This window comes from Sceloporus occidentalis, unplaced genomic scaffold (assembly GCF_023333645.1).
Source record: "Sceloporus occidentalis isolate IW3139 unplaced genomic scaffold, rSceOcc1.0.p SCAF_6, whole genome shotgun sequence".
Classification (NCBI taxonomy): domain Eukaryota; kingdom Metazoa; phylum Chordata; class Lepidosauria; order Squamata; family Phrynosomatidae; genus Sceloporus; species Sceloporus occidentalis.
Window position 1 is genome coordinate 7938277 of NW_028316986.1, and position 72089 is coordinate 8010365.

The 72089-nt window shown below is 40.7% G+C and overlaps 1 long non-coding RNA gene across 4 annotated transcripts; it reads right to left on the minus strand.

Annotated features, from left to right (window-relative positions):
* Positions 1–16022: 16022 nt before the first annotated feature.
* Positions 16023–39246, minus strand: LOC149310392 (uncharacterized). 4 transcript variants are annotated; one of them, XR_016281567.1, is made up of 6 exons: positions 39176–39246; positions 34745–34838; positions 34571–34669; positions 20327–20403; positions 16692–16774; positions 16023–16205 (listed from the first exon to the last, which is right to left on the minus strand). It is a non-coding gene; the product is annotated as an uncharacterized LOC149310392 (long non-coding RNA). The 4 variants fall into 4 exon arrangements; XR_016281570.1 differs by lacking the exon at positions 34571–34669; XR_016281568.1 differs by lacking the exon at positions 34745–34838 and having other exon boundaries at positions 39176–39224.
* Between the last annotated feature and the right edge of the window lie 32843 nt (positions 39247–72089).

Below are 72089 nucleotides of genomic sequence, written 5' to 3' on the forward strand. Positions count from 1 at the left end.
TCTCTACAAGAAAAGATAGAATGAGTGGATAGAGACAGTGTTACTGTTTCTTTTGTACTGCTCTGTGGATTTCCATATCTTTGGTTTCTTAAGCCCTTAGAAGTGTAGGCTGTGCTTAAAAATGTCTGGAAAGGAAGCCCATTGGGAGCTGTGCCATGTTATGATTTTTGAAGAATGTGGTGTACCTTGCAACAGGAACACCAGAGTACAATGAATTCCATCACTATTCTGAGCAGAGGGGGTGGTCTTGCATGGAAGAGCAAAACTACTTACACAATGGAAGGTATAAAACAGGCTTCTTGATCTACCTGACATAGTGGACCAGCAATTTTTCCTCCCAGCATACAAGGAACTAGTTTCATATTTGTGGCATATTATTATCATTTCACCTAGTAGTAAGTAGTTGTAGAAACACCTGAGTCCTGTGGAAAAAACCCTTGACTGGGTTTATCCCCGGCCAGCTCGCATCTGGAGTGCCAACCTGAGATTTCCTCCCTCAATTCACAAAACTTAAGTCATAAAAGCCATGCTGGGCCAGCAAAATCTACATATGGTCTATGGATTATATATGTATACTGCATGAGAGATGCTCTTCATAAGGGTTGAACTCCAGCAGTAAATCTTGAATAAATGAACTGGACAAACAGCCCATTAGACCTGAGAAAAAACTATATAAGTTGAACTGTTCACCTGGAGGTGCAGGCCCTGATAGTAATGCCAACTCAGGCTGTTCATCCTTACAAGCTGTTGTAGGCTCATCCTGAACTGCAGAGGGGCAGGGACGTAGCCAAGGGGGGTGGGTTTCCATGGGGTCTGGATCCCCCCTTCCATTAGATACAATGAATGATGTGTGCCGCTGTGCTGCTGTGCCCAAGCCCCATTGTAATGGTGGCACTTAGTCTGGACCCCCCCTTCCCAAAATCCTGGCTGAGTCCCTGAGAGGGGTCACCATGTGTGTGCAGCTGTTCGAGAACCCTGAGGTGAGAACAAACTTTGTTAAAAAACTGTTTCTGTCTGGATGGTTTAGATGATTAATGTGGGCGAAGCACATCTTGGCTGGGTGATAGATGAATCTGTTGTAATGTTTTAATGCTAGTCAGAGCATTATCCAAAGAACTTATTTATTTATTTAGGTATTTATATCCTACCCTTCAGCCCTAATGGCTCTCAGGGCGGCTTACAATTATTATTTTTAATCAGACAGTTCCCTGCCCTCAGGCTTACAATCTAAAAGACACGAAACAAAAGGAAAAGGGAATGATGGAGGGAAATGGGATGAGGTCCAGTGGTTCTCCTCTCCCTCTGAGGCCTGGACCAAGGCAGATGGATTGGAGGGAGGGCTCTTCTTTCTTCCAGGCTAGTCCTGATGGAGCTGGACCTGCCTGGTGAACTCCCTCTCAGGCCGGCAGATGGCAGTTATGGAGGGCGGAGTCTCCTTCCTCTCAGACCAGCGGATGGCAGTTATGGAGGGCGGAGTCTCTTTCCTCTCAGGCCAGCGGATGGCAGTTATGGAGGGCGGAGTCTCTTTCCTCTCAGGCCAGCGGATGGCAGTTATGGAGGGCGGAGTCTCTTTCCTCTCAGGCCGGAGGATGGCAGTTATGGAGGGTGGAGTCTCCTTCCTCTCAGACCAGCGGATGGCAGTTATGGAGGGCGGAGTCTCTTTCCTCTCAGGCCGGAGGATGGCAGTTATGGAGGGTGGAGTCTCCTTCCTCTCAGACCAGCGGATGGCAGTTATGGAGGGCGGAGTCTCTTTCCTCTCAGGCCGGTGGGTGGCAGTTATGGAGGGCGGAGTCTCTTTCCTCTCAGGCCGGTGGGTGGCAGTTATGGAGGGCGGAGTCTTTTTCCTCTCAGGCCGGCAGATGGCAGTTATGGAGGGTGGAGTCTCCTTCCTCTCAGGCCGGCGGATGGCAGTTATGGAGGTTATTAGTCAGCATCATTATCTGATAATGATGAAAGTGGTATCTGAGGGTGCCTATTTGGCTGAATTGGTGGACCCTAGTATGTCAAATCCAATTTGTCCTTCTTAAGACCCATTATAATGCTGAATGCGCAATTTAGACAGCTGGCTGGCATAGATGGCTATGGCAATTAAAGTAGAAATTAAACACAATGCAATGTGCCCAAGTTCCGAACCTTGCTCTCCAGGGTCATAATCCAATAGCCAAACCACTGCACCACACTGGCTTTCAAGACAAGGAGAAAGTGAATATATGTGTGTGTGTGTGTTATATATAAAATATTAAAATAAAATAAAATAATAATAATAATTATATATAGGAGGTTTACAGACCACCCTTTTGGGGCGGCCTGTTTCCACCCCTTTCCCCACTGGATTGGGGCCTCAGCTGCCACAGCGGCAGCCTCTGAGGCCCCAATATGCCACTTTCCAGGCCACGGGGAAGCAGCAAAAGGCCGCTTCCCTGTTGCCTGGAAAGGGGTGTCCTTGGGGCTTCATGCCCCAAGGACACCTGACGGTGGCAGGGACAAAGAGAAAGGAGCCGCTCGGCCCCTTTCTGCTTTGCATCGCTGGTGCAGCCGTCTAAAGGCTGCGCCCAGCGACACAAAGCTGGAAGGAACTCCGAAAACGAGCTGCTTCCAGCACCGTGGAAAGGGAGCCCCAGGCGCCGTCGCACGGTGCCAATACGTCACTTCCATGCCGCTCCGTTTGCAGGCGGTGCGGTTGTGACATACTAATGGCGGCACCCATGTGTACAGGGCACCGCCATTTTGTACATACTAGGTACGTACTAGGGTTAGGGCGTCGGGAAGGGACGCCCTTTCGTAACCCTAGTACGTACCTAGTACGTACTTTTTGCCCGTGCGGAACGGGCCATAGTTATATATATGTGTATGTGAGCCTGCATGGTAATTGGCCAATTAGGCCAGATGGTTGTAATGCAGATAGTTAACAGCCTATAAATGTTGTGGTAGAATGCTTGCATGTTGGGAGCTGTTTGCTTTCCATACCAGGAAACATTTTGCTCTCCATGGTGGGATTGTTTTGTTTTTGCTTTCTATGCCTGTTTGTATCCAGCTATTATGCTATATTGTTATGTTATACTATGCTATTTTGTTTCTGCTTAGTAAAGCTGTTCTTTTAGTTACTGAAGCTCTCTGTCTCTGTTACAATCCATTTTTTACTCTAACAGAACTGCTCTTAGGGTAGGACAGATGGTGAATGATGTGGAACTCACCGGCAGCCTTTTTAGGTACAACTTTGGGCAGTGATACTTTAAAACTAGGAAGAGGAGGAAAATCAAAAGGACCGAGAACCCATCCCTCAGTAACTTCTTTGGAAATCTTGTCTCTAACAATCTGTTCCATACTGTGGACAGACTTTAGATTGCCAGACTGCCATTTACCAAAGATTTCAATCTCTTTTTCATCTATTATCAATTTATTTTTAATATTTTGATATTTATATCTTTTATTCTTAGGCCTGTTACAGACTGCCAAAATAAAGCTGCTTTGGATCTCTTTGGAGATATGCTATTTAAATGATGCATGGGTCCTAAGAATCCAGAAGCTGCACCAAAGCTGCACTCCAGTGCTTAGAAATGGAGTGTGGCTTTGGTGCGACCTCCGGACTCTTAGGATCCATGCATCATTTAAATAGCATATCTCCAAAGAGACCCAAAGCAGCTTTATTTTGGCAGTCTGTAACAGGCCTTAATCCAGTAAAAATATCACTATATCCTTTGAGAGCTTTTTTCCCTTTTCACAATTGAATTAATCCTGAATATCTTTTTTATCTGCAATGTTAATGGTTCTTCTGGTGTGTCAATAAATTGTGCGAGAGTTGGTATTATTCTCTCAAAAAGCTGTTCTTTGGCCATCTCTGGAACTCCTCTTAACTTGAGAAACCTTTTTCTATATCTAATCTCTTGTAAAAGTAAATTTTGATTATCCTGCCTATGATCTTTAGTAATAGTCTTTTTCTTTCCAATTCCTTTGTTTTCTTTTTCATATTGTTTATGTCCCTTCTCATTTCTGACATTCCTTTTGCTTGGTTGTCTATTTTTCTGTCATGATATTTATTTCATTTTGTATGTCATGTTGTATATCATTCTTGTATCTTTTAGTTCCTCTCGTATTTCTTTCTTAAAGCTCTTTGTGAATTCTCTTAATTTTTGCAAAATTGCAATATTGACATCTGTTAATTCTGTTGATAAATCTGTAGATCTTCTTCTAGGGATTGTTGTTGTTTGTGTTTGGCTGTGTATTTGCTCCAAAAGCCATTTTAATTTCTTCTTATCCTCCCTCTTACCTGCATAACTTTACCCAATTTTATTAATATATAACTAAATGTCTAAAAACAGTTGATTTTTTTCTACACTACTCTCAAGATGTGTATTTTTCAAATCCTTTCAAATAAAATATTGGTCTCCTATATTAGTCTATTACAATGTTCTCACTTACACACAGAGAGAGAAAACTGTTAATCCACTGCAAACTTGTCTTTATTTTTATTGGAGAAAGAGCTTTGAGTAGCCAGGTAATAAGATTATTTTGTGTATCTTTAGTGAGTGAAAAGATTATAATACAGATTTTGTAGCAGAACTGGAGACAATAGAGGAGGCAGTAATAATTCTTCAGGTCAACACAGGATGTATTTCCATATAACAGAGAGCTTCATTTTTTCTGCCTTATCTAGCATTCAGAAAAAGATGAGGTGGAGTTGGGGAAACCCCACCCATTTAGTATTTTTTCCAAAATAAGTGTCTTCTGCTTTAGTACATCACTTTTGCTGCTTGGTCCCATTGCCCACTGAAATAACAATTTTGGGTGGAAATAAAAAACATTCTTCAGTTTCCAAATGTCTGATATTGCAGTAATTTATAACTTCACTTGAGCTATAACATAACTGATCAGTATTCTTACTTGTGGTGTCATAATTTTTCACTTGGCACCTTCACTTTGCAGTGTAGACTGAATGTTGAACACTTTCTAACAGAGTTGAACATCTGGGGGGGGGGGGGGGGAGGAAATCTCCCACTTTTGATTGTTCCATGGTTTCCATGTGCATTTTCCTCCCATTTTTCATTTAAGTTAGGTTGTGAGATGTTGGTCTAAATCCTACTAACAACCCCAATCTGAGTAGCTCCATTAAATTGCTGACATTTACGTAAGTGTTATCTTATCATTCACCAGCTGAATGGTTCTGTTCTCATTGGGATGACTTCTCAAATTCAGGCCTTTATATTTTCTTCCCTCATTGTGTTGTGTTCTGTTTGCCTTTAAGTCTTTTTGCCTAATGGCAACCCTAAAATGAATTTATCATTGGGCTTGCTTGTCATGATTTGTTCGGAGTGGGTTAGCCATTGCCTTCTTCTGTGGCTGGGAGTGGGTGACTTGACCAAAGTCACCTACTGGTCAGTCCTTACCGGATTACGGCCCAGATCAACCTGGTGGCTTTCCGGTTACAACTCCCTTGTTCCCTGTGGACCCATCTGGTATTCCATCGTTCCCTCTTTGTTCTTGCCACAGATGTTCATCCTGATGCTGGCTGCTTCCAGTCCTGATTGATGGGGAGGAGGAGTTTGAAGTGGCCCAGATCCTGGACTTCTGGAGACTGGTCAGCTCCAGTACCTGATTGACTGGGCAGAATATGGGCCAGAGGAACACTCTTGGGAAGACACTTCAACAGACCATGCTCCTGATTTGATCCATGCCTTCCACCGCTGTTATCCTGCTAAACCAGGGCCCCCATTGGCTGGGGGGAAGAGGACGATAGGAGGGGACGTGATGTCATGGACTGCCCTGGGCCTGACTTAGAGGCAGAAGGCTCAGTCTCTGAAGACATGGAGGAGGCTGAGATAAGGGCAGATCTGGGGTTGCCAGGAAGCTTCAGGGAGAGAAACAGACTATATGCTGCAGGTGATAGGACCTGTGGAGCAAAGACAGGTCAAGGAATCTTTGAGGCATTCTTCCATTCTAGAAGCCAAGAGGAGAGATAATAGGTTTCAGCTGAGAGAAGCTGAGGACTTTAAAAAAAAACTTCCAGCTGCAGAGATTCATTGCAGCTAACCATCAGTTTTGTTGTTCTTTGCTTTTTGATTCATTACTCTGGTTATCTTACCTCTGGACCTGCCTTGTGACTATATTATTGCCTTTGTTGTGACTGACTGACAGGTACTGTGTGACCTTTGGACTGGACTGTGGACTATTCCTTTGTATATTCCCTTGCTGTGCTGCCCTCAGTAGAGGTAAGCAGGACATAAAAGCTAAAAAAAAAAAAAAAAGCAAAAAAGCAATTCGTTCACATGTTAAATTTATCCTTCCCAGCCCTGCTCAAAATGGAGGATCTTTTGGAATTCTTCCTGTATAAGAAGCTGAAAAACACCAAAATAGTTAGAAAAAAAATTCATGCTTCACAGTCTTGATCTAAATGGAGGATGTTTTGGAATCTCTCCTGGACAGGAGTCTGAAAAGGAGGACAGGTCCAGGAAAGGGAAGACTGTCTGGTCATCCTGAGCCAAAAACACTCATAGAGATATACATTCATGTTGCTCTGTTCTGCTCCAAATGGAGGATATTTTGGAATCTCTCCTGGACAGGAGACTGGAACTGAACACACATACACATGATTCACCTCTGTTGGTCTTTACAGGAAACAGAATATCTGATGACACAATCTGCCCCACCAAAACAAGTTTTGTAATGCAAGGCTCTTCTAGTCAACATTTATTTCTTTGTTTAAAACATTTATAACACCTTTCTTTAGCCTGAAATGCTCTCAGAGCACCTTATCAACCAAAAACAAAGCAAGACAATAGCTGGCATCTTTTCAGTCTTTCAGAGTGCCATATGAGAGAAAAGCCACATATAAATAAAATGAAATAATTGAAATACAAAAAATAAAATCCTGTTGGTTATTTATTCCTTCCTCCTCTTCCTCCTCTTCCTCCTCCATTTCCCTCCTGCTTTCCCTCCACTTCTTCTTCTTCTGTCCCCACTGCCACACCATTGCCACTTCCCTCCAGCTCTTCCTCATCCTTCCTCCCCTCCTCCTCTATCCCCACTGCCATGCCACTACCACTTACCTCCTTCTCTTCCTCCTCCTCCTCCACCAGCCCTGCAGCCACTTTCCCCCTGCTCTTCCTCCTCTTTCCTGAAACTTAGCATCATAATTCTCACCTTCTTTATATACAGCAAAAATACCATGATGAACACTTTCCAAGAGTTTGGTGTATCAGACGACAAACAAATAGTCTGCAGAAGCCACCTTGGTGATAACACTCAGCTGTACTGCTTACATGAAATGCCCCTATAAAACAAGACAGACAGACAGACAGACAGACAGAACTGAGTAAAACGGCTGATGTATTAACAGTGCCCAGTCACAAAACAACATTCAATGGTGGGTTACAAACCGCCATTAGGGACGTCCTGAGGACATCCCAGTTTGAAAAAGGGGCGTCTCTTCTAGATGCCCCTTTCCCTATCACGGACTCAGTCTGTACAAAATGGTGGTGCCCTGTTCATATGGGCGCCTCCATTTTGATGTAGCGGACGCTCGCACCAGAAGTGATACCGCGAGTGTGCCCTTTGGCACTCATGGTGCCTCTTCCGGGGCCTGAGAAGGAGCGCGATTTCTGTGCTCCCCCTCTGCATTGTCCGGGAGCCACGCCGTTTAAAGGCTGCGGTTCCCAGACGCTGCAAGCGGAGGCGGAGCCAGACTGCTGCTTCTCAGCGGTCTGTAACGCGCCACAGTTTCATTACAATAGGCATTATAATTTTCACACAAAGCTGAGACTTGCCTTTAATGCTGGAAACATCCTGGGAAGAGACTGCTTCTTGGGGTAAACAGGGCTTGGGAAGATCAGGCAACTGCAACCCATGCGCATGAGACCCACACAGGACTTCATCTTCTTCAAACTCTTCCTCTTCTCCTTCTCCTTATTCAAAAATACCCATCCTCCAAAATGTTTTCAAGAGGAGAAGGGTTGATTTTGGTGCGGGTGCGCACCCACACACACACACTTTAGGCCAAAGAAAAGCCTTTGCTTCAACAAAACATAACCCACAAGTTTACTGTTACCTTGTTTGCACTGGCCAGGACACTCCAGCAGCAGCCTAAATATCTCACAAAACTATACATCTCAGAATTCTATGCCACTGAGCCATGACAGTTAAAGCAGTGTCAAATTGCATTCCATCTGCACTAGGAATGTAGTCGTTGAATTTGAAGGTGTTCCTTTAAACTGTGTAGGGCTCAAACATATTTGGGCATTTATTCAACAAAATGAGGAAAGTACAATGAGTCCAGTGGCCACATTTTCACAGATGGGTTCTCCAGGAGCCACATGGACTGTAAAAAGTACTGGAAAAGTGAGGGAAGAAGGTAATAACAATAAAACTAGATGTTTTGATTGAGTCTGAAAGAAAATTAGTAATATATGATGTTCAAGAGTGGGCTGAGGCTGCAAAGGGAGAGTTCTCACTGAAAGTTAATAATAATAATAATTTTTATTTCTATCTTCCCCCCTCTCCCAATGGATTGAGAGTTAAAATTACACTTACAATATTGCAGCATTAGTTACTGCACAATTAAAACCACAGCTAAAAATATAAAAACATAAGAACATAAAAGCATAGAATCATAAAAACATAAAACATCAATCACGGGGTCAGCTGTTCTTGTTCCATACTAGTGGTCTTCATAGGAGGTCAGGAGGGTATGCCCAGCGAAATAGCTCTGTCTTTACCGCCTTCTTGAAAGTTTCCAAGGATGTGACAAGGTGTGTCTCCTGTGGCAGTCCATTCCGTAATCTAGGGGCAGCTATACTGAATGCCTTTTGGGAAGTAGAAACATGTTTGGATGCTGGTATCTCCAACAGGTTCTTTCCACTTGTTCTAAGAGTACGGGGCGGATTGTATAGGGAGATGCATTCCTGTAAGTAACCCAGACCCAAGCCATGTAGGGCTTTAAAAGTAATAACCAACACCTTGTATTGTGCCCGGAAGCTAATTGGGAGCCAGTGTAGATCTTTCAAGATAGGTGTTATATGGTCAAGTCTCGAAGAATTAGTGACCAACCTGGCTGCCGCATTTTGCACTAATTGAAGCTTCCAAACTTGATACAAGGGTAGCCCCATGTAGAGCTCATTACAGAAATCAAGACGAGAGATTATCAGAGCATGTACTACAGCTTCAAGGTCCCTTTGGTTGAGGTAGGGTCGCAGTTGGCATATAAACCGAAGTTGGTAACAAGCACTTCTGGCCCTCGCATCCACTTGAGATGACAAATGTAGAGACAGATCCAGAAGAACTCCCAAACTGCAAACTTCATCATTCAGGGGAAGTGTGACCCCATCAAGGAGTGGTGAAGAAATCCGCCCCCCCCCCCCCAGACCTAAGGAACCTATGGTAAGTACCTCTGTTTTCTCTGGATTCAGCTTGTTTTTCCTCATCCAGCCCATTACTGACTCAAGGCAGGGATTCAGAGGGGAGAAGTCATCCTTAGTCACTGTAGCAGTTGGGGACTTAGAGAAACATATTTGAGTGTCATCAGCGTACAGTGGTCCCCCGGGTTACGAAATTAATTCGTTCCGCTGCCCTTTTCGTAACCCGGAAGACTTTCGCAAGCCGAATTGCCATAGGCGCTAATGGGGAAAAGCCGCGATTTGGTGTGAAATCGCGCCGAAAAGCACCAAAAGTTTTTTCGTAACCCGAAAAAACTTTCGTAACGCGGAACAGTTTTTTTAAATAATTTTTTTTCGTAACCCGGGAATTTCGTAAGGCGACGCATTCGTATCCCGGGGTACCACTGTACTGATAACCCCACGCCCCATGTCTCTGGATGATCTCTCCCAGCAGTTTCATGTTAGTGTTAAATAGCATGGGGGACAGAATGGCACCTTGAGGGATGCCAGATGTAAGCTCTTTCCTAGAAGAGCAACTGCCCGCCACCCTCACCATCTGGGACCTGCCTGAGAGGTAGGATCGGAGCCACAGGAGCACAGGGAATCCTTCACATTTGAAGCTTTGACTATTGCAAATTTGATTGTTCATAGATTTGATTAATATGTTCTCTCTAGGAATCTCTAAATCCTCTAGTGTGACTCTATGGCCTGGTACAGACTGCTCCAAAGGGGTGGCCTGCACCTGCCCCTTTTTGTGCTGGATTTGGGCCAGGGCAACTTCACCGGCAGCCCTACAGCCCCAATCTGGTGTCTTCTGGACCATGGAGAAGTGGCAAAATGCCATTTCTCCATGGCCTGGAAAAGGGGTGTCCTCATGCCCCTGGATACCCAGACAGCCACAGCCAGGAGGAGAAAAAAAAAGAAAAGAAAGAAATCCTAGAAATTACAAAAGAAAAAAAAACCCTAAAAGGCTTAAGGGGACACATGAGGAATGTGCCTGGATTCTCTGATTCATTTTTGATACCATATTCTGAGGACTGATATCCAGAACGATAAAGTGGATAATGAATTGACAAGAAGCGATGAAAAGGGGAATTTAGTACTAAAAGAAAGGGAAGAGTTAATTAAGGAAGGATATAACTTAAATTGGCTAGAATATTTACAAATTAAAACTAAATTCAAAGAGGATGTTAAGAATAGAAGGATAGAAATAGTGATAAATGAGCTGGATGACATATGGTGGAAGCCACAGAGGAAGAAAATAGCTAAATTTTACAAAATATTAGTGAAAAGGGAGCTGGAAACAGAAACAACAAAAGAGAATATGATAAAATGGGCGCAGGATATCGGCCACTCAATAGCATATGAAAACTGGCAGAAAGCATGGGAAAAAACAAATAGCTTTACTGCTTCACAAATATTAAAGGAGAATTATTTAAAGATTTCAAATAGATGGTACTTTACACCATCAAAAATCAAGAAAATCTATAAAATACCAAATTTAAAGTGTTGGAGATGTGGAAAGGTGAGGGTACCTTATTTCATATGTGGTAGTCATGCAAGAAGGTTAAAAAATTCTGGCTCAAAATACATGCAGCAATTCAAGGAGCATTCTCTCTTCAATTTAACATGTCTCCTGAGTTTTATTTACTGAACATGCTACCAGATATGGACAAAAAGACAGAAAAAACATATTGGAGAGTGTTCTTATACTTAACTACGGCTGCAAGACTTGTGATCGCAAAAAATTGGAAGAATAGCAAACCATTACTAATAGAGGATTGGTTGTTAAAAGCTCAAGAATTCAAGGAAATGGATAGACTCACAAAGCTACTAAATAATAAACCTGAAAATGTCCTGAATGAAGAATGGCACCCAGTAACACAACTCTGTGGTAAGGCATTTGATATCAAGGAAGACTTCTTACTATAAACTTGAAATGTAATTAGAGACAGAAAAATGATTTGGAATGGGATACATATGTTTAGTATAAATATTGTTGGGGGGAGGGGTTATAGATTGGTTTTTGCTGGGGTTTTCTTCTTCTTCTTTTTCTTTTTTTGGTATAAAATCATATTTTGTATTTTGCATTTTGGTGAAATAAAGGAAAAAAATTAAAAAAGAAATATCATTACAACATGAATAGGAAAAAAATAAAGTGGATAATGAAATATGCAAGTTTTGAAGGAGAGGAAATTGCAATTCAGATTCTGAGCTACAATGCTTTAAAAACTTAAAGTAGATGCCATACAGGATCCTTAGTTTGTTATAAAATGTAGGCATGATATTATATGTGTGCTAGTTTTCAAATAAGTAGCAATTTTAGTCTCTTGCAACATAAAGGGGAGGGGAAAATGAAATGTGGCAGCACTTCTAAGACTGTTTTTTTTCCTTTGGACATGAGCTTTTGTTGCATTTAAACCACATCTTCAGATGCAGTATCAAGTGATAGTAAGGCCTCAGCTGTCATACATGAGCATTAGAAAGGAAGAATGCAAAATAAAGGATAACAAAAGAGTCAGAAGCCCGAAAAAAAATAATGCCCAAGGCTGCAGCACATTCTACACTGGTAATGTATTATGTAGATCTCTAGATGGAAAATTAAGTATTAATTTTATCATACAACCTTATACTAAACAGTAGCATTGAGCAACTCAAATAGGATACCATATGTGCAACTGAATAAACAACCAAACTTTCATGTATATACATGTAAAATGTGTAATGTACAGTCTTTGGAACAATGAAAACAGGTGCAACTCCATAGTGGTAGATCTCAAAGTTATAGCCTTGTTAGTCTGTAGAATCAGTATGTAGAGCAATCTGGTAGCACCTCTGAGATTAACTGAAAGAACAAAATTGGCATCTAAGGAAGTAGACTAAAGTCTATGCAAGCTCATGCTGCCACTTTCTTTCAGTTAGTCTCAAAGGTGCTACAAGATCTCTCTACTTACAGTACAACTCCACTTTCACTATTTTGAATTAAATGAATAAATATAGAATAAGTCATCTTCTGCAAACTTAAGTGAAACAGAGACATTCTACATCAGATAAAAATGTCAGACTGCTTCTGTATAGGAATCTAGACGTGTGTGAAATACTCCCAGGATACTGGCCATAGTGAGAAAAGTACATCTATGAAGGACGAAACACAAAGAAAACCACTTCTGCAACCCGACCCTTGACCATTTCTTTCTAAGTAATTCCCCCTCCAAGATACCAGGGATTACTTGCCTGAAGAAGTAATTAGTGCTAAGGTGAGAAGAATGCAGAAAACATAGCTGGTCTTCATAGCAATGCAAAAGAGAAAGGAGCATTTGCTCAATGTCTGCAAGAAAATACAAGGTGGTTGACTAGAGATGGTATCACTGTGTCTTTTGTACCTATCTGGGGATATCAGATGTACATCATGTGAAAATATATTTGCAAGAAAAGCCCACTAGCTCCACACCATGTTACTATGTTTCAACAAGAAGGTGTTCCTTGTAACAGGACCAGAGAACAGAGAACAACGGGTTCCACTACAGCTCTGAGCACAGTCTTGCATGGAAGAGCAAAACTGGTTAGGCAAAGGATGGTGTGAAGAGGTGCTTCTTCAGCTATCTGATGTGGTGTAATATCAGTTTTGCTTCCTAATATATCAGGGATCAGTAACAGATCTGTGCCATCTTATTAGCATGTCCACCTACTTTCTTAGAAAGTAACCATGGAGTGGGAGCTGAAGAATTACAGGCAGTGCCAGTCAATGGACTACCACAACAAGTAGCTACCATGCACTACACACCTCCGCACTTCACAATTCCTGATTCTGAAGTTTCCAACTATGTAAGTTATGTGTAGTTAAAAATATGAGATAAAGAGAAAGGGATCCTAACCATTTCTCTTGGATATTAGTTCAAAATGGCAGGATGTTGTTTGGTCTGCCTGTGATACGGAGCTCTACCTCACCTTGCTTTTAGTTCCATGAACTTATACAGATCAAAAGGCTTTCTTGGTTACTGTAGACCAGGGTTAGGCAACCTTTTTGAGCCGGGGGCCGGGTTGCTGTCCCTCAGACAACTGGGGGGCTGAAGCCAAAAAATAAATAATTAAATACTTTTTTTAAAAAACTTTAACTAAATAAATAAACCAGGACAAATGTAGGACAACATTTTCAAATGGTGGACACTTTTTTTAAAAAAGTGGAGGACACACAAAAAAATTTGCTGATTTTTTAAAAAAATGTTAATATAAATGCATGTTTCTGAGGCGTCTATAGACAATTGCCCTCCTTGCCCCTGCGCGTGAGAGGCCAAAGGCCCCGGTGGCAATCGGCGGCAGGACCGGGCTGGGGCCGGTCCCAAGGCCTCGCCTCGCCGCATCTGGCCTGCGGGCCGCAGGTTAACTACCCCTGCTGTAGACCCATCTTTCCACCTTCCCATGTATATAGAATTGGACTTTAAGGAAGCCAAGCCTCTTCAAAAGCCATGTTACACTACCATATTTTTGTAAATGAGTTGCTGTCCTCTAGAGATAGACATAACGTTTGAAAATATGAGACCCTTGCCTCAACCTAACTTTACAGAGTGGGGAGGTCTAAAAGCAGACTTCCTGAAAATAAAGTTCTGACTCTACTTTGCTCACCATTGTTATGCCCAGCCAGCCTGAGGACTCAGAGGAGGATGAATAAGCTGAGCCAGAGCCTCAGCTTGAAACTGAGCCTGGCCCTACTTCTGCCCAGCCAGCTCAAGCAGAACCTGAGCCTGATCCTAGTTCTGGCCTGCCAGCTCAAGCAGAGTCTGTGGCCTCCAAGGAGGCTCAGCAACTAAGCCACTTGGCAGCAGAGCCTTCAGGTATGGAAGAGAATGAAGAGAACATACCTAACCAACCAGTGAAGAGCTGAAAGGACATGTCTCTGGCTTTTGAGGAGACTTTATGAAAAATGCCAATTAATCAGCAAACAGCTGAGCTCATGCGAGCTGGGAATATTATTAGGTGTAGGACACCAGGCCATTTGTCAGAGATTATCTGAGTTCGCTAGTGAAAGCACGCTTGATCCTCGTCCTCCGTTTCTTCTCAGCCTGGACCTATGATTACTGGACTGCCTAATCATCTTGACCCTCTGGAACCCTTGATCTTGGACTGCCTGATCATCTGTCTCACTGAAATTCTGGATCTCAGATTGCTTGACTACTCTGGTTTGCACCTTGGACTTGGCTTTATATTTTCTTTGTGTACATGAGACTTTACAGTTTCCTTTACATATTTTTTTGAAAGTTTAGCTATCAGCATTCTTGGGTCAGAGGTTATTCTGTTCGGGAAAGCGACCATGCCTAATGATGCCACTCATTTATACTAATACACCACACTGGATCTCCTTTCCCTTTTGACAGGTTTGCAATATGTTTTGCATAGTCCAAAATCCTGCAGAACAGGTGAATTTGCAAATTCTTTATTTTGCCATTTTTCTGGAAAAGGAAAGGTGTATCTAAGAAGTGTTATGTTGTGTTCCTGTAGGTAGATACTGAAGACAAAGACATCCTCCTGGATATCCCAGGGGTACTCTGAGATTCCAGAGGAACCACAGAATCATACAATCCCAAAGTTGGATGAGAATGCAAGAACAATCCAGTCCAAAACCCTGCTATGGAGGAAGATACAGTCAGAGCACCCCTGACAGATGTAGTGAAAATGATGAACAGCTCATACCATGAGAAAGTTCCTGTGGCTTGAATTCATTGTTCCTAGTCTTTAGAACAGTGGAAACCAAAGTTTTTTTGTGGGTTTTTCGGACTATGTGGCCATGTTCTATAAGAGTTTCTTCCTGACATTTTGCCAGCATCTGTGGCTGGCATCTTCAGAGAATGCTTGCCTGGAAAGGAGTTGGGTATATATATATTGTGTGACCTGGAAAGGCAGGAGTGATTTGCATGTGTATTGTTCTGTTGCTAATGGTAAGCCTCAGGGTGGGAGGGTCTGCAAAAGAGGATTAGTGTCTGCATGATTAATCCTGGGGCTATAAAGTCATTGAGAACATTGAATTTTGAATGGAACCCCTTTCCCCATGTGAGAGATGAAACATTTTAATTTTCTCATACTTAAACTGTGGTGAGAACAGTAGATATATTTCCCACTCTTCTCCAGGGATGAGAAGAATTTTGACAGTTATTTCCATTCCTATATACAAGGGAGGCAGTCCTCAAGATGTGAGGGTGTACATCTGGTGAGCAGTACGCACAGGGGGTGATGTGGCTACTGAGTGAGCAAGAAAGGGCATTGCCTCCCTTTCTTTTTTACCGAACAGCCAGACCAAACCCAAATTGCACCCTCTGGAGCCTGCTGTGTTCTTTGCCGCAGCTGCACCAAAGAACTGGAGAAAAGCCACCGCTCCTACGGCAAAGGTGCCTTTTTCCACTGTAAAAAGGAGTGCCATTTTGACGGTTCTTTTTAGAGTGGCAAACTGCCAGATTAAGGCCTTGGTGTGTGGTTGCTGCAGCCCCAATCCAGCGCTGAATGGAGCATTGGGACACCACTGTATCTGTTCTGCCCCTTAGTGACAAGGTAATCAAAATGGCATACAAACACCACAAATGAAGAATGACCCATGATAATGTTGATGACAATGACCTTCTTGTCAAATTTTTAATAAAGAGAGAAACAGAAACTGTTAATCCACCGCACACTTGCATTTATTGTTATTGAAGGAAGAACTAAGTTGTAAGATTCTTTTTGTGTTTCTTCAGTGGGTGAAAAGACTATAATACAGATTTTGTAGCAGACTTGGAGACAGTAAAACAGGCAATGATGATTTTTCAGGTCAAGGCAGGATGTCCTTCCATATATTCAATTTCTCCGTCTTATCTAGCATTGAGAAATATATGGGATGGAGGCAGGGAAACCACAATCATTTAGTATTTCTTCCAAAAATGAGTGTCCTCTTCTTATGTAAATCACTTTTGCATCTTTCTCTCATTGTCCCCTACCACCAACAGGGTGTAGTTTCCGTTGTGGGTGGGTGGGGGACAAAATAAGGGCATATCGCACTGCCACAACAATTTTGGATGCAAATGATTTTTTTTCCTGCATTACCACAATGATTAGCATTGTAGTAATTTAAAGCTTCACTTGAGCCATAAACATAACTGGTCAGTGTGAAGTTGAAGGCTTTCATGACCGGCACCCATAGTTTTTTGTGGGGTTTTTTGGGCTATGTGGCCATGTTCTAGAAGATTTTCTTCCTGACGTTTCACCAGCATCTGTGACTGGCATCTTCTCTGAAAATCTTCTAGAACATGGCAACATAGCCCCAAAATCCCACAAAAAACTATAATTGATCAGTATGCTTACCCTGGGTGTTATCATTCTTATCCTGGCAACAGCACTCTGCAGCATGGGCTGAATGTTGAGCACCTTCCAATAGAGATGAAACCCTGAGGGAAAAGATGTAGAAAATCTCTCAGACTTGTTTGTGCTATGTTTCCCACCTGCAATTTCCTCCCACCCTTCACTTAGATTGGGCCTAAATTCTACTAATATTCCCAACCTCAGTTGGTCCATTAAATTGATGGGATTTACATAAATGTTGGCTCACCAATCAACAGTTGATTCAACATGTGTGTTCTCAGTGGGATGGCTTCTCAAATTCAGGACCTTGTATTTTCTTCCCTCGTGTTGTGTTCTGTGTGTCATCAAATCTTGCTGGCTTATGGTCACACTAAACTGAACCTAACATGGGGTTTGATTGTCAGGATTAGCTCAGAGTGGATTAGTCATTGCCTTCTTCTGTGGCTTAGAAAGGGTGACTTGTGCAAAGTCACCTAGTGGGTTTTCCTGGCCAAGCAGAGATTCAAAGCCTGGGCTCCCAGAGTCATTGCCCAACACTCAAACTATTAGACCACACTGGCTCTCCTTTCCCAAGCAATTCAATATGTTTTACATAGGGCAAAATCCTGTAAAACATGTGGATTTATAGGTTTTGTTCTCTCTCCTCCCCTATTGCCTGGGGAAGGAAATGGGTAAGGCATGTTACATACACTCACAAAGTACGTCCCCAGGACGTACTAGGGTTAGGAAGGGGCGTCACTTCCTGATGCCCCTAACCCTAGTACGGACTGGGTCTGTACAAAATGGCGGTGCCCGTTCCACATGGGGGCCGCCATTGCTATGTCACGACCGTGCCACCTCCATATGGGGCAGTGCAGAAGTGACGTACTGGAGCTGTGCGAGGGTGCCGGGGCGCCCTTTCTGCGACCCCAGAAGGAGCTCCGTTTTGGAGCTCCTTCCACCTTTGCGTCACTGGGTGCAGCCTTTACATGGCTGCACCAGCGACGCAGAGCAGAAAGGGGCCAGGCAGCCCCTTTCTCCTCCTCCCCGCTGCCGTTGGGTGTCCTTGGGGCTTGAAGCCCCAAGGACACCCCTTTTCAGGCCGCGGGGAAGCGGCCTTTTGCCACTTCCCCACAGCCTGGAAAGCGGCGGATTGGGGCCTCAGAGGCTGCCGTTGTGGCAGCTGAGGCCTCGATTTGGCAGGGAAAGGGTGCCCCAAATGGATGGTCTGTAACGTGCCCAAGTACATTATGTTGTTCCTGCAGGTGGACCCTTGATGACACCAGCTTCCTGCTGGATCTCTCAGAGATACCTAACATGGGGTGTGCTTGTCAATCATATAAACCTAGAGTTGGAAGAGACCACAAGGATCATCCAGTCCAGTTTCCTGACATTCGGGAATACACAATCAAAGCATACCCAAGAGATGACCAGACTATGTGTGAAAACCTCCAAAGAAGGAGATTCCACCACCCTTCAAGGCAATATCTTCCACTGTCAAACAACAATTCCTATCAGGAAGTTCTTCCTAATGTTCTGATGTTGAAGTTGGATCTCTTTTCTTTTGCTGTAGCTTGAACCCATTGTTCCATGTCCTAGTCTCTTGAGCAGGAAAAAAAGCTTGCTCCATCCTTCATATGACATCCCTTCAAAGATTTAAACATGGCTCATCATGTTACTCCTTAACCTTGTTTTCTCACTGCTGAACATAGCCTACTCCCTAAGCGATAGTCTCCAAACCTTTTACTAGTAGTGTAAAGAATTCTTGTCAAAATTTGATATACATATGAAATATCTGTTATTTGAAGATTTTGTAAGTTTTTTTTTAAAAAGATGAAATTATTAGAACTTCTCAATCAATGAGTAAGATTTTTTTATCATTTGCAAATGAAGGGACAGGGCCTTTCAACTGACAATTCAATGGCCAGTATTTGTGTGTTTTGCATAAGCCAAGCTACCATTCATACTGGGGCTTACCAGAGGCTATTTCCTTTGTTAGGGTGATGTCCTCCCCCAACTTTGCCTACATCTTTGCTTTGAAAAACAAATGAGAACAAAAACAGAGAACATTTTGTGTGTAGGTGGGGGTGGATACCTTCAGTCATTCTCCTCTTTCTTGTCATGCTCTCCCATTCAAATTCTCACAGAAGAGAAGAAGGGGGTGGGGTGAAGTAGCAAATGGCAGTGTTCTTCTGCCAAGCAGAAATTCTGCAATGGAGAAATCCTAGTATTGGAAGGGTCATCTTGTCCAACCCCCTTCTACCAAGAAGGAATACTTAGAAATTCTACCTCTGAAGCTGAGTGAGTGTGACCGGCCCTCACAAAAGAGAAGAAGGGGGTGGGGTGGGGTGAAGTGGCAAATGACAATGCTCTTCTGCCAAGCAGGAATTTTGCCATGGAGAAATCCTAGGATTGGAAGGGATCTCAAAGGTCATTTCATCCAACTCCCTTCTACCATGAAGGAATACCTAGCATTCTAGAGTTGGACTTGGAGGCTGAGAGCATGCAACTTGCCCAAAGTCACCCAGTGAGTTTCTGTGGTGAAGTGGGAGGCTAGAGTTCTAATCTCAGCTCTGCCATGTTAATCCACAGCGTGACCTCAGGGACATTCTGAACTCTCCTTGCCCAAAAGCAAACCAATCATAGCCTTTGACTTCACAAACCAATCATAGCTTAAATACGAGCCTAGATGTCTAGAATTGCATTGACTTTTTAAGTTGTCACACCATACTGCTGACTCCTGTTTAGCCTGTTGGCCCCTAAGACTTGTAAATTCCTTCTCATGTACTGCCATCAAACCAAGGTCATCCATTCTAAATCTGTGCATTTCATCTTTGCTCCCCAAGTGTAGTATCCCACGTTTCTCCATGCTTCCCAGCTGCAGAAACATACAGTCCGTCCTCGCCTTACGCGGGGGATCCGTTCCAGATCCCTCCGCGTAAGGCGAATTCTGCCTATGCTCGAGCCCCATTGGAAACAATGGGGCTCGTGCGCGGTGGCGCGGGCGCGCACAGGGCGCAACGGGCACGTGCCCATTCAATTGAATGGGACGCGCCGCCCCTTCCGCCCCACGCACGCCCCATGGCTTGAGCGCGTATGGCGCGGGCGCGCTGTAGTAATATGCTGTGTGGCCACCTCCTACCCTTCTCGGCCCACAAAAAGGCCACAGATGACACTAAGGTGGCATGGTAATAAATGATGTTCACGGGAAAAGAGTGCCTGGTGGATTTTTACTATCTTATGACCCATATAAGATCAAAGGCAGAAGCTGAAGTCCTCTTGGTTAGTCCTGCTAGAGTAGACCCATTGAATCCATTGTTGTATGGTAAGCTGACATGTAGGTAAAAATAGCTAAATGAAATAGTTATTTGGCTATATGATTTCCATTTTTGTTTAATCTCGCTTTATTTAAAGAATATTCTCCCACAGATTAAATCACACTTCTATTTTCTTATTCTCTTTCTGTCAGATTCATACAAGGGTTAGAAAGTTGCTTTGTAAAGAATGCATACTGCTTCGGGGCTTGTCTTAATGTTCATAAATACTATGTTAACCTCATTAAGGCATCATTCACAAAGAACCAAGGAGTGTTTTATCACAAGTGTTGGGAAGAGGACAAAAAACATTGCAAGTCCTGTGAAATTCTTTGGTATCCTTACCGCAGGGCATTTGATAATGGTACAAGCACCTTTGTAATGACGACATTGTTCATGATTGCGGACAGGGCCCAATTCTCCTGTTCAAAAGAACAAAGGAAATGTGCAAGATGATGTAAAATATGGAAAACAGTACTAACACCTTCTCATAAACACACAGTTCTAGACCTATTACAATTGGTCACACACTTATCTGACAGAGCAGAGCTGAGCAAATCATTTCTGCAGGACTGGAAAGGCCAGAGGGAATTGCTAATTGACATAGACACAAAATCATAGAATAGAATAAACTTTGGATTAAATTGTACATTTGTAATATATTTGTTTGGTCATTTTGCCTAACCTTTTGGTTACTACTTTTCAGTTGAATGTATTATAAAATATTAATAGAATAATAGAATCATTGAGTTGAAGGAACCACAAAGGCCATCAAGTCATGCAGAAAGAGACAATTAAAACACCCCCAACTGCTGGCCATCCAGCCTCTGTTTCAGTACCTCCAAAGAAGAATACTCCACCATACTCCAAGGGAGTGTGTTCCACTGTTGAAAAGCTCTTACTGTCAGGACGTTCCTCCTAACATTTAGGTGGAATTTCTTTTCCTGTAGCTTGCATCCATTGTTCTGTATCCTATTCTCTGGAGCACCAGAAAAGAAACTTGCTCCATCCTCAATATGATACCCCTTCAAATCATATCACCTCTTAACCATCTCTTCTCCAGGCTAAACATACCCAGCTCCCTAAGTCTCTCCTCAGAAGGCATGGTTTCCAGACTCTTCACCATTTTGGTTGCCCTCCTTTGGACATGCACCAGCTTACATTTGTCAGTTCTTTTAATATCCTTGAATGTAGTACATCTGGTCCTAGAGACTTAAATTCATTTAGATTAACAAGGGCCTGTTACAGACTGCCAAAATAAAGCTGCTTCGGGTCTCTTTGGAGGTATGCTATTTAAATGATGCATGGGTCCTAAGAGTCCGGAGGTCGCACCAAAGCCACACTCCATTCCTAAGCACCGGAGTGCAGCTTTTGGTGCAGCTTCCAGATTCTTAGGATGCACGCATCATTTAAATAGTATACCTCCAAAGAGACCCGAAGCAGCTTTATTTTGGCAGTCTGTAACAGGCCATAGTATTCCTGCACTACCTCTTTATTTTATCTTTACTTATTCCTAGATCCCTTTCACATGTAGTAGTCTTGTTAAGCCAGGTGTTCCCCATCCTATATCTATGCATTTCATTTTTTCCATCTAAGGGCAATACCTTACATTTCTCCCTGTTCAAAATTCATGTCAAGGGGGACGTAGGTTGCTATATTTTCTTGTTATATGATACATCTCTTTGAAAATCAAGACTGTATTGAAGTATACTGAATTGTATTGTAAACACAGTACAAAAGGGAGCATATCTAATAAAGACATCAGTCACAAGATTACAAACTTCAAAAATGCAACAATTACAAAGGAGACTATCAATAAAACAACCTAAAATACACAAAACAAATGCAATACTTCTAGAAGAGATAAGACTGATGAGAGAAGAAATGAAAAAGAAAAAGAATTAAGACAAGATATGGAAATGATGAAAGGAGAGATAAAACAGGCAATAAGAAGTGACCTGAAAGAAATAAAACAAACAATAAAATACAATTTCAATGGATATATCAGACAAGTAAAATCAAAAGTGGAGAAGAAAAATCAGGAATTGGAAGAAAAGTTAAAAGACGAAGTAGAGAAAAGGAAAGAAATACAAGAAGAAAGAGTAAATTGGGAACAAAAAATGAGAAAGAGATGCCTGAAAATAAGAGGATTACCAGAGGTGGAAAATGGGAACTTAAATCAATATATGATAATAGTACTGGCAGATTTTATAGGAATAGTCAAATAAATTATGGAACTGGAAATACACAAACTACTTTGTGTTAACTCTTGGACTGCAAAACAAAAAAGCTACCAAGAGACATTGTAATATATTTTGTCAGAATACAAATGAAAGAACTAATACTACAGAAATAGTAGAAAGAGTGGAATTGCAATTTTTGAAGGACATTCCAATTCCAGTGCTGAAAAAAAGAAATAAATTATATCTTCATAACAAAAAAGCTGGGAGATGCCAGAATAATATATAGATGGGAAAATCCAAAAGGAATTTCATTTTGATATCAATAAAATAGAATCAAATTGAATTCAATATAAAGTGTGAAATAATTTTATGAATTTTTTTGTAAAGACAGAACAATATGAGAAAGAAAAACAAGAACAGATACAAATGAGTGCAAAGATTACAGAGAGGAAACGGAGAAAAAAGGAATTATGGAAAGAGGAGAAGAAGGAGACATACTGGTGACAGAAGAAATAGAAAACGATGACACATAAAACCATAAAATTCTTATCATGGAATATGAAGGGCTTAAATATCCCTCAGAAGTGGAAAAAGATATACCACTACCTGGGGAAAATGAAATATGGCATCCTTTTCCTGCAAGAAACTCACATAAAGAAAAATGAAGCAAAATATATGATAAATCAAAAATCAGGTAAAGAATATGTCTCAGCAGGAGAGAAAAAAGGGGGGAAGGGTGTTAATATATATAAATGGGGAAAAATAGTAATGAAAGAATTATTCAATGACCCAAATGGAAATTTTATAGGATTGGAATTACACTGGCAAATAGGAAAAAAACATTAGTAGCAGGCATGTACATATCAATGAAAAAACAAGATCAATTTTTTTCCAAAAATTAACAAATATTTTGACCCAATACAGCTATGAAAATATGATTATACTGGGTGATTAGAATGGAATAATAGATCCAGAAATAGATAGAAAATCTCAGAAACTGATTAAAAAGGGGCAAGGAAAACTCCCCAAAACGTTTTTTTTGGGATGAAAGATGCATTTAATGGACATTTTGAGAATAAAACAAGGAAATGGAAGAGACTATACATTCTACTCGAAAAGATACAAATCATGGCCAAGGATCGACATGTTCCTGGTAGCAATATCATTGGCACTTAAGATTGATAAAATGGATATTGTTGTTATTCTTAGCTGCCCTCGTGTCAGTTCCATCTCATGGCTTCTCTGTGGATGAGACATCTCCAAGAATAAATAAATAATAATAATAATAAAAATTTTATTTGTATACCGCCCTTCCCATGATCAGGGCGGTGAACAACAAATCAAAACAATACAATACATGCATCAGCAAATTAACAAAGACAATAATACAAATGCAAGAGACTATTAAAATCAATATTAAAAACCCCATCAGCCAGCTACCCTTGCTGTCAGAGGGGGGAGACTAGCTGGAACTTGTGTTGGGGAATGCTGATTGAAACAGGAGGGTTTTCAACTCCCTCCTGAACTGGGCCAGGGAGGTGGCCGAGCGGAGCTCAATGGGCAGCGTATTCCAGAGGGTCGGGGCGACGATGGAATATGATCTCCTTGTTGTGGAGACTAATCTAGCCCCTGGGACCTTCAGTAGTTGCCTATCTTTCACTGCCTTGCCCAGATCCTGCCTATCCATCTGGTTTGTGATCTTCCTCTCTTTCTTCTACATCTACCTTTCCTCTCATTATGTGTTCAGAGTACGATTTCCTCTACTTCATCATCTTAGCTTCCAAGGAGAGTCCTGGTCTGATCTGTTCAAGAGCCCATTTCAAGAGCCCATTTGTTTATTTGTTTTGGCTGTCCAGGCTAAGTACTCTTCTCCAGCACTTCCTTCACTGTCTAGATCTTACATCTATACAGGGTAACTGGGAATACAATGGCCTGAATGATTCTGACTTTAGTGCTCAGTTGAATGTATTTGCTCTTTGCTACAGAGAGGAGGAGGAGAGAGGTAGCTGGGCAGCCATTGTAAGTGGTGACTGTTTAATTTTTTTCTTTTAAACCCTAGGAAGAGTGTGCTTGTAGTCACATCTTCAGTGAGTCACATCTGTGAGTCACTAGGGGGCGGAGCTAGCAGACTAGCTCTATATTACTCCTCCCAGAGCCGTGCGCCGTTAGAAATTTTAGTTCTATTTTTATTTCATTCTTTTTCATCCAAGGAAATCTACAGCAGAGGCAGTGTTGATTGATATCAGGAGTTTTAAAGTTTGTGTTTTCTGGAAGATTCTTTTTTTTCAGGAGGAAGCCCACAGTCCTGTTCCAGTAACTTCCTAAGACTTTTCAGTATGGACACTGACAGAACCACGGCAGTCACCTGCAACACTTGTGGGATGTTTGTCTTCTTGCCTACAGAAGTGGAGAACTTCACATTCCCCAAGTGTAAGTTGGTAGTCCTCTTGGAGGAGAAAGTGCAGCAGTTGGAGTCCAGAGCAGCTACACTTCAGCATATTAGGGAGCAGGAGGATTTCCTGGACACAACAGAACTAACAATCCTGGACGAATACTACGCGGAGGAAGATGCTGGAGCCGAGGAGGTCACTTCACATACACAGGAGGCAGACAGCTGGAGGAATGTCACACAGAGAAGTAGGCCAAGAAGGGACTGTTCGGGGAGCTTGCAGCTAGAGAATCGATTCGAAGCTCTTTCCCTTATCAAGGAGGATGAAGAAGAGCAGCATGGACAGACTTCAGGGACAGAGCAGGCAAGCCTGAGAGTCCCACCCCAGGGAACAGTCGCTGCTAAGCCTCGTAGGAGGCATGTGGTCGTAGTGGGGGACTCCTTGCTGAGGGGTACAGAAGCAGTGATTTGCAGGCCTGACAAGACATCTCGAGAGGTGTGTTGTCTTCCAGGGGCAAAGATCCGTGATGTGACAGAGAGGCTGACAAGACTGGTCATGCCTACTGACCAATACCCCTTCCTTTTGGTCCACGTGGGAACTAATGATACTGCAAGACACAGCCTGCAGAACATCAAAAGGGATTACGAGGCGCTTGGTAGGAAGCTGAAAGGAATGGATGTACAGGTTGTCATCTCGTCTCTTCTGCCAGTTGAAGGGCACGGTCCAGGAAGGGAGAGGAAAATAGCGGATGTGAACAACTGGCTTCGCAAATGGTACCACAGAGAACAATTTGGATTCTTCGATCATGGGCTGCGGTTCCATGAGGAGGGACTTCTTGCAACAGACAGGTTGCATCTCACGCCAGTTGGAAGAAATGTTTTTGCCAACAGTCTCAAGAACATGATCAGGAGGGCTTTAAACTGAGTTCCGTGGGGAAGGGAGACAATATTAAGGAAGGCGAAAGGGCTGGAGAAAATAGTCAAACAGACATAGAGGAAACAAGAAAAAAAGTGGCAAGGAACCAACAGTGGGAGGCAAAAAAACCTGCACAAGCAGCAAGTAAATGGGACCCGTGGTCTGCAATGCCTCTACACTAATGCACAGAGCATGGGAAATAAGCAAGATGAACTTGAACTCCTAGTACACCAAAGCAAATATGATATAACAGGCATCACTGAAACCTGGTGGGACGAGTCTCATGATTGGAATGTGGAAATAGAGGGGTATAACCTTATTAAGAGAAATAGGCCAAACAGGAAAGGAGAAGGAATAGCACTATATGTCAGAGATAATTACACCAGTGAAGAGATCCTGGACATCAATCATGGAAGCCAGGTGGAGAGCATCTGGATAAGAATCAAAGGGGAGGGAAACAACAAGGATGTTATGGTGGGAGTCTACTACAGACCCCCAAGTCAGACTGAGGAACTGGATGATATCTTTCTAGAACAGATGACCACACAGTCAGAAAAGAGAGATGTAGTATTGATGGGTGACTTCAACTATCCTGATATTTGTTGGAATTCAAACTCAGCCAAATACTCAAGGTCTAGCAAATTCCTCACTTGCCTGGAAGACTATTTCATGGTCCAAAAGGTGGAAGAGGCAACAAGGGGGTCAGCTATTTTGGATCTGATCCTAACCAACAAAGATGACTTGGTTAGTGGGGTGCAAGTGGTGGGATCATTACGTGGAATTGATCATGTTCTCCTGGAGTTTGTTATACAATGGAAAGGAGAAGCCAGGCATAGTCAAACACACATTCTAGACTTTAGGAGAGCAGATTTCAGTAAACTTAGATCAGTATTGAGGGTGATCCCGTGGTCAGAAACACTAAAAGGGAAGGGAGTTCAGGACGGATGGGAGTTTCTCAAAAGAGAGATACTGAAGGCACAATTTCAAACAGTTCCAGTGAGAAAGAAAAATGGGAGGTGTCTCAAGAAACCAGGATGGATGACTAAGGAACTTTCAACCGAGCTAAGTTTGAAACGGAACATGTATAAGAAATGGAAAAAGGGGGAAATCACGAAAAAGGAATTCAAAGAAATAGCAGGCATTTGTAGGGGTAAAGTCAGAAAAGCTAAAACTCAGGCTTGCTAGAGAGGTTAAAAAGAATAAAAAGGGATTTTTTGGATATGTCCGCAGCAAAAGGAAGAAGAAGGAAATGGTAGGGCCACTGCGTGGAGAAGATGGCAAAATGCTAACAGAAGACAGAGAAAAGGCAGAATTACTCAACACCTTCTTTGCCTCAGTCTTCTCAGAAAAGGCAAAGGGTGCTCAGCCTGAGGATAATGGAGCAGAGGACAGAATAGGGGAGATTCAGCACAGAATAAGTAAAGAGATAGTAGAGGAATACCTTGTTAATCTAAATGAATTTAAGTCCCCAGGACCAGCTGAACTACATCCAAGGGAACTAAAAGAACTGGCAAATGTAATATCGGAGCCATTGGCAATCATATTTGAAAACTCCTGGAAAACAGGAGAAATCCCAGCAGACTGGCGGAGGGCAAACGTTGTCCCCATCTTCAAAAAGGGGGGAAAAGAGGATCCCAACAATTATTGTCCAATTAGTCTGACATCAATACCAGGAAATAAAGGTTAATAATAATAATAATAATAATAATAATAATAATAATAAAGATTCTGGAGCAGATCATTAAACAGAGAGTCTGTGAACATCTAGAAGGCAATGCCATAATCACAAAAAGTCAACATGGGTTTCAGAGAAACAAGTCATGCCAGACAAATCTGATCTCTTTCTTTGATAAAATTACCAGCTTGGTAGATGAAGGGAATGCTGTGGATATAGTATATCTTGATTTCAGTAAGGCCTTTGACAGGGTTTCCCATGACATTCTTGCAAACAAGCTTGTAAAATGTGGGCTAGACAAAGTAACTGTTAAATGGATGTGTAATTGGTTGACTGGCCAAACGCAAAGAGTGCTCAACAATGGCTCTTTTTCAACCTGGAGAGAAGTGACCAGTGGGGTCCCACAGGGCTCTGTCCTGGGCCCAGTGTTATTCAACATCTTTATCAATGACCTGGATGACAGAATTGGGAGCATACTTATCAAATTTGCAGATGACACCAAATTAGGAGGAATAGTTAATACTCTAGAGGACAGGATCAACATTCAAAATGATCTGAATAGACTAGAAAGCTGGGCCAAAGCTAAGAAAATGAAATTCAACACAGAGAAATGTAAGGTACTGCACTTAGGGCAGAAAAATGAAATGCACAGATATAGGATGGGGGGCACCTGGCTGAATGAAACTACATGTGAAAGGGATCTGGGAGTCCAAGTAGACCACAAGTTGAAAATGAGTCAACAGTGCGATGCGGCAGCTAAAAAGGCCAATGCAATTTTAGGCTGCATCAATAAAAGTATAGTGTATAGATCCAGGGAAATAATATTGCCACTATATTCTGCTTTGGTCAGGCCCCACCTGGAATATTGTGTCCAGTTCTGGGCACCACAATTCAAAAAGGACATTGAGAAACTGGAGCATGTCCAAAGGAGGGCGACTAAAATTGTGAAGGGTGTGGAAACCATGTCCTATGAGGGACACTTTAGGGATCTGGGGATATTTAGCCTGGAGAAGAGAAGGTTAAGAGGTGATATGATAGTCCTGTTTAAATATTTGAAAGGATGTCATATTGAGGAGGGAGCAAGCTAGTTTTCTGCTGCTCCAGAGAACAGGACCCGGAACAATGGATGCAAGCTACAGGAAAAGAGATTACACCTCAACATTAGGAGGAACTTCCTGACAGTAAGGGCTGTTTGACAGTGGAACACACTCCCTCAGAGTGTAGTGGAGTCTCCTTCCTTGGAGGTCTTTAAGCAGAGACTAGATGGCCATCTGCTGGGGATGCTTTGATTTGGATTTCCTGCATGGCAGGAGGTTGGACTGGATGGCCCTTGCGGTCTCTTCCAACTATGATTCTATGATTCTAATATCTTTTCCAGTTCTTTCATAACTGCCCTTCTTATTCCTAGTCTTCTTCTTATTTCTTGATGGCACTCTCCATTCTGGTCAATGTTTGATCCTAGATATGGGAATTCTGTAACTATTTCAATTTCCTCATTGTCTAGATTATCCAATGTAGTGGCATACCCATTTCTTTTAGTGCATTCCATAGTTTTCCATGATCTATACAATCAAATGCTTTGTTGTAGTCTATGAAGCAAATGCTGATTCTTTTTTTTAATTGTTTGGTGCGCTCCCTTAACCATCTCATGTTTTCAATGTGGTCCCTAGTGTCCCTTATTTTATTTGAATCCTGCTTACACCTCTGGAATTTCTCTCTCCAAGGATTTTGAACTTTATTTCACTTGCATGTGAGATTATTGCTGTTGTCCTATAGTTGCTACAGTTTTTTGTACCTCCTCTCTTGTGGAATAGCAAAAATTATGTTGGACCATAATCCAATAACAATGAAAATTAGAAATAGACTAAGAGAATTTAATTGGCTTTTAAATGAATATACTGAAAAGAGAAGAAATATCAAAACATGCACAAGAAAGTTTTAAAATATTCTTTCAAGAAAATCTAAAAGATGAATTGGCACCACATATAGTATGGGATACATCAAAACGGTGAAACGGTGGTACACACTCTGATAACCTCTCGTCTAGATTTCTGTAACGCGTTTTACATGGGGCTACCCTTGTACTAAGTTCGGAAGCTTCAGTTAGTCAGATTGGTCACCGATTCATCAAGGTTTGACCATATTACACCTATCTTGAAAGATCTTCACTGGCTCCCTATCTGCTTCCGGGCACAGTACAAGGTGTTGGTTATTACCTATAAAGCCCTACATGGCTTGGGCCCGAGTTACCTACGGGACTGCATCTCCCTATATAATCCGCCCCGCACTCTTAGAACATCAGGTAAGAACCTATTGGAGATAGCAACCTCTAAGTATGTTGCTACTTCGCAAAGAGCATTTTCAACATCAGCTCCAAGACTTTGGAACAGTCTCCCTGAGGAGATCCGCTCGGCGAACTCGTTAGAAACATTTAGAAAAGTGATTAAAACCGAGCTTTTTAGCTGAGCATACCCCACCTGATATGAATACCCCCCTGATATGAATGACACGCCCTGTCTGTGTATGATCCTTTCCTTGTTATTGTATGATGCTATTGTTATTGTCTGATGTTGGATATTTTATTGTTTTTAGCTGCTTTTAATTCAATTTTTATGTAAACACTTTGTGCTTTTTTAGTCTGTAACCCCATTTTGATACACCAGGAGAGGCAGGGAAACATAAATAATTTATTATTATTATTATTATTATTATTATTATTATTACTATTATTAGCAGTGATGAGGGGATTCTTCATTTAAAAAAACAGTGAAAAAAAGAAAAAAGATGTGAAAAAAAGGCCAGGATATTACAAGATATCAAATATTAACAAAAAGACTTAAGAAAATATTGAGTAGTTGAATAAACAAAGATCTATATAGATTTAACGTAACAGATTGGTGAAAGAAAATATAAGAAACATTATCAGCATTATAGAACATCAAGAAAAATGACCAAACAATTAATGTTAATATTTTTGATGCAGAAAAAGCTTTTGACAATGGAAATTAGGACTTTATGACAGAAACAATAAAAAATGGATTTAAGTCAAGATTATCTGTATTGGATAGAAGCAGTTTATTAAAAAACAAGAAACTAAAATAATGATAAATAGAGGAAAAAACAGACAGTTGTCAAATTCAGAAAGGAACTAGATGAGGTAGACAAAGGGAATACTGTAGATATAGCATATCTCGATTTCAGTAAGGCCTTTGACAAGATCCCCCATGATATTCTTGCAAACAAGCTAGTGAAATGTGGGCTTGACAAGGTAACTGTTACATGGATTTGTAATTGGTTGACTGGCTGATCCCAAAGGGTGCTTAACAATGGCTCCTCTTCATCCTACAGATACGTGACTAGTGGGATGCCACAGGGTTTTGTCCTGGGCCCAGTGCTATTCAACATCTTTATCAATGACTTGGATGAAGGAATAGAAGGCATGGATATCAAATTAGCCTTAATTACAAGGAGTAGCTAATACCCCAGAGGACAGGATCAAAGTTGAAGACCTGAATAGACTAGAAAGCTGGTCCAAAGCTAACAAAATGAATTTCAACACAGAGAAATGTAAGTTACTGCACTTAGGGCAGAAAAATGAAATGCACAGATAATGAGACTACATGTGAAAAGGATCTAGGAGTCCTACTAGACCAGAGGTTGAACATGAGTCAGTAGTGTAATGTGGCAACTAAAAAGATCAATACAGTTTTAGGCTGGATCAATAGAACTATACTGTGGTCTCCAAATTGTGCCCTTTAAGAGTTTTTGGACTTCAGCTCCCAGAAGTCTCAGCCATGTTGGCCAATAGTCTGAGATTCTGGGAGCTGAAGTCCAAAATCCTTTACAAAGCACAGTTTGGGGAATGCAGGTCTTGATCAAGGAAGTAATAGTTCCACTCTATTCTGCTTTGGTCAGGTCTCACCTGGAATACCGGGCACCACAATTCAAAAAGGACATTGAGAAACTGGAGCATATCCAAAGGAGGGCGACTAAAATGGTGAAGGGTTTGGAAATCATGCCCTATGAGGAATGATTTAGGAAGCTGGGGATGTTTAGCCTAGAGAAGAGAAGGTTAAGAGGTGATATGATAGCCCTGTTTAAATATTTGAAGGGATGTCATATTGAGGAGGGAGCAAGCTTGTTTTCTGCTGCTCCAGAGAACAGGACTCGGAACAATGGATGCAAGCTACAGGAGAAGAGATTCCACCTTATCATTAGAAGGAACTTCCTGACAGTTCCCTGCCCTCAGGCTTACAATCAAAAAATTCATGACAAATAAGGATAAGGGAGTGGTGGTGGGGAATAATTAATTGGAATTAATTAATTAATTAATTAATATTTAAAATATATCGATTATACACAGGGCTGAAGTTAAATTATGAAAGACAATTATGTTAACGATGAATATGACAAAGGCCAATAAAGAAAAATTGACACAAATATCAGAATTTGAAATAGGAAAAAAGATAAAATATTTTTGAAAAAATATTATGTTGAAAAATTCCAAATTATTTAAAAAAAAACAATTATGGTCTAGTATGGTAGGAGATAAAAAGATCTACAGAGGTGGCCCAGTACAAATTTATCATGGTTGGGAAGAATATCAAAGGTATAGATGAATGTGACACCTAAATTATTATTTCTCTTCAAAGGTATACCACTTATAACGTACAACATCCCTTTTAGAGAATGGTAAAAAGAAATATCGACATTCATTTGGAATAGGTGAACTAGAATTAAGATAAAAATCATGCAAGATTAAAAAGATAAAGGTGAACTGGGAATACTAAATTTAAAAATATATCATGACAGCTCTAGTTTAGAATGGATGAAAAAATGGGCTAGAATAAAAAAATGAGAGGCTATTACAACTAGATTGTGCTGAGATTATATTTAGTTGGCACATATAGTTAATATACGATAAGATAAAATCAAACAAAGAATTCAATAATCATTACATATGAAAATCTCTGTTAAGAGTGTGGCAAAAATATAAACCACAGTTTATACAGAAAATACCAAAATGGACTTCAATAAATGAAGCATTTTATAGGAGATAAATAATGAAAGAAGGAGAATGGATAACATATGAAGGACTTTTAATAATAGAAAAAGGAAAATACAGAATGAAAACTACAGAGGAATTGATGAAAGAAGGTTTTAAATGTAATTGGTTTTTATATACACAAATTACAGAAAGGTTTAAAATGGATGAAATAATGTGTCAGTTAGAAAAAGAAGAAACAAATTATAAAAATATACAAAAATACCAAAGCCAAATGTTGGAATTGTTCAGAAAACAGGGTCATATGGCGGGGGGGGGGGGTATAAAAGAGCTTAAAAATACTGGAAATAAATAAATGAAGAAATGGAAAAAAATATTAGATATTAAAATGAAAATGGACCCAACAACCTATTTACTGGGGATAATCAACAAAGAATTAGAGAGAAAACATGGAAAAATCATTTTTGTATGATAATAGCAGCAAGGATAACATTTGGGAAAAAAAGGAAAAACAAAGAAGAACCAACTATGTTTTTCTGTGAAGTCGAAGGCTTTCATGGAGGGCATCCATAGTTTTTGTGTGTGTTTTGTAGTTTTAAATAGCATTAAAATACAGGTTAAAAACAGTAAGAGAGCATAAATAAACTATAAATGTATCAAACAACATAATGAGTTAAAAATAAAATTGAATTTTTGAAAAGTTTTTTTTTAAAACCCTATAAAGAACTGTCTTGGGTTGAATTGCTTTTAACTTGGTTCCTAAAGGGACATTTGTAAGGATGTCCATTCTAGTGGTGAACTAACAGGTGAAATATGTTACTCATTCCCAAAGCCTCCCATTTTGATATCAAGAAATAGGGTGAGATTCACCCCTCCATGACCCAAAATGTCTCCGCATAGCTTCGAAGCAAGGGGGTCAGGTCAGTTAGTTTAGGAGTTGTTAGAGGGCTGTGATTCACTCACACCTCACAGAAGGCAAAGGAAATCTCATGAAGGACAAAACACTATTTTCTTTACAATATTTGTTCCTGTTTATCAGGTCCTGTGGGCTATCTTAAATAGGAATCTGCTCATTTACACACCAATTCTCACCTCAAAAGTCCCCCACCCTAAGCGGTTGCCTTATACAATTTGGACCATTGAGCATGGGACCCCTGGAACTTTGCCCAGGTGGTTTTTACCCTATAAAGCCCTCAAATTTCAATTGTTCCATGAACTAGTTGGTTCATAGGCAGCCACTCTGTCACTCTGAGCCCTGCTAGACCCGGCTCATCATTGCCACTCTGAGTGCTCAGGAAAGGCCGAGTCCCACATCCCATCTACCAAACCGCATCTACTGGAACGACCTCTCTGCTGGTAATATCACTGTTAGTGAAGCCTCATTTCTATTCCAATCTAACACCTTTGATTCTTAGCTTCTTATGTGCTTGTGTGAGAGGGTGTTTGTTTCATGTGTGTGTTTAATCCGTTTAATAAAATATAGTTAATAGAGGCATCCTGTCTCTGTTAGAATCATAGAATCATAAAATAATAGAGTTGGAAGAGACCACAAGGGCCATCCAGTCCAACACCCTGCCATGCAGGAAACCACAATCAAAGCATCCTTGACAGATGGCCATCAAGCCTCCTTTTAAAGACCTCCAAGGAGGGAGACTCCACTACATTCTGAGGGAGTTTGTTCCATTGCCGGACAGCCCTTACTGTCAGGAAGTTCCTCCTAATGTTGAGGTGGAATCTCTTTTCCTGTAGCTTGCATCTATTGTTCAAGGTCCTAGTCTCTGGAGCAGCAGAAAAGAAGCTTGCTCCCTCCTCAATATGACATCCCTTCAAATATTTAAACAGGGCTATCATATCACCTCTTAACCTTCTCTTCTCCAGGCTAAACATCCCCAGCTCCTTAAGTCGTTCCTCGTAGAGCAGGCTTCCAGACCCTTCACCATTTTAGTTGCTCTCCTTTGGCCATGCTCCAGTTTCTCCACATCCTTTTTAAATTGTGGTGCCCAGAACTAGACACAATATTCCAGGTGAGGCCTGACCAGAGCAGAATATAGTGGCACTATTACTTCCCTTGATCTAGACACTATACTTTTATTGATGCAGCCTAAAATTGCATTGGCCTTTTTAGCTGCTACGTCACACTGTTGACTCATGTTCAACTTGTCATCTACTTGGACTCCTTTGTTTCCCCCCTCCGTAAACATAGAGACAAAATCCCAAGGCTGCTTGTAACTCAGCCATAACTTGAGCTAGTATAAAAATTCCCTAAACTTCATAGTTACAAATACATGAGGATATAACATTGTATATAAAGTGCATACATCATTACTGGTTGGGAGGACTGAAATGCCAAGAGAGGTCTACTTGTTCAAATGATCCAACGTTTCTAACAACATCCACGCTAATGGTAAATTAACAACTTACCTGGTTCAGGAAGGAGCACCAGGAGAAGAGAAAGCAAGAGAACTTGTCTGGTCTTCATACTATGGCAGGCATAGATGTTTGGGTGTGTACTCTGTATTCCTAGAGAAGAGGCATGGGATGGTGATTAAGGATGTGAAAATATTCACATCCTTGAAGACAGACATAAAGACCTACCTGAGAAATGAAGACTGCTGGAGGCCCCCTCTTCTATCTTCCACCAGTGAGGGCAACAAATTATATGAGGTTGCAGAAGAGAAGAGAATAGACACTGGGAGGGAGATAGGAAGGAATTTAGAAGAACACTCATTAAAATGAGTAACTCTGATAATGGAGCTTATAGCAGATAGCCTTCTTCCCAGGTCACAAAGAGTTAAATGACATGAGGCAGCTAAGTCACAGTTTAATGTGGCTCATCATTAGGTTATGGGATAGCAATTGCCTAAGGAGATGTCCAGTTGGACAGAAGCACTAACTTTCAAGGTTCTTCTCTGCAGAGATTATTAAAAGCCTTAAGTGACCATGAGGCAAGACACTCCAGAAAAGGAGATTCTAACAATTGTATCCACATCAGTGTGTGGATGACACCCAACTCTATCTCTCCTTTCCATCTGACTCCAATGAAGCTGTCTCTGGTGCCGAACCAGTGTCTGATGTCAGTAATGAACTGGATGAGGGCAAACAAACTGAAGCTTAATCCAGACAAGACAGGTGCTCCTGGTCAGTCATAAGGCAGATCAGGGAATTGGGGCAGTTCCTGAGCTGGATGGGGTTAAACTCCCCCTGAAATCTCACGCTCACAACTTGAGTGTGCTCTTGGACTTCACTCTGAGCCTGGATACCCAGGTTTCAGCAGTGGCCAGGAGTGCATTTGCACAATTAATGCAGTGCACATTCCTTGAGACATCAGATCTGGCTACACTGACACAAGCTGCCTTGGGAAACTGTTCGGAAACTTCAGCAGGTCAAAAATGCCGCAGCTACAATTCTTACTGGAGCCAGTTACAGGGAATGTATAACTCCTGTATTAAAACAGCTTCACCAGCAACCGGTCCGTTTCCAAGCACAATTCAAAGTGCTAGTCATTACCTATAAAGCCCTACATGGTTTAGGTCCAGACTATTTGAGAGGTCGTATCTCCCCATACGAACCACCTAGAGCCCTAAGATCCTCAAGAGAAAGTTTTCTCTCAGTCCTACCACCATCCCAGGCTCATTTTTTTAAAGATTGTAAGCCTGAGGGCAGGGAACCATCTAATTAAAATAATACTTGTAAGCTGCTCTGAGAGCCTTTAGGGCTAAAGAGCAGGGTATAAATACCATAACCAAATAAATAAATAAATAAATAAATAAATAAATAAATAAATTTGGTGAGGATATGAGAGAGAGCCTTCGCAGTGGCTGCTCCCACTCTGTGGAACTCCCTTCCACGAGAGACTAGGCTAGCCGCTTCACTGCTGGCCTTTCGCCGACAGGTGAAGACATTTTTATTTAAACAGGCCTTTTAAAATGTTGCCGCCTTGGTTTTATTGGGGGATGAGGGGGTTGGTTTAAGATTATTGTTCTTAACTTTGTGTGTTTTAAATTTTATATTTGTAATTTTTATATTTTTTTACAATTTTACTTGTGTAATTTTACTTGTTGTTTTAATGTGTTTTATATATGTTGTTAGCCACCTTGGGTCCCACTTTGGGAGAAAGGTGGGATAAAAATAAAATTAATAATAATAATAACTTGAAGGCACACATACACGTTTTTTTAAAAAAGCAAATAGTCAAAAAATAGTTTCACTCACCACTTTGATCAGAAATCTCAGTATCTACTGGAGAAGATCAGAACTGATTTTTTTTCCAAGGAAGACTATGACATGGATGCTCTAAAAAAGTTGGCTCCTGCTTTCCCCCTAAAAACAAAACTTGATGAAAGAAGAAATGTTTCTTCTTGAGCAAACACAGTACTTGTTTTTCTACTTTGGTGAAGCAAGCTCTTGTAATCTCCAGATGGGTGGTGACTCTGTGCCTTTGAAGAGCTTCCTAACAGGAGAACACAATTAGCTGAATATTTCCCCATTGCACAAGGAATCTGATGACCCTTCAGGCAAAGCACACTTTGTTCCCTGTACAGGGTTCTGATTCTTCTCTTGTATTGATTTTAATCTTTATGAGTGATTCATGGAATATAAGAAGGGTACTGTTTTTATTCAAGTGGAGCCTGAGAGATTTTGGACCTCCTTCTTAAAGTTGGGATGGAAGCACACATTTCTTTTATACAATGCAAATGGAAATAAAATCAAATTTGAGAGAGACTGTAAGAATTTATGTACATTCTAGATGAATCCACTATTGGACTTGAAAGTGAATTTTTTAATGGGTTTTCTCACCTAAAAATAGGATGGGCTTTATACATGAAAATGCCAAAAAATATGACACAAGATATCATTTTTACATGAACATTTTGTTTTTTAACAATATGTTTTTAACAATATAAGAACCAGAGTGATGTAGTGGTACGAATGTTGGACTATGACTCTAGAGTTCAAATCCCAGTTTGGACATGAAACTATTTTTTGACTATTTGTTTTTTTAAAAATGTGTATGTGTGTTTGTGCCTTCACGTTATTATTATTATTATTAATTTTATTTTTATCCCATCTTTTCCCAAGAGTTACACTCTCTCAATCTCAGAGGATGGCAATAGCAAACCCCCTCTGAATATATCTTGCCAAGAAAACCCCAATATAGATTCACCTTAGCATTGCTATAAGTTGGAAACAACTTGAAGGTACAGAACAACAATTGTTTTTTTTTAAGTAAAATACATTTTTTTTGGTCCAAGGAGCTTTTTTCCAATTTTAAGCATAAAAATCCCCAAATGTCAAAAATATTCCAGCAGTTGACTTCCCCCCACCACACCAATGTAATGTTTTGACTTCTGAAGACCTCTTTTTTGTGGGAAATGTTGGAAAAAAATCTTTTTATATCTTTCACTGCAGTGTAAGCCTGTGTGTGTGTGTGTGTGTGTGTGTATACACACCAAATCCTTTATGTCCAGTGTTATTCTTTTAAGTAGGGTAGCTCCTTTTCCCAAGAGTTGATATTGACACACACACATGGAGTGCACAGTACAAGGGACATTACATAAACTTGTGTGCATCACTTGTATACTACAGTCAGATATGGAGAAGGCCCAGCTGAAACTTGTTGACCATACACAGTTTTTATTATAATCCCCATTGACATCAATAGCTAAACTTGGAGTTGAATTTACATGAGTTGGATTACAAGCCACCCATTCAGATTCAATAGTCAGCTATGTCATAACTCTTAACTTGATCTCTCTCTCTCTCAATAACAAGAGAGTGTGACTTACACAATGTCACCCTGTGGATTTACATGACTGAGCTGGGATTAGAACTCTAGCCTCCCAGTTCACCATAGAAATTCACTGGCTGACCTTGGGCAAGTCACATGCTCTCAGCCTCAACTGCAACTCCTAGGGATTCCTTCATGGTAGAAAAGGGGGGGTTGGATGACCCCTGGGAATCCCTTTGAATGCTAGGTTTTATCCATGGCAGAATTCCTGCCATTGCACCCCACCCCTCCCCTTCTTCTCTTCTGTGAGGGTCACACTCTCTCAGCCTCAGAGGCAGGGCATGACAAACCTCTCTCTCCAGCTTTCTCAAGGTGATGCTAAGGCAAACCTACTTTTATTTTGCATTTTAATTTTTTTATTGTTTTGAAAAGGAGAGTTCAGAATATCCATGAATGAGAGTGTGTGATGTATCCAAAAGGGGGGTTGGATGAGATGACCCTTGGGAATCCCTTCCAATGCTAGGATTTCATCCCCACTCCTTCTTCTCTTCTGTGAGAGAATGGCAGAGCATGACAAAAAGGGGAGAAGGTCTTATCCACCACCACCTACACACAAAATATTCTCCCCTTTTGTTCTCTTTTGTTTGTCAAAGCAAAGCTGTGGGCAAAGATGGGGGACATCACCCTAACAAAGGAAATAGCGTCTGGTAAAACCCAGTATGAATGGTAGCTTTTCTTACACAAAATACGCAAATCCTGGCCATTGAATTGTCAGCTGAAAGGTCTCGTCTCTTCACTTCATTTGGAAATGATTAGAAATAAAAATTCTTACTCATTGATTGAGAAGTGCTCAGAATTTCTTTTCTTTACGATGCTTTTGAAATATTCGAATAATAGGTATTTCTACCAGTTTCTACTGTTTTTCGAATTTTGAAGAATATTCTTTACATCACTACTCAGTCACTGAGCTCAAGAGACTGGGGCTATAGCTATACTGAGAGCTTCTTCCCCAGGCAAATCTGACTCCCTTCCTCCGAGTAAAAGCCCCCCCTCCCTCAGACCAGGGGCTCAGGACCTGGGTCTACACACAATAGAAGAACAGAGCGTTAAGGAGCATACAATCACACCCCTCCTCATTTCACAAAAACAATCAGCCTTGATCCAGTAAACAAAGGTGAAAAGGTACTCTGCCTCGGGCAGCAGTTATATGGCAGTAGATTGATAGCTCCGCCTCTAGTGACTCCAAGAAGCCTCAACCCCTCAGGAACAAACCCATTCATCCAAGTCTGAAAACACACCAAATCAAGGATGTCCTCCTAGACACAGCTCTCCTTCTTCTCCCTGTGCAGGGACTGCACTTGAAAGCCTCTGGCAGCAGTTACATGAAGCTTGGCTGCTAGCTCCATCCCCAAGTGAGTCATAGAAGGCCTACTCCTTCAGGAACAAACACACTCACCCAAGTGTGAAAATGCACCCACCATGGTGAATGGTGGCGTGGCAGGTTATGCTTTACTGAGGTGGTGCAACAACAACTGCAAAAAAGGGGTTATAGAGCCCCTTTTAAATATAATAAAAATTATGAATAGGATGAAAGGAGGCTCAGAGGTGCCTGAAGGAATCTGAGTTCCACTACCAGTACCAGAGGGACCAGAGAAAATAAAGTAAGGTGAAGAAGAAGAAGGAGAACAACAACTCAGGTACAGACAGAGTTGAAGGACTGAAGGGGTGAAACCCAACCTCCACCTTTACAGCTAAAATGGCACAAAACACCACCCACCATTTTTTAAAACAAGAACAAATATAGGACAAATTATAAAAGCCAGTTTTCTACTACTACAGGAGTAAAGAACTGTAATTAAAACCCACCTGGCAAGAAGAATTCAATATTTTGAAGGCAGTCAAGAGAACGGAAAGGAGGACACCTAGAGGTGGTGAGACAGAGGAGTAAAAGGAGATCCAAAATATTGCTAATCTTAACTGATTTAAATAATAATAATAACTTTATTTTTACCTCACCTCTCCATCAGGATTGAGGCACCATACAATAAAAATTTATACAGTACAACAATAATCCCAATTATTCCCTCCTTCCCCTAAAATATCAATTTAACTGATTTAAACATTAAAATAATCAGAGATGGATGAACGGGGTTACAGGGTATTCAGTATGATGGTCGATTTGATGGGTAGCTGGGTTTGCTATTCAGGAAAGGCCTGCTGGAAGAGATCCATTTTGTAAGCTTTTTTAAAGCTGTCCAAGCTGGTAATATGATGGATCTCCTCTGACAGGCTGTTCCATAATCTGGAAGTGGTTGAAAAAAAGGTCCTCTGGGTCACCATAGCCAATTTGGTCTTTATAGGCTGTAGCAGATTCTTCCCAGAGGACCTGAGTGTATGGGGTGGATTGAATGGAAGGAGGTGATCCCATAGATAGGGTCAAGACGGATCTCTTTTGGAAGGCCTTCCCAGATTAGCATTTCAGCTGCCTCCCATCAACTGTCTGCTTTGTTTTAATAATTTAATCTTATAGTTTTTATTGTAGGTGGGTGGGTTTGTGGGATATTGTATTTTATTGTTTTTTAATGTTCTTTTCATGTTGTCAGCCACCTCAGTCTAATTGGAGAGGTGGTATAAATAAAATGTTGTTGTTGTTGTTGTTGTTGTTGTTATTGAAAAAGAAAGTGTATGTGCAGAAATGGATTAAACAAACTAATAAGCCAAGGTGCAAGAGGATATAAAGTGAAGAAGGAGAAGGAGTAAGAGCTAAGAATCAGAAAGGGCTGGAAAGGAGGAAACTAAGAGGAATAGACATGAGAGAAAAAAGAGAAGTCAGAAAAGGGGAGGAAAGAGCTGCCATGACTGCGAACCAGAGAGGACAAGGACTAGAGGGGCATTAGGAATATTAGAAAACAGAGGAAAGTAAAGAAAGCACAGACTTCTCACTAAGGTGGAGCTAATCATGTAATTACAGTAAGTAAGAATGCTAGACTATTGGGAAGAGGAAAGAAGACCAACAAATATGAAATGGAGAGAGTATCAGTAAATAGGAGAAGAGGAAAGAAAAAAGGACTTTAAAGACCTTAAAGCAACAGTTATTGGTAAATAATACAAAACTTGGGAGAAATGACAGTAGAAGAATAGAACAAAGATGGACTTGGGAAAGAGTAGTGGTGTGAATAAACAGCTTTTTGTGGGTTTTTCGGGCCATGTGGCCATGTTCTAGCAGAGTTTCTTTCTGACATTTCGCCAGCATCTGTGGCTGGCATCTTCAGAGAATGCTTTGCCTGGAAAAGTTGGTTGTACTGTGAATGCAGGAGTGATTTGCATGTGTATTGTTCTGTGTTAATGAATAAACAGATACATGAAAACACAAGTTCCAATATCTACTGTTGGGAAATTAAGTGCAAGCTTATAAGTTTTTAAAGAAGTATTTGCTAAAAGAATGCAAGAAGGATTGCATTAAGATAAACTGTTTGTTGGTATAATATTTGACAATATATTACTTTTGCAATTTGATTACAAAGTGTAAGGCCTGGGGAAAATGAATCCAACATCTAAAAGTGGGGAAAGGGGGAAGGAAACAAGAGAAACTCTAATTAATTTAATTGCTAATGTGCAGTGGGAATAGAGGCATAAGGATTATTAGGATAAAGAATAGAATGAATATATCATTCAAGGAATGAAATGAATTGATGAATAATCAACTATCTAATTGAATAAGTAGACATATTATGTGCTCAAAGAAAACAGCAGAATTTAAAGAAGATAAAGGAGGCTTAGAAATAACTGAGAAATAATACTAAATTATTATATTATATTTAATTGTCAAATCTTTATTGTTTCCTCTGCTTGTTGAGTTCAAGTGAGCAATGGTATTTATTCAGTAGCATGTATGGGGGATTAATGCAATAAATTGAGCTCTCCAGGCTTTACTTGAAGAAGACTTCTTCCATCAAAGTAAACTCCATCAAAGTAAACTCCATCAAAGAAAGAGCTATTGAAATTATAAAATTATATTATATTAAATATTGGTGTGACTGGGAAAAGGTGTGCTAATAAATAGACTAAGATAATCAGGTTAAATACAAGCACAACCAAATCATTCATGGAATAAATCAACAAAGTTTGAAGAAAGTGGTATAATAAGAATTAATTATAAGAGACATAAATATCAACAACATTACAAGGACAAACTTTATAATTTTGGAACTCAACAAAAAGACAGGAAAGAAGAAAAAGAAAAGAGAAAAGCAGGGAGAAGAGAGGAAAAGAAAGGGGGCAAGAAAAGGAAAAATGAATAAGGAAAGCAAGAAAAGAACAGAGAAACAGAAGAAAAGGAAAAGCGAGAGGAGAAACATGGGTCTACCAAAGGAAAAGGAAAAGAAGAAGAAGAAGAAGAAGAAGAAGAAGAAGAAGAAGAAGAAGAAGAAGATAAGTACTATGGTCCCTGGTCACAAATATAGGGATAAGATCAAAGGCAGCCATCTTTGGAGGCCATAAAGAATATAGGTTCTAACCTACTTATTCTAGAATACATTTAAAAAATAAGATGTGAAATAAGAGATGCAATCAGAGACAAAATAGGGAAAGAATTGAAATGAATCAGAAAAAAATAGAGCAAACTTTAAAAAAAGAAATGGAAAGAAAATAAAATAACAGAAATACAAGAAAAATCTGAAAATCTTGAAAAAATAATGCAAGAACTAGAATGAGCAAAACAACAAAGAAAAACACAGAAAATCCTAACTGAAATTAAATTCCAAGAAAAATGTATAAGACATGAGAAAATACATGGGAGAAACTATAATAATACCACAAAATGTGGTCCACAGTCCACGAGAAACTTTAATATGTCAAGCTCATTCTTAGAAGACAAATCAAACCTATTACATATTCCACTATTTCAGAAAGTTTTATTTCATTCATGAATATGAATAGTCTAGGAAGGAATCCATCTCCATGTCATGGATGTTTCTGGAAGCATTTCCATCCTATTCAGTGTGTGTTCCATCTTCTGTGATGGTCATTTTGTCCTACGTTTGTGAAGAAAAGAAAACAGTGTCTTACTCCATTAAAACTTTGATGATGTAACATCAAGAGGGGAGCATCAAGAGGGGAACATCAGAGAACTGTTAGTGGAGTTAAGTTCAAATTGTCACAGCTCAAGTTGTGTCAAGAGTCCAGCTGGCAGATGTATGCCCATACTTTACATCCTTGCCAGTCCCATCATTTGGTCTTTCCCTGTGATTGGTGTTCCCTTTACTCTCTCTTCTTGTCAGCCCACTCTCAAGAGAAGTGGTGGTGTGTTAGGTGGCCTGTCCACAGATATCCTGCCAGTATGGAAGCAGGAATGGCAGCTCTGGAGACAGGCCATCCCCTTTCCCAGTGTTGCTAAGCATGAGGGATCGCATGGCATCTGGTATGTGAAGAGATGGCTTGGCCCCATTTGGGCCCAACCCAGCTGTTTGCATAGTACAAAATCCCATGCTCACCCTGGGATTTCAGGGAAATACCTGATTTTCCAACTCCAGGGCAAAGTCAGGTTAATGGTGAAGGCCCACAGTATTCCATCAGAAGTTGCTGTGTGTCATTCCAATAGGCAACACCTGCCTCAGGGTGAGGACTGTTTTAATTTTTCCCATACAGAGTTGTATAGGAGCTATTCTAGTTCTAAACCTCTGGAGGACTGGGATGCTACAATGGGGGTACTCCCATACAATTCATCGCAACTGTGGGAAGAACAGGAATAAAACCAAGAGTGGCTTTTTCATTCTCATGGCAGTGGATTGACCAGCCACCCTTGACTTCAATTTCAGCACTGCACTGGTGTTACTGTGGTTAGTGTGACCCAGTGCAGAGGGGGATGACAGAGAAAGGTCATGGCCTACTCTGCTCTGCCTTCTCCCCCTCCTGTAGGCTTGCTTCCATACATGGTAAGTTCATGATGAGAAAACATACAGTATTTCACTGCTTCAGTGAAGAGATCCATGGGAGCATCTGTGTGGGTTGCTACTAAGGCCCTCATTTCCTTCTCTTATACAACAGAAAATTTTATTTATTAATTATTGTATCCCTGCATTCCTTTACTTTATTAAAATATTTATGTCCCTGTGCTTTCCCTGAGGTTCTCAGGGTAGCATGCAGTTAAATCACTTTGAACAGTGTGGGACAATTTAAAACAAATAATTGAAGGCTAAAAGCTTATTTGAACCATATCACATTTGAAACAGGATAGTATAAAAGCAGCTAAAACAATTTGAAACTGCAAATTTGGATGAAACTAGCAATCCCCCTAAAGCTTTAATAAACAGCAGTGTTTTTACTTGTTGCCAGAATCCCAGTGGTGTTGGTGCCAATCTGTCATCTATGGGAGGATAGTCCACTAGCGTGGACTAGGGTGCCACCAAAAATACAGTGCATTGTTCTGACTAATGGGACACAGAGAAGGCCCCTTCTCACAGACCTCAAATCTCAAGCAGGCATATATAGGGAGACATGGTCCCTTAAATATCAAACTATTTGGGGCTTTTGGTGTCATTATCTGCACTTTCAATTTAGATAGGAAGCATAATGGTAGCAGTGATGCAGACTCAGGTTGTTTGACTCAGATTCAGATCAGATTCAAGTTGCTTCAGTGTCTTAACTTGGACTTGATTTAGCAATAAATGATGCATAGACTTGACTCGACTCACAAGTTGCATATTTTTAGTGACCAACATGATGGCAACATTCACTTCAAGCAGCATGCAAGACCATCCAACAGAGCATAGGGTGCATTTCTTTGAGAGGGGAACAGCAAATGTGTTAGGCTTGAGATGGAAGGGTCCTTCTAAAACTTTTCAAAAGCATTGGAAGACTCCTAAGATGTGCAGCAGAGACAGGATGCCAAGCATCCCTCAACCCCTGCCCCCCTGCCTCAACTCATGGCTTCATACACTTGCTGTTCTCCTCTGCGAAACGCACCCTGACTCTTTTATTTTTCCTCTTAAAGTTGGCTCCCAAATTTGAGCTTCAGCATCAGATCTGAGCTAAAAAATATCGTGCAAGTAGTTGAGACTCAGCTTGAGACTTGAGGATAGAAACTTGAGACTTGACTTTAGATGTGAGGACTGTCTGCACAGGTCAAAAGGCTTGTATTTTTCCCACCCTCATGTTGTCCAATTTAGAGGACTCAGAACGAAACCCCAGGGTCGACCACATATGGATCTGATGGATCTTGCCCAGGGTAAACAATCTTTACCTCAGGGTAATTTGGCCCCTGATTTGCTACAGAGCTTCCTGGAAAATCTGCAGCAAACTCCAGCTGTTTAGATACCCCCCATAATCCTTAACTTTTTGTGCCATTGCATTTACTTGAAAGGTCCCCATTACCACATCTGATGTGGAAATGGGGTGCCTGACTACATGGGTGCAACTAGGTGCCCCATTTCCACATCAGACATGGTAATCGGGGGGCGGGGGGGCTTCTGAGTATGAGCAATGGTGAAACAAGGTAAGGAATGCACACCAGTAGCAGGTCGCAGGTTGGCAAAGGATGGGTGTGTATACACCTGATCATCTCCGCACCAACACAGGGACCAATCCAGGTGAGCACCAGGGTCAGAACTGAGCCCATGATATCCTGGCCCATCTGCTTGGCTCCTTGGAGTAAAAGACTGGAATACATCACCGATTGGTTGTCAAAATAATTCTTTTGAAACTGATGTTAGGTGATTCTGTGTGGCATTCCACAACCTCACTGCAGCTACTTGGTTAATATATGTATTCATTTCAACATGCACACAAATATACATTAATGAAATTTTTATTTTTTTAGTAGGGGGTGGCTAGTATTCTCACCTTAAGCAGCAAGCAACCTTTGGCTGACACCATCCAATATGCACTTGGTTTGGGTCGCAGTCCTGTGGTTGGCAAATGCCATCAAAATACTGACATTTGGCTTTAGCCAAATCATGAAGATATTCTGGAAAAGTGATAACCAATAACTCATCATAATCTAAGATATGTAGCTCCCTAACACTGACTCCCATCTCAGATTACAGCATACTCTCCAATATTTCACAGATAAAAACTGGGACATCGGTGGCCAAATAACAGTAGAATTTGGTCATGATGACAAACATTATTAAGGAGGGAGAACACATAAAATGAAAGAGGCTGCAGTAGTTTGCTTTTCCCTGAGTCTACAATGAAGTGCAAGATTTCACCTTGACACTCATCTTTCCATTGTTGTGTTAATAAAGTGCAAGCTAGTTTTGCATTTTGAACTCAGCATGCTTTAATGGAAGTAAACTGAGGATGTAGGGAGTGGGAGGAAGAGAGAAAAACTAGGACATGTATAAAAGGAGCAGAAAAATAGGATGACAGAGCAATAATTGGGACTGTGTCTGCAAAATCAGGACAGTTGGAGGGTATATTACAGTGATAGTTAGATACTATGAAGAAGTAAGGGCTTAACATATTGCTCCACAGCTGCCCATTTCCTCATAGAATCAGGGCCGTGGCAACTGCATGCTGCAGCCCAGATCTGACCTTTCCATGGCACAAAAAGAAGCCACAAAAAGCAGCTCCTTTTTGTGCTGTGGAAAGGGCACTCTAGCCCTGGTGGTGGGTGGCTTTTTGCCGCTTCTTTGGTGCACCACATATAAATGCTGTGCTGAAGATGTGGCATGATGTGGCCCACTGTCTGGTCAGGCGGATGGTGCAGGGGCAGTATGGGAGTGGAGTTGGGGTGACTAGCATGCAGTCAGCACGCTCCCACTCTGCCTCTATGCTGGCTCTTTATGCCAGTCTTTTAAGGGTCATAGTCTGCATATGGCCATTATTCTTAAAAACTGAGAAGGGAAGAAAATGGGAATAGGAATGACAGCCACATGTAATCATTTACCCTAGCAACCAACTTTTGTTGAATAGTTTTTCTTGGATATGAACATACCTGCATTCGAAAGAAGACTCACAGCAAATACAACAAATAGAAGATAGCAAATCCCCATAACGATGATGAGCAAAAGGCAGGTTTGAAGATGTTCAGCTGGTAATTCTGTATTCCTAAAATGACAGACAGTGAGAGTCATACTATATAGGAAACAATATGGTCTATATCCTTTATAATGGCTCTACCATTTGCTGAGTATTCCATTATTTAACTTGTAGCAAAAGTTATGATGGATACAGTGCTGGACTTGCGACATCCCAACAAAGAGTGCTCTATCCCCTCTTGGCATTTATTAGTTGGTCTTTGGCCACAACAAGGGAATGGTTGTTGGGTTTATTTATTTATTTATTTTTCACAAACTACAAAGTTAACATCCATCAATTTCCATATATCAATCAATCATCTAAACTTTTACAATATTTATAATTCCTTTCCACATCCTCCCATTACAGTCAGTATAATACAATCCTTGTCAGTTCATCCTTATAATTTTAGCTAAACTATATTTGCTTCCTTTACTTTTAAATTCTATTATAGTACATTCCACTGCTTTAAGTTCACTTTTATTACACGCACACACACACACACACACACAAAACAACACAGTGGGACCTTGTTATCCACTGGGTTTGGTTGCAGGTTCCCCTGTGGATAGCAAAATCCATGGATGTTCAAGTCCCATTAAATATAATTGCAGAGCAAAATTGTGTCCTTTATCTCAAATGGCAAAATCAAGGTTTGCTTTTTGGAATTTATGCTTTTTTGGAATATTTTCAAGCCATGGATGCTTGAATCCAATTGTTCTTTAGTTTATTTGTAGTGCCCTAAACTTCAAGTTTTCTCTCTAAGTCTCATAATTAATTAATTCCTGTTTATAATAATTACTTTATCCCCCCATTTCTCTTCCCAGAGGTTTAGAATATTACTCCAATCTTCTTCACCCCCCATTAATGTTTCTTTTCTTTTATAAGAATTTATCCATCTCCATTATTTCAAAACATTTTGAAAGTCAGTAGTAACTTTTTGGTATCTTGCTGTCTTTCCATTTTGGAGTGAAAAGCAGTTGTTAGAGTTAAATATGTGGAATATATTCTTACAGTAGGGCAGAAAAGGATCAAGTTTTCAATTCTGCCTTTGTCTTAATGAAGCGTGTAGAAAAGGGCATTGGGTTTCCCACACTATACTCATTGTTTTAGAATAATGTGTCCATCATCACTCCCTTTTCATTGAAAACACTCATGTGAGCAACATAAAGTTTGTGAATTGTCTTTTCCTTGTTTGTAATAGCGCTACAGTAAAAGGGAAGAAAACTATTCTATAGTACAAAAGTGCTTTTGATGATTACTTCCTACCCTTTCCAGATAGGTTGAAATGGGTCTTATCCCTTCTTCCATTTTGTTGGCATTTTTTTTAAAAAAAAATGTTCTAGCTGTTTTAATATTTGGATGGACTTCAGGATTTTTTAAAAGTAAGAGCACCTAATAATGCCATGTACTGCTTTTTAACTTCCTTGTTCATTTTTATTTGATTTTTTAAAAATAATTTATATATTTAAATATTTTTCTCCTAAAAGGTAAAGGTAGTCCCTTGACATGAATGTCTAGTCATAACCAAGTGTAGGAGGCAGTGCTCCTCTCCATTTCTAAGCTGAAGAGTCAGCATTGTCCCAGGACTGCTCTAGTAGTCATGTGGTTAGCATGACTGCATCAAAATCTGTTACCTTCCCATTGAAGTGGTACCTATTTACTGTATCTACTTGCATTTGCAACTAAAATCCATGGATGCTCAAGACCCAATCAAAATTGCAACCAAAATCCATGAATGTCCAAGACCCATTAAATATAGTGCCACAATGTTGCTCATATAAAATGGAAAAATCAAGGTTTGCTTTAAGGAATGAATATATATATATATATATATATATATATATATATATATATATATACACACACACACACACACACACACACACACACACACACACACATCTTAAAACAAACCTTGATTCAAACATCTACAGCTTGAATACACACACACACACACACTTGAACGGAGAATGGGCTGTATATGTCTCTATATGTCTCTCACTGTGTGAAAGGAGAGTAGAAAGAGGCCCAACCTAGCCTCCTTTGGAAGGGAGTTCCACAGGATAGGAATAGCCTCTGAGAAGTCTCTGTATCTCAAGTCCTCACCAGAAAGACCTGTAGTGGTGGTGAGGCCAAGAGAAAACCCTCCCCTGAGTCTCTTAATACTCTGGGAAGCTTGCATAAGGAGATAGGATCTTTCCGACAGAAAGAAATCTGCATGTAGATTATATTATGCATTTACATTATAAGGAAAGAAAGTAAAATTCTTTATCTGCTCAAGAGACAGCTTGGTATGGTTGTTTGAGCATTGGATGATGACTCTGGAGACCAGGATTTCCATCCTGTCTTGGCCATAGAAACCTGCTGGGCAACCCTGGGCAAGTCACACTCTCAGCCTCAAAAGATGGCAGTGGCAAACCATATCTCAAGAAACCTGCCAAGACAACCGCATGATAGGTTCACCTTAGGGTTGCCATAAGTTGAAAATGACTTCAAGGCACACAACAACAATAACATGAAAATACTGTCTTGGATTAAACCTCCCACAAAATGATTTCTGTTTATTTCCCTTTGCTTCACTGTTTCAACCTCCCATGGATGTAAAGTGTAGAAAGTTGAAAACTGGGTGAACATAGTTAAACCTTCAAAGACATAGCTATTAAATCTCAATATTGTCCCATGATAAAGGTATCAATGACACAGTACAGACTGCCCCAAAGGGGTGGGTCTGTGGCACCCTTTTTCACTCCGGGTTAGGGGCAGGGCAGCCTCACCGGCAGCCCTGTGGCCCCAATCCAGAGTTTTTCCAGACCATGGAGAAGTGGCAAAATGCCGCTTCTCTGTGGCACGGAAAAGGAGTTTCCTTGGGGCTTCATGCCCAACCCCTTTCTCCCTGGCATTGTTCCTGCAGCCATTTGCTTGCTGCGGGAACAATGCGTGTAAGCGGCATGGGGTTCCGCAGAGACGTCATACATGTGCTGCATTCATCACGTCATCATGGCGGCCCCCATGCGGATGGGAGACCACCATGATTATGCCACTGCCACATACTAGGGTTGCAGTGCATGCAGTTGCTCAGCCCCTGCGTAACCTTAGTATGTGGCCAGGCCGACACAAAGTGCCATTCTGTATCACACCAATGAGAAGCAATCAAAAAGAAGAAGGCAGAGCTGTTGAAATTCCACTCACTCACCAGCTTGGCTAGATATCCTAGTCTTAAGCAGAGGAGATCAAATTGGCTGTTATCAGAATTCAGGTAAAATCTGGAAAGAAGGTATAATACCAGATCTTGTCTGCAAAGTAACCAATGTACACACTCTCTTTCTCTTTATAAGCATTCCATTGCTGTTCCATCCTTCTATGAATATATTCAGTGTAACCCAATCATCTTTCAGGAAGTTTTTCCCCTGCACATCGCGGCTCCCAAAAATTGGCTCTGAAACATACATTGTGTGCATCTGGATTAGGGAAAGTATGATATTACCCTTACTTTATAAGAATAGAAATAGCTGCCAAAATTCTTCTTGGCTATGGAAAAGCATGAGAAATATATTTACTGTTCTCCCCGCAGGTGAAGTATGAAAAAAATTAAAATGTTTTGTCTCTCACACTAGGAGGGTGGGAATTTCCATTTGGAATTTGATGTTCTGGATGGTTTTATTGCAACCAGTACTAAGCTGAGCAATCAAACATTGAGTGTGGCTGGGAGAGTTGCAATTGCCTTTTGTTGTTGTATGCTTTCAAGTCATTTCTACAGGGTTTTCTTTGCAGGATTTGTTCAGTGGGGCTTTGCCACTGTATTCCTCTGAGGCTGAGAGAGTGTGACTTGTGGCCATCTTAGATCATAAGAAATAAAGACAGACTAGTACATACATATTGAAAATGGGATGCTGAAATTCTGTGGTGGTGGTGTTTTTGCAAATAACTGGATTCAAATTTATTAACACTAAAACAGAAAATGTTACACATAGAAGGGGGAAGGTATCTTTTATGGGATGGTATAGTTTTTAAGAATATAGTAAAGGCAAGTTGGTATCTGTTTTCCATTTTGGCTCCCTATGTATTGCATTCTAACCAAAATGATCTTTTGAAGAAGCACACTGTGTAGCTCAGGAAAAACACACACTGTGGCCCTCAGAAACAGCTCCCTGAAGGGACTACACATTTTCAATTGGTTGCATTGTTTCTTATCTGTTAGAGCTTGGAAATATTGTTTTTGTTTAAATTGCAGATCCTATAGCTAGATGGGAAAATTATGTTGTCCAAAGCTTTTCCAAGTTCTCATTCTCTCTCTTCACTCCCTTCTCTCCAGTGCATACTGCAATGCCCAAGTTATTTTGATCATCTAACATACATAGAAAACACAATCCAGTGTGGTGTTTAGCATGTTTAGGAGGAAAGGTTTGGGTTCCCATCCTTGATGCAACTTAAATTTACATTATGTCTTTATGACAGTCAATATCAGAGTTTAAGGTTAATCCAAGCCCATGTATTTATCTCTGAACTCAACAGACATCCCATTCAATTATGCATCTAATCCTTTTTTAAATCTACTTTTGGGTTACTGTGTTCCTTTATCATAACATTACTAGCTGTTGTTGTACTATGAGTTGCAGCATCCCCCAGCTGGTGTAGCCAATGCTGAGAAATCCTGGGAGCTGCTGCCAGCAACATCTGGATCATGGAAGCTGTGCTATTTGAGGGCACAGACAAACACACTCATAAGGCCCTGGAGCTTATGATCTAAGAGGCACTAAAAAGCACCAAGCAAGCTAGACCTTGGTGACTTAAGCAAAGTCACACTCTCTCAGCCTCTGTGGAAGGCAAATTGGCCAGCTGAGCGTGGCTTCTAGTTGGATGTTAGCTGGGCTGCACTTGGCAAGCAGCATCGGCAGCATTTTGAGTATGATAATAACTGGATGCATCCCGAATTACAATTCAAATCAGGAAAGCTAAAATGGTTTATTTAGCGATGCAGTAAACTCTTCAGTCTCACCATTTAACCACTTTGAATTCATTTCTTCCATTTATAAAGCAAAAATGTTGTGTTTTGCATGTACTGTTTAATATTTGCTATAGCCTGATGTAACTACTGTGGACATCTATATTATTGTAGGTTCAATAAAATTCATTTTTTTAAAGCTCAGTTTGCCTAAAGACATGTTATTGCCATGTGTACTCAGATCTTATTAATACATCCTTTTCCCCAGGCATTTCTGGTAACATCATGCTATAGCCAGTTCAACATTGTCTCAGACCAGACCCATCAAAGGGAAATAGCTTCAGTCAATTCATTGGAATAAGAAGTCTAAAGGAAACTAAAGACAAATGTATTGTTCAGCCATTGTTGGATCAGTGTACAGCCAAGCTTGTCTCCTATCCATCCTAAGCATATCTCGGAGCTCTACTTGGTGCTGTTTTGTTCCTTTTCCTTCCAGATAAATGTGACACCCAGATGGTCAGAATCTAATTTGCCTTAAATGTGACAAATGATTCCCACACACCCTAGTCTCCATAGGACATATAAGAAGAATTAGAATAGTACCACTATGCAGAGTGATCTTGTAGAACAATTGAGTCTAACTGAAAGGAAGAGGTTGATAACATGAGCTGCTGTAGACTTTGGTCCACTTGCTCAGATGCATCTGAGGAAACAGACTCAAGCCTATGGAAGCTCATGCTACCAGCTTCTTTCTTTCAGTTAGTCTCAAAGATGCTACAAGATCCCATTGCATACTAAGTTTCCAGACTAACATTGCAATGTCTTTGAATTATACCAGAATAGTATAATTTTTTTCTAACACATCAATCTCATCATGTAAAGTAAAAAACTAAACCCATCATCATGTCCACTGGCTGCCAGTTTGTTTCTGGGGACAATTCAAAGTGGTGGTTTCTCATCTGAGGCTGTTCAGGCTCTGAGATCATAAGAAGAGGCCCTTCTCTCAGTCATTTCACCATCACAAGTATCATTAGTGGGTTCACAAGACAGGGCTACCTATCCTGGTGACTGCTTCTTGACTCTGGAACTCCCCTCCAAGGGAGTCTGCAATGTTGTTGTCTTTCCATCAGCAGGCAAAACCCTTATTATTTCAACAAGATTTTAGTAAAGTTTTTGAAAAACAGGATAGGAGGTGCTGTATTGTTTTGGACTCAATAGTTGTCGTTTTTTAATCTTTTGAATCACATTCTATTCCTTTAAGTGCAGATCTGAACTGTTTTGATACTGGGATTAGTTTAGTTCCATTTTAATGTTTACTTTTTCAATGTTTTTAGTTCTGTGATTATTTTTTAAATTGTAAGCTGCCTTGAGTCCCAGGTTTGGGAAAAATGTGGAATGTTGTTTTTGTGTGCCTTCAAATTGTTTCTGACTTATGGCGACCCCAAGATGAAGATAGCATGGGGCTTTGTTGACAAGATTTGTCCAGAGGAGGGTTGTCATTGCCTTCATGTGAGTCTGAAAGGTGGAATACAAATGAATATAAATACTGGGAAGAACTTCCTGATGGTAAGAGCTGTTTGACAGTGGAATATGCTGCCTTGTAGACTGACAGTGCCTCCTTCTCTGGAGTTTTTTAAACAGAGGCTGGATGGCCATCTCTCAGAGGTGCTTTCATTGTGTCTTCCTGCATGACAGAAGAGGGTTGACTGGATGGCCCTTGGAGTCTCTTCCAACTCTATGCTTCTTTAACAACAACAACAACACATTTTTCATTGCTTGGCAAAAGTTTTATTTTCTTCATAAATTTGAGTTGGATAGGAACAACTCCATCTCTGTATCATGGACTTTTCTGGAAGCTTCTCCACTTTATTCACTTTCAATTGTTCTCATTTTTATCTCCTCCCTAAGTTTGTTAAGGAAAAAGAACAATGTTTACCATCAAAACTTTCAATCCTGATATTACTACAACAACAAGTACTACTAATAAAAGTTATGATCATCATGGCCCTTGAGTTCCCTTTCTACCCTATGATTCTATCATTCTATGAAGTATTCCCCCAGTGAAAGCCATTTTGGGCCAGTCACTCTACAAACAACCACAGCATGTCACTTGGATGATCAAGTGGTCCTTGCTAATGGTTGTTCATGCTACTCCCCCACACCAGGGACAGTAGGCCAATGCATGTCTTCAAGTGATACAAATGAATAAAACAGTACAGAACACCATTATAGGCCCCAAAGCCCATTGTAACATGCACTTTTAGTTCTTTCACACTAGCAAAATCTATGATTTTCAAATTCAGGGTTCCAGAAAACGTATTTCAGGGCTTGGGAGCTATTATTAGTTGCTTTGATGGGGAAGGGGACTTGGTGCATATCAGGGCCACTTTTGTCCACCAAATTTTACTATTCATTGCACTTTAGAAATTAAGCAGACAGTGGATGCTGATTTAAAGAAACTATTTTGCATCGTATTGATTTCATGCCACTAAAATGTTAGCAAGCTCACTCCGAGCGATTTAAGGAAAATGTTTGCTTATTTTAAATAGTGTTTTCCCTAAACTGCAGGGGCAAATGCCTATAAGGCTTTTTAAATTAGCCTTAGCATTTTTTAAAATCAGCGTGCTCCCTCTTCATGATTAATTTTGCTGGCAAACTGCTACAAAGCTTTTAAGGCAATTAAAATGCAAGCAAATACTTGCTTTGGATTTTGCTAGTTTTACATTATTGGCTGCCTCTGAATTTCAAATGTGCTCTCCATTGCACTGGAAATTGGTTGATGTCATGTTTTCCAACATTTTACAGATGAAAATTGGAAGACATCTGGCGAAGTGACATCAGTATGTGCTTAAGATTGCAAAAATTATTAATGAAGGAAAGACAAAAACTAGGAGAGGTTGCTCCCATTTGGTTTTGCCTGACCCTATTGGAAGGGCAGGATCCTACCCCATCCTTTCTTCTCCTCTCTCCTGCCCTTGTATTTTCAACTCACTTTGCATCAATTGGACTAAACTGAGAATGAGACAGAAAAGTGGGAGAAGGAGAGACAAAATGGAGCATTTTAAAAATAGATGAAAAGTGGAATTACCAAGGATTAATCGGGATTGTCCCTGCCATATCAGGATAGTTGGAGGGTATGTGATATATGTTGGAAAATTTGAAAGATAATAGTGGAACTTAGAGTAATTATTTGGCCAAGCAGAAGCTGAACAATTTTAGCAGTCCAACACCCACACAGGATCCAGCTAGGGAAGAAATCAATTTAGCCATCTTTATGAGGCATATGTTATTTATTTATTTATTTATTTATTTATTTATTTATTTATTTATACATACCTATTATGTTGAAAAATACAAATCCATTAAAAACATACAAAAACAAATGTCCCACTAAAATGCCTTTGTGGATGCAGTTACATAAAGTAAACTGTATCTTTATAAAACTTTATTTCTATCTTTATTTTTATGTATACTTATAAATATCTTTATAAAGTAAAAGAATACCAGTGCATAATTAGCAAAGGACTCTCTTCTTGAGGAAAATAAGAAACAGGAAAGTACTGGAGCATATCACTGGGAAAGGTTTTTATCACATATATTCTCATGGAGAAGCAATACAGAGGAAGACATAAAATGAGTGTAGATGAAACCCCAGAGATAACTGGAAAGACACATGATGCAGGAAGAGAATAGGTGTGCAAAAGCACACTGGAAGTTCCTATAAATGTGCTGTGCCTAAACCTCTAGAGTATGACATGAAAACTAGCAACTAGTGAGGATGAGCATGAGAATGTTGCTGACTCAAACAGTATAAACCTAGGATTTTGATACCTACCTCCTTGCCTTTACCCTCTGTGGCCCGCTCTTCTCTTGGGACAAATTTGAGGGGACTTAACTTAACTGGCTTATACTCAATCTTGCTCCAGTCAATATCACTCCTTGCTGTAAGTACAGAGGAAGAGGATCCCGTGAAGCAACAAGGGTTTCCATTTGAAAGATGGCACAAAACAACCTTAACTACACACATTGGCGTTAAGGTCAAGAAGAGACCAGTTCATATAGTGGGCCTCTCCCTGTCAAGGAGATATTGCCTACAACAGGAGGTTACCTTTTTTTGCTCTTTATAGCCAACTAAAACTGATTAGAGGGAATGGACTGGTGCTTAGGAAGATTTGGTTCACATATGGCCATTACTCTCTAGAGCTAGCAACAGAAAACAACAGATTTTTAAAAGATGAATTTTAAATGTAGATTGTTTTAGAATGTGTGTTTTAATTGTCCTTTCAAATGGTTGGATGTTATTGTTATGATTATGATAAACTATAGCCCCATGCACCTGAGTGTGTACTTACCTGTGTCAAAAAGAACTATAGCAACTACAAAAAGAAGAAGATAACAAGTCTTCATGGTTATGCCAAGTAGAATGCAGGTGTACAGATGTTTGTCTGGGATTTATGTGCGCCTAAGATGACAGACAGCAAGAGTCACAGCATATATTGTTCATGAATTATTTAGAAGTACTCTAACTTAACCATCCATTAAGAAGCCAAGTCCTCCCTCCAGTCCATCTGCCTTGGTCCAGGCCTTGGAGGTAGAGAAGAACTGCTGGACCTCATCCCCTTCCCCACCACTTTTCCCTTCTCCCTTTGTGTCGTGTCTTTTTAGATTGTAAGCCTGAGGCCAGGGAACTGTTTAATTAAAAAGATTGTATGTACAGCACTGTGTAAATTTACAGTGCTTTATAAATAAAGGTTAATAATAATAATAATACTCTAAAATTGAATTCTGCACCATTGTGTGAATAGGACTGAAGATGAAATCTCACCAGTGTTGTATTCTGACTATCCCTTCTAGGAAACATGAGGCTGTACTAGACTGATGCTGACTAGATTGACACACAATGCCAATGAATTTTCTTCTTTGTGTTCATAACAGCTGATGAGGACATTATTCATAAAACTACCTTGAGACATGAGAACAATAGGAGACAGAAGGGAGTATTTAGCTTCATAATGGAGAGCAATAACACAAACATTACCTGTTCTTTCAGATTACTTCTTTATTTTTGTCTTCCAAATTTTCTCCCTTGGTGGTCAAAATTGTATAACATAGGGATTGCTTCCCAAAGCTCTGTGGCAAACCCCAGTTGCTTTGATGCCCCCCCCCCCCATGTGCCTTTCCTTTCTGTATACAGAAGCTCCCCATTGCCACATCTGATGTGGAAACAGGGTGCCTGGTCACATGGGTACTGCAAGGCACTCCATTTCCATGTCAGACATGGTGACTGGGAGCTTCTGAGTATGAGCAACATGTGTGGGAAGTATGCACCCATAGTGAGTCCTGGGTTGGTGCAGGGATGGGTATGTAAACACCCATCTGTCCTGCCAATGTGGGGGGCAACTTAGGTGAGCACTGGGGCCAGAACAGCATGGGCCCAGCCCAAACTATCCTGACCCATCTACACAGCCCCATAGTATGCCCAGCCAGGAACAGCACATATGTGGGTTGGTTAAGGTTCAGCACAATGGCCTCAGCCCACTGAAACAGTCTGAAACTGAATTGTCTTGGGAATGACAACATAAGCACCACAGAAGTAGAATATTCTTCAATTAATACAATGTGAATAGTGTTTTTTTTCTGAATCTCATAGTTTGCAAGATCTTTGTTTAAGATCTCTAGATGAAAAGCTGGTTCAGTACTGAATCTCCCCTCTCTCCACCATACTTCATGGATCCTGGTTTGGGGGGATGTATGGCTCTCCTTCAGTCAGTGGCATGAATTAGGGTTGGTGTCATCCAATGCAGTAATTCTTGGTGTTACCACCCACTCCCCTTGACCTTCTCCTATACAACACCATACAGTATCCTTAGTCATACCAGGGAGCCCTGGTGGCGCAGTGGTTAAATGCCTGTACTGCAGCCATTCACTCAAAACCACAAGGTTGCGAGTTCAAGACCAGCAAAAGGGCCCAAGCTCGACTCAGGCTTGCATCCTTCCGAGGTCGCTAAAATGAGTACCCAGACTGTTGGGGGCAAATTAGCTTACTTGCTAATTAGCTTACTTGCTGTTCACCGCTATGATCTTTGGAATAGCGGTATATAAATAAAATAAAAAAACAAAAAAATACTTTTTATACTAACATTACTCATAAATCGTAATTCCCATATATCGTGGAATGTAATGGTAATAGTTGTGACATAAACAACTAGCACAATTAAAATTATACTTTTAAACTACAATATCGTACATACAGCCTAAATGTATTTCCATATACTGAGCAGCTGTACAGATTGTCCCTGAGGGACAGCGTGCATCCGCCCCTTTCCTGGCCAGATCAGGGCCACAGCAACCTCATGCTCTCGCCTCAATCCGTCCTCTGGAAAGAGCAAAAAGGAGCCACAAAAAGCAGCTCTTTTTTGCACTTTTCAAGGGGCACCATAACCATGGTGGTGTGGCTTTATGACACCCCTTCAGCATCATGCACCCTGGGGGGAGAGCCAGGGCACCTAGCATCAGGACTCTATGCCCTCACTCTGCCCACAGGCCTGCACAAAGTGCCGGTCTGTACCGGGCCATACTTTCATGTGCTTAAAGTGAAAATTTGGTAAAATGTGATGTTTTCCAAGAATATTTATTTTAAATATTGCTCTATTTTTATTTTTTAAATTAAAATTTAATTTTTGGAAAATTTAATTTATAAAAATCTGGGGCCTCTTCTTTCACCTCCCAGTGAGACTTGCCCCCCACAAATCTCTTCAGCATTTTAATGGGACACAGGTAAATGCCACAGCCTGTTTCTGCCAAAAGGCAGGTGCTTGAAGCGAAGTGGTGTCACTCCATTTTAGGGTGTCTCCTGGAGTGGTCTGCAACCTCCCCTCGCACCCTCTAGTAATGCCACTGCCCTCAGCACAACCTGAAGTTGAGTTTTCTTCAACTCATAATCACAGTTAATAATCACTTGTCTTTTAGGTACTGCATATTACTGTGAAAGAATGCTTAAGATCCCCATAGAATGATTCAATAAAACCTATTTTAAAGAGTCATCATGGTGTAGTAGTTTAAGTGCTGGACTAGGATTCCAGCTTTTTGGTGACTTGTAACAAACTTTTCATAGGTTTTTCCTGGCAATTTTATTCAGTGATTAGCCATTGCCTTTCTCTTAGGCTTAGGAGTGTGACTTGCTCAAGACCACCCAATAGGTTTCCATCGCTGAACAGGGATTCAGACTTTAGCCACCCAGTGTATACACCCAGTAGAAATAAAGCAGTTTGACACCACTTTAACTGCTATGACTCGGTGCTTTAGAATTCTAATTTGTAGTCATGTGAGATATTTAACTTTCCCTGTCAGAGTGCTCAGGTGCCCCGCTAAACTACAAATCCCAGAATTCCATAGCATTGACCCATGGAAGTTCACATGTTGTGAAACTGCTTTTTTCAGCCTTAGTCCAATACTCAAACTACTACACCATACTGGCTCACCCCATATAGAGTAGATTAAATTATAATAATATTAATAATAAATAATTTATTTATATTTCCCGCCTCTCCCTACGGATTGAGGTGAGATTACATCCGATAAAAAATTGAATTAATTGTTAAATGGTGAGTCAATGCACATGATAATTTTGAGAATGCACTCACTTGTTTGGCTGAGATAGAAGAAATCAGTTTGGCTCGTCTCAGGATAGAATGAATCCAGGAAAAACAGTTCTCTTTATAAGCAACTCATATTGACAATCATATTAATTCTTGCCCAATCATCTTCAAGGCAGACTGAAGCATTGTGCCATTAGATAACATCAGTTGTTACAATAAATCTATTATCTGTCAATCTGTTATTGAGCACAATCCAAAGTGCTGGTTATGATCTTTAAAGCTCTATATGGCTGATATCCAGACTATTGAAAAGACTCTTGTTCCCATATGAGCCTTCTTGATCTTTAAAATCAGACTAACAAGGCTTCTTCTTTGATTTTTTTTTTTAAAACCTAAGTATGTTAGCAGCCAACTAACTTCAGGGGCCCTAGAACTATAACAGTATTGCTTTCCAAATGTAATTTTTAAAGTTCTGCTTTTACTGACCCCTAAAAGGGATTAGCAGGGATCCACACAAGAAACCAATGTGGTGGAGTCATTTGAGTATTGGTTTAGGACTGCCATAAAAACCCACTAGGTGACATAAGATGAAGAAGTTAATCGGAAACCTTCTGAACAAATCTTGCCAAGAAAATCTCATGACAGGTTTGCTTTAAGGTTGTCATAAATTGGAAATGACTTGGAGGCAAACAGCAGCAAAAGGAAAATCAGCGAGGGGCTGTGCACACCATCCGTTACGGCTGGCCTGGGGGTGGGGTCGGGGCATGGTGTCCTCCTGACGCATGCCCCAACTCTGTCCTCATGGCAACATGACAGTGACTCCTTCCCCAGCACTGAAGGAGTGCCATAAAGTCATGGCACAGTGGTTATCACGCCCTTTGAAGGGTGTTAAAGGAAGCTGTTTTTGTGGTTGCTGCGGCCCCAATCTGGCTGTAAAAGGTGTGGCTGCAGGCCACCCCTGGGGGGGGGGGTCTGTAGAGCGCCTGAGTAATCTTTTCTCTATGGTTCCAAGATTCTAATGCTTCTTAACAGGGGAGCTACCCACACCCTTAACACAGACTAAGATTAATCAAGTATACCAGTATATTGTAGAAATCCTTCCAGAATGACAAATGTTAATGGACCTTACCGCATTTCCCCCAGGACGTGATGGGGACAGGATCAAAAGGAATGGGATGAGAACAGAATGGGTGCTAGCATCCGTTTTACCGCATGCCAGAATGCTGCCGCCGCCACCGGAAATTCCCATTGCATTCTGGATCTGTCCCAGAGGAGCCAATTTTCAGGAACTGTTTAGAAGTGTTCCTGAAAATCACCTCCTGCATTCTGGCATTCTGGAATTCCTACAAAACTGGGAAATTGATTACATTTCTTCTAAGGTCTAATCTGCACTGAATAAATAATGCAGTTGGACACTACATTATCTATCATGGCTCCATACTATGAAATCCTGGGATCTGTAATTTGTAGCTTGTTGTGGCAACAGAACTCTCTGCCAGAGAAGACTAAATATTTCACAAAACTACAAATCCCAGGCTTCCATAGCACTGAGGCTTGGCAGTTAAAGCAATGTCAAACAGCATCAGTTTTGCAGTACACATTAAACTGAGTACATAACTCCACTTTGGAGACAGACGTTTGCTTTTCCTCTGGCCTGTGATAGTCACATTATCAGATCACTCAGTTTGCATTGTTCATTATCTGAACTCTACAAAAGCAGGAGTAGGTTTTTCCAAGCAAGTGCTAACTGACATGTGTACAAGGAAAAGCTGATTCAGTGAAAGGCATTAACTCCAAGAGCAGATTCAAAAGATTCATAATACTCCCTTCTCGTATGAGAAAAAAACAATGCATTTCTGGTACTGTCTGAACTCTTGGTATCGCTCTCAGAACAGCATGCCCTCCAATATTTTGTAGATGAAATCCAGACAATGGGTAGCTGAACAACATCAGAATATGGTCTAATGGGTGTGACCAGGTAACAAAAACAAAATGGTTATGAATGAGGACACATATAAAACAAGCATTACAAGCAAAAAAAGAAAAAAAGAAAGAAAGAAAGAAAGAAAAAGAAAAAAAATCCTGAAATTTATATACTGAGTTTAGGAAAGCTGGAGGGGGCAAATGAGACTACTGGGAAGGACAAGCCTCCATCTCTCCTCTCCTTCTAGTTGCCTTAATTGAATGGAAAATACTTTTTCACTTTGAATTCAGTTTGTAGAAAATGAAGTAAACAGAAGAAAAAGGGAGACAGATGAGAGATAAGCTGGAGACAGATGAAGATAAACTGGGACATTTTAAGGCAGCTGAAAAAGTGGGACAGCAAAGGATTGATTGGGACTGTCCTTGCTAAACTAATGTTGTTGCACTGTAGCTGAACATTTTGGAAGCTGAAGTCCAATAAATTTCCCCAGGCTCTGCTTCTTGACATCCTCAGATGATCCAAACCTCCTCCTCCTTGAGAGAGAGTCAATGGGCAAGAGAGACTTGAAATATGAATACCACAACAATGGAGTCTCATTTCGTGGCTGCTAAAAGAGACCAAGGAAATTTGGGCTAACCAGCTTGAAGGAAATCCAGTGCTTAGCTATGTTTATTGCTTGCTGGAGGAAAACTTTTCTGACATTCACTGCTGACACTACTTGATGTTATCCATTAGGGATGTGATGAAAACTTGTTGCTGTTCATTAAATATCTAAATTTTTGGAGTTTCTCATTGCAGAACTCAAGTACTTCATACTGTATTTTTTAATCTCTGAAATTTGGCACCTGCTTGACCACTCTATTCTGCTCTGGTCAGGCCCCACCAGGAATATTGTGTCCAGTTCTGGGCACCCCAATTTATAAAGGATGTTGAGAAACTGGAGTGTGTCCAAAGGAGAGCTGCTAAAATGGTGAAGGGTCTGAAAACCATGCCCTATGAGGAACGACTTAGGGAACTGGGGATGTTTAGCCTGGAGAAGACAAGGTTAAGGGGTGATATAATAGCCCTGTTTAAATACTTGAAAGGATGTCATATTGAGGAGGGAACAAGCTTGTTTTCTGCTGCTCCAGAGAACAGGACTCAAAACAATGGAAAAGAGATTCCACCTCAACATTAGGAGGAACTTCCTGACAGTAAGGGCTGTTCGACAGTGGAACAAACTCCCTCGTAGTGTAGTGGAGTCTCCTTCCTTGGAGGTCTTTAAACAGAGGCTGGATGGCCATCTGTCGGGGATGCTTCGATTGAGGGTTCCTGTATGGCAGAATGGGGTTGGACTGGATGGTCCTTGGGGTCTCTTCCAACTGTACAATTCTATGATTCTATGATTCTAAAGTGTGAGAATTTGCAGGCACTCAATTTGCAAAAGAAGCAACAGGGTGGGTACATGTAAGCAGGGAGTTGTGTGCTTGCTTTATTTATTTATTTACAAGACTTCCTATCTAGTGACTCTGCCCACGATGATTTTTTTTTTGATTAGTTGGTTTTTAATCTTATACTGTTTAATCTTGTTTTAAGGGTGGGGGGGGGGGTTACTGTGTATATATGGTTGCATTTTAATTTAAGGACTTTTTTCACCAGTGCTTTACATGTGTTGTGTGCCTTCAAGTTGTTTCCGACTTATGGCGACCCTAAACTGACTCTATCAAGGTGTCTTCTTGGAAATATTTGTTCAGAGGAGGTTTGCCATTGCCTTCTCCCGAAGCCAACAGCATGTGACTGGCCCAAGGTCATCCAGTAGGTTTGATGGATCAGCTGGGAATCAAACTCTGATCTCTAAAATCATAGCCAATATTCAGATCACTACACCATTTTAAGTAAAACATGACTCTGCCTTGTTTTATTGAAGCATTGACTACTCCCTTTACCCACATATGGGTAAAGCCAGAAACATTTCCACAAAATCCATTTGTCATTTTGAACATGAATCATCTGCACAAGTAGAGTACAGCAACCAAATCAATTGAATTTAGTTATGTGTTGAATCAGTAATCAGTCATTAATTCAAAGGACCTACCGGTGTTCTTTGGCTGTGTCTTCAAGTCTTCTGCAATTGTGACCCTATTACATAGTTTGACTGCAAGATTTATTCAGAAGAGGTTTACCATTGTGTTCCTCTAAAGCTGAACAAGACTGGCTTCGCCAGAGTAACCCAAAGGCTTCTATTACCAATGGAGATTAAAACTTTGGTTTCCCAGAGTGCTAACCCAACATCTATACCATGCTGGCTTCCTGGTCTACTGCAGTTGGCTCTAACCAATAGGATTCAGGCTCTTGCTCCATATGACCAACAATTATATGGATTTGTTGTTGTTGTCATGTGCATTTAAGTCATTTCCAACTCATGATGACCCTAAGGTGAATCTATCATGGGAGTTTCTTGGAAAGATTTGTTCAGAGGAGGTTTGTCTTTGCCTTTCCCTGAGGTTGAGGGAGTGTGACATGCCCAAGGTCACCCAGTGGGTTTCTATGGCTGAGCCAAGATTTGAGCCATGATCTCCAGAGTCACAGTCCAACTCTCAAAGCACTCCACCATGCTGGCTCACAAACATATCTGGATACCATCTACAAATTTTTTTTAATATGTAATGAGGCCACAAAGAGTGCAGTTATGAAGAACCAATGGTAACACCCCACTTTCCTCTACCCCAAACCTCTTCCTTGTTGCTTTCTTTTCTCTTTCATTTTTCAAATCTTCAAACTGTCCCCATCATGATAAAGTTTGTGGTGGAATGATGTGTGCCAAAGTGTTCCTATTAAAATGAACACACAATCCTTCTAAAATAGCAACATGGCACATTGCCCGATAGTTTTTTGAGGAACATATTTTATCACAGAATGTACATTTCCGGGTACTTGAATGGCTGAAGATTTGACATTGGTAACAGAATGTACATTTCCTAGTGCTTAAATAGCTAGTACAAAAGAAACTGGAATGCTATGTAATGGCAGTCTCCTTGTGTTTTCTTGCAGGAAAAGAAAAAAAAAAACTTCATCTACCCTTAGCAATGAAGACCTGTTATATTTTCTGTATTGTTCTTACCTTGATGTCATTTCATAATTCAGGTAAAGCAACTCTTGCAGTCTTAGAGGAGATGTTACCTAGGTATTGACTATAAAGTTTAGGACCAAAGCAGATGCCAGAAAGTCCATCTTCCTAATGTTAAAATATGTGCAGCAATGGAACAGACTGCTAAAGATGGTGATGGACTCTCCTTAATTGGAGGATTTTAAGTAGAGCTTACATGAATACCCCTTTATGTACTTTATGTACTTTAACAGTAGATTCCTGCACTGATGGGAGGTTGGACTAGATTACCATTATTACAGTGGTTCCCAAACTTTGATCTTCCATTTGTTTTGGACTTCAGCTCCCATAGGTCTCAGCCAGCTTGGCCAACAATTTCAAATTCTGGAAGCCAAAGTTCAAAACATCTGGAGAACCAAAGGCGGGATACAAACCGCCATAAAGTACGCGCTCCGCGCGTACTAGGGTTAGGAAGGGCCGTATTAGGGTTAGGAAGGTTCTTACCTTCCTGACAGCCCTTCCTCCCAGTACGCGCGGAGCGCGTACTTTTTTGCGGTGCCCATCCACATGGGCGCCGCCATGTTGACGTACTGGACGCTGTGCGTCCAGACGTGTCGCGGCGGAAGTGACGTCGCGAGGACGCACTCCACCCCTCGCAGCGCCACTTCCGCGTTCCAAAAAGGAGCGGCATTTCGCCGCTCCTTTTTTGCTGCGCAGGGAAGCCTCGCGGTCTGGCAGCTGGGGCTTCCCTACGCAGCGAATGGCAGCGGCGGGAAAACGGCCCCTTGAGGGCCGTTTGTATCCCGCCAAAGTTTGGGAACCACTGTTCTATCATTTACCTCTTAGGGTGCATCTCCACTGCATAATTAAAGCAGTTTTTACAGCACTTTAACTGCCATGGCTCCATCCTGCACAATCCTGGCATTTGTGGTTTTGTGAGGTAATGGGACCCTTTGGCAGAGAAGGCTAAAGACCTTGTAAAACTACAAATCCTGCATTATTTCTACAGTGTAGATGCGCTCTTATTCTCCTCCCATGTTCTCCCTTTCCAATGTCAAGGTATTACACCACTGACATAAGGTAATCATTTCTTTGAGTAATGAACTCAGGGCACTGTGTGACATTTAGCTACAGTTAATATTAACATTGCCAGGCTTTCAGAACAGCAGACATTCAAAACTCATGGCATGCACAGTTGACAAGCTGGAAGCAGCTATTAATAAGTTTGTATTCTCCATAAATACCAGTGAAAATATTGATTTTAGTCAGCTTTTCTATGAGTTTCTCTATAAAATTAACACATTGTCTGTATTTATAAATTGCATGATGCACACATTTTTGACTTTATGAAAGGCCTACAATATAGAATTGGGGGGGGGGGGGGCATCTGGTTCAGTCTATATGAATGGGAAAGCTTCCCAACCCTCAAATAGTGGACATGCCTTATAATAAGGGGTGCTTGGCAACCCTAGTCATCATGTTATAGCCTTTAGGAATATGAGTTCTACAGTACTTCATTATTCTAAGGCTGAAGTTCTGAGTGTGAATGATATATGGAGGCACTCCTACCCCACCTTACTCTCCTCTCCCTCATTTAATTTTTAAAGATTTTAACAAATGTTATGCAGATAGACAGAAAAGCAAAGCACAATCAACCTGTTGGGCCCGTACAGACAGGCCAAAATAAAGCTGGTTTGGGTCACTTTGGAGGTAGGCTGTTTAAATGATGCATGTGTCCTAAGAAGCCAGAAGCTGTGCCAAACTTGTGGTCCAGTCCTTAAGACTCACAATCTCCCAGTGCCCACTCTGGGAGGCGACTGAGGTAATCCCAACTCATGATGAACCTGTGGATGAAGATTTCAGATCTGACCAGGTTGAAACATTTCCTTGATTACATCTCTTCTGAATTACAGTAATGCATCCTACCTGGACCTGCCTTTCAAAACTATTTAAAAACTTTAGTGTGTTTAACCTACATGATAATCTGTCATTCAGTAAGTGATCTACTCTTGTTGAGACTAACCAGTCTGATTCAGGCCAATGTGTTAAACTTCATGAAAAACATTAGAGATGTGGGTGAATTAACATATATATATATATGTGTGTGTGTGTGTGTGTGTGTGTGTGTGTGCAGGATTTTCTCTTATAAGGAATATAGAGTTGTGTATGAGTAGCAACGGGTACTGTGTACTGTATCATTGCCCTCCTAGCCTTTTGATCATTGGAAGATGTGATCCTAATTTTTCTTACTGCAAGAGGTAAGAATAAACATCCCGGACATAATATAGCAACAGTGAGACAGTAAAGCGATCAAAGAATTGTTGCCCATTGCATGCAGCCAGATCAGTTTTATCACTGGGAAAACACAAACACAGTTGTTTGATTGCAGATTAAAATGAAATGGAGATGCACCTCATTACAACATATTGTCTGTGTCCTATAAGAATGGTAAATAAGCCAGTAAGAATTGATAATTCTATATATTCCCCATATTTTGGCCAGTATTAACAAAATGACTACAAACAACCCCAGCAAGAAGTGACATAAATGTGGAAACTTTTCTTTCGTCAGTAGTGACTGGTGAAAGCCAAAGTGATGTAATTGCATGAGTAGTGTTGAAGGCTTTCATGGCCGGCATCCATAGAATCTTCTCTGAAGATGCCAGCCACAGATGCTGGCAAAACATCAGAAAGAAACTCTGCTAGAACATGGCCACATAGCCCGAAAAACCCACAAAAAACAATGGCATGAGTGTTTGACTACAACTATGGAGACCAGGGTTCAATTCCTAGCTCAGTCATTAAACCCACTGGGTGACCTTGGGCAAGGCACATGCCATCAGACTCAGAAGATGGCAATGGTAACCTTCCTATGAGCAAATCTTGCCAATAAAACTCCATGATAGACTCTCTATAGGGTCATCATAATTTGGGGGTCACTTGAAGGCAAACAACAACAACAACAACAACAACAACAACAACAGCTGGTGATCACTGCGTCTAGGAGATACATTTCTAAAGAAGAGGATCTATAAATCAACAAAAGCATTCTGTTGGAGCCACTGGTTCTAGCAACAGTCCCCAATGCAACAATGCAAACAGAATTAAGTGAGTTTAAGATGAGTTTAAAATGTGTGCAAAACAGTAAGAAGGAAGAGAATCCAGTCCATGTGATACAATAAAAAGGAGAAGTTCTGAGTGCAAAAAAAAAAGTGACACTGAGATGGCATGCCACCAAATATGAGCATGTGTGAGTGGAGGGGTAGGATAAGAATATGGTGAACAAAAGCAAAACAAAACAAAACAAAACAAAACAAAATCAGTGACAATAATAATTAGAAAGTCCTAAAAGTGGCACAGTCCAAAAATCCAGCTTATACATGTCTTCTCAGATAAAATCCATTTTATGCAAATTTCCAAGAGGAAAACAAGGGCAGCAAGTTCTGAGAATATCCATAATCCACCCCTTTTCATGTCTGCAAATCAAAATATTTTTATTAAAAAGAACAGGATATATGTGCACAGCTATCATATTTCCTCCTCTCTCACACACACACACCTTCCTAAATAGGTATTGAAATTCATATCTGAGGTGTTGAAAGAAATGACATTGAAAATCTCTTTCTTGCATTTTGTAATGGATTTTTACCCCAAAATATTCAGAGGGTGCAAACTTTTTACTGCCATCTAGTCCATTAGTACTGCCATGCACTTGTTTATTACTGAAGTATCTTCCTTGGATTGAGATAAAAGAAATAAAAGTGGGGTGTCATTAGCATATTGATGGAAACTCCTCCCCAAAGTCTGGATAATTTTCCCCAGGGGTTTACCATTGCTTTATTAAATAGCAATTTCTTTTTTCTTGTTTCTCTAGCCAGTAGACCTTCTGTTTGATCTACAATTCACTGGAATTCAGAGAGAATACCATGTTTCGCTGCAGTTTGAGATACCCCCCTGAAATTTATTTGGAGAAATATCCTAGAAAACTTAGAGTTGATGATAAGGCCACATTTTCTTCCTTCCTTTTTTTTGGTAATATTTCTGCATAAACTATACCCTTCTCCATCCTTTACCTTTGTTTTGTTTTGTTTTTATTTCGGTATTTCTTTTTCTAAACTGGTGACTCATTGGAAAACGGTGTGTGTGTGTCCCAATGTACCCAAACTCTATAAAAGACAGTTTTGAGTGGAAAATTAAGCAAGTGGTCCATCAAAATGGATGAGGAAATAGGCTTAGTTTTATCAAACAGAAAACTAGGCCAACTCAAGCAACACTGTCTAGCAAGGGAAGGTAATCTTAATGCTTTATGTTACCACTGTCTGGAGTCTTAGGGCAGCCAGGTCTACTCTAATTGAAGAATGCCAAATGGATGTGTTTACCTGGGATGTTTATGAGGGCCAGATCCAGCAGCCAGGGTTTCAGTTTCTCCACCTTGTTGGAAGACATGTTTACGCAGGTCAATGGCCCCAGTTTCCTCCCACCCTCACCATGACCTATGTACACAATGCAGGACCAAAGTCCTAGTTCAGGACTGTTTTCATGAGGAAAGGCAGTGCCACACTGAATTTGCCCTATGCATGACTAAAAAATAAAATAAAAATAAAAAATCACCTTTTGCTCCAGAATTTGCAGGAAAATCCAGACTAGTCTGCAGCAACATGGGGTGGCTGACTACACACATGTCCTGCTGTGCTACCTGGTACTTCCTCTAAGGTGCCCAGCTATATGATCAGTACTGGGCATCTTGTTTCTGATCTCAGAGGAAGTGATTTATGCCAGTAGTGGTGGTGCCATGTGCAGGCAGCCACTCATAGTCATTGTGGAGTGTGGAAGTAAGGGGGGGGGGGAATCTGTGGCATCTTCAGGGTAGATGCTGGTGGAAATGATTAGGGTAGGAGCTGGCCAGTCTAGATGACCACATGGAATCTGCCTCTGAGAGTCATAAAGGAGACCAAGTGTCTCTATGTCTTTTCTACCATCACTGCTGTTTAGAAAATATTGAGCTATCCCATCCACAGCAGAAAGAGTTCCATCTTGAGAAGTAAATACGTTGTATTCGCAAGGTGTTGGGACTGACTTTTGTATATTACAAAAGAGTGGCAATGCATAAAGAAAGATGAAAAGTAAAAATGATATGCAAGAGCAGAGGAGAATGTCATTATCCACCTCTTTACTACCTAAGCCATAATATTTGTTAATTGTTACCAAGCTGACTTCAACATATGGAGACCATATGAATGAGAGACCTCCAACTACCCCTGTTGTCGAAGAGCCCTGCAAATTCTTGCAAATTCAGGACTGCAGCATTCTTGATTGAATCTGTCCACCTGCAATGCAGTCTTCCTCTTTTGCTATTGCCTTCTACCTTACCAAGCATTATTGTCTACTTTAATGAGTCATGCCTTCTCCAAGGTATGACAATAGCCCCACGGAAAAATGGTAGGGAAAAAGATTACTCATTTGACAGATCTGTCTTCTATGTATTATCTAAATTATCAAATTATCTCTATCCTTGGGCCAAGAGAACTTGTGTTCAATTCACAGTAGGGTTGTGATGAATGCTTGCAAATTTCATTGACATGGAAAGAATCCCAGGTGAATTGCTAGCCCTCAGATGGCCTTTTTTCTTTTGCCTTTAAGATATTGTTCTTCTGTCAGTTGCAGCAATGCTCCATCTCAATCCATCGAGAGAAGACCACAGAATCAATGGAAACTTAGGCCTTGTCTGCACTGGCCAGATTACTTTGAGAACAACCTGGAGTATACTGGTCCTGCAGGAGTACCAATCTCTCCATGTTACCCTGTCCTCTGTTCCCATGTCACAGAGGCTGTCTGCAAGTATGCCCTATTTAGCTGCCTGGAGCATTCACTGTCACCACAGGTGATTTGCTTCTCAAGTCAGAATGACCTTAGAACGAGTGACCCACAGCAATGACCTACACACCGGGTGGCTCAGCCCACACATGCCATGCTTCTAATAACAGCAATTTTCCAAATAAAAGGCTAAAGTTTGCTAACTGGTACTATACTTGGACAAAATATTCCAGATGCCTTTCTAAGATGAAGTTCTTGAATACTTAAGCCAGTTATATTTCTTCTTCCTTGACTACATCTCATTAGAATGCAGTGGAAGAGATTCAATTCTGGAAGATTCTGCCACATTGAGAATCCCTTTCCAGATGCCGGTATAGGATGCATTGAAACTACATACCAGCACACTTGTGATTAAAATTGGAACTCTTTGCCTGACGAGCTCTGCTCAGCAACCTCTCTAGATCTTTTTAGGAAGAATCTGAAGACCTTCTTCCATCAAGCCTTCCCCTACGTGCCTTGATGTTATCCCTTTCTCTCTATGCATTTTGTTTGATCCAGCTAATTTGTTATATGTGTTTTAATGTGTTTTAATTGGTTTTTATATTGAATGATTGTTTAGAATGTTTTTAGAATTGTTGTATTGTTTTTAAGTGGTACGTGTGGGTTTTTTATTGTCGGGTTATGGGCTTTCACTTTGTATTGTCTTTTGATGTTAAATTTTGTAAACCGCTATGATCTCTAAGGAATAGCAGTCTAGAAATAAACATTCATTCATTCATTCATTCATTCATTCATTCATTCATTCATTCAAAATTGACATATCATGCCCAAGTGTCCTTGTGTTCTTGGTTTTAAACCTACATGTTAAATATTGTTGTCACTCATTTGCTGGTTTTCCCATTGTGTAATTGTTTGGAATACTGCCACTTTTTCCTCCTACTCATTTCAAACATGGTGGAATGTACAAGAAATATTTGGCTTCGATAATGTGGTACTATTTTTTATTAACCGAAGACTCTCAAATGATTCAGAGCAAAGATACTTCTGTGGTCCATCAGGTCTTCAAAAAACTATGTTTGGTACTTAATCAGGAACTTATGAATCCTCAACTGGACAACTGCCAGAGATGAAAGTTCCATCTGTAACTCAGAGGGGAAAAGGAGACATTGAAAGGTTAAAAATTAATATTGGCACAGAGAAGAACACTCACATTAACACAGTCCCAGTTTCAGAACATTCCATCCTAGTCTCTTCTCATATTCACTGTCTCCACCCTCTTCTTCTATTTGACAACTATAATTAATTTTGCAAGTATTTCTGATAATCATATTCTTCCATACTGGTTGCCCCATTTGTCTTACACTGCATCTTCAGCCTCCTTCTTTGCCTCTGTCAATTTCTTTCCCACTTAAATTCTTCCATCCTTAAAGACTAGAACATGGCCACATAGCCCGAAAAACCCACAAAAAACTATGGATGCCGGCCATGAAAGCCTTCGACTTTACACTGGTCCCTCTTTATTTATATGAACTTCTTTCTCCATACACTCCCACTTGTACCCTCCATTCTGGTAGTCCAAGTCTGCTGTCCCAGCCTAGGATCTCCACTGCCTCTCACTCCAGGAACCTTCTTCCCCCACGAACATGGGTCATCATTTCTTTGATCACTTTTAAATCTGAGTTGAAGACTATCCTGTTCAGGGAAGCCTTCCCAGGCACTGTCTGATTTTTGATCGGATAGCTGATGTTGTTGTTTTTAATTGTTGCTTGCTTATTTTAACCAATTCTATTTTATATTATCTATTGTTTTATACGTATTTTGTAGATTAT